The 72,089-nt window shown below is 45.1% G+C and overlaps 2 pseudogenes; one reads left to right on the top strand and one right to left on the bottom strand.

Moving 5' to 3' along the window:
* Positions 1-48,027: 48,027 nt before the first annotated feature.
* LOC134936919 (5S ribosomal RNA) lies at positions 48,028-48,145 on the bottom strand (annotated as a pseudogene).
* Positions 48,146-50,779: 2,634 nt separating this feature from the next.
* On the top strand, positions 50,780-50,897 carry LOC134936918 (5S ribosomal RNA; annotated as a pseudogene).
* Positions 50,898-72,089: the final 21,192 nt, after the last annotated feature.

Below are 72,089 nucleotides of genomic sequence, written 5' to 3'. Positions count from 1 at the left end.
GCCACCCTGTCTGTTTACGTGGGTGACTGCCGTGATGTTGTCCGACTGGATCAACACCGGCTGACCTTGAAGCAGAGGTCTTGCTAAGCTTAGAGCATTGTAAATGGCCCTTAGCTTCAGGATATTTATGTGAAGTGATGTCTCCAGGCTTGACCATAAGTCCTGGAAATTCCTTCCCTGTGTGACTGCTCCCCAGCCTCGCAGGCTGGCATCCGTGGTCACCAGGACCCAGTCCTGAATGCCGAATCTGCGGCCCTCTAGAAGATGAGCACTCTGCAACCACCACAGGAGGGACACCCTTGTCCTTGGTGACAGGGTTATCCGCTGATGCATCTGAAGATGCGACCCGGACCATTTGTCCAGCAGGTCCCACTGGAAAGTTCTTGCGTGGAATCTGCCGAATGGGATTGCTTCATAGGAAGCCACCATTTTACCCAGAACCCTTGTGCATTGATGCACTGAGAGTTGGCTCGGTTTTAGGAGGTTCCTGACTAGCTCGGATAACTCCCTGGCTTTCTCCTCCGGGAGAAACACCTTTTTCTGGACTGTGTCCAGGATCATCCCTAGGAACAGAAGACGAGTCGTCGGAACCAGCTGCGATTTTGGAATATTGAGAATCCAATCGTGCTGCCGCAACACTACCTGAGATAGTGCTACACCGACCTCCAACTGTTCCCTGGATCTTACCCTTATCAGGGAATCGTCCAAGTAAGGGATAACTAAAATTCCCTTCCTTCGAAGGAATATCATCATTTCGGCCATTACCTTGGTAAAGACCCGGGGTGCCGTGGACCATCCATACAGCAGCGTCTGAACTGATAGTGACAGTTCTGTACCATAAACCTGAGGTACCCTTGGTGAGAAGGGTAAATTGGGACATGAAGGTAAGCATCCTTGATGTCCCGAGACATCATGTAGTCCCCTTCTTCCAGGTTCGCAATCACTGCTCTGAGTGACTCAATCTTGAATTTGAACCTCTGTATGTAAGTGTTCAAAGATTTTAGATTTAGAATCGGTCTCACCGAGCCGTCCGGCTTCGGTACCACAACAGTGTGGAATAATACCCCGTTCCCTGTTGCAGGAGGGGTACCTTGATTATCACCTGCTGGGAATACAGCTTGTGAATGGCTTCCAAAACTGTCTCCCTGTCAGAAGGAGACATCGGTAAAGCCGACTTTAGGAAACGGCGAGGGGGAGACGTCTCGAATTCCAATTTGTACCCCTGAGATATCACCTGAAGGATCCAGGGGTCTACTTGCGAGTGAGCCCACTGCGCGCTGAAATTCATTGAGACGGGCCCCCCACCGTGCCTGATTCTGCTTGTAAAGCCCCAGCGTCATACTGAGGGCTTGGCAGAGGCGGGAGAGGGTTTCTGTTCCTGGGAACTGGCTGATTTCTGCAGCCTTTTTCCTCTCCTTCTGTCACGGGGCAGAAATGAGGAACCTTTTGCCCGCTTGTCCACGAAAAGACTGCGCCTGATAATACGGCGTCTTCTCATGTTGAGAGGCGACCTGGGGTACAAACGTGGATTTCCCAGCTGTTGCCGTGGCCACCAGGTCTGAAAGACCGACCCCAAATAACTCCTCCCCTTAATAAGGCAATACTTCCAAATGCCGTTTGGAATCCGCATCACCTGACAACTGTCGTGTCCATAACCCTCTACTGGTAGAAATGGACAACGCACTTAGACTTGATGCCAGTCGGCAAATATTCCGCTGTGCATCACGCATATATAGAAATGCATCTTTCAAATGCTCTATAGGCAATAATATACTGTCCCTATCTAGGGTATCAATATTTTCAGTCAGGGAATCCGACCACGCCAACCCAGCACTGCACATCCAGGCTGAGGCGATTGCTGGTCGCAGTATAACACCAGTATGTGTGTAAATACATTTTAGGATACCCTCCTTCTTTCTATCAGCAGGATCCTTAAGGGCGGCCATCTCAGGAGAGGGTAGAGCCCTTGTTCTTACAAGCGTGTGAGCGCTTTATCCACCCTAGGGGGTGTTTCCCAACGCACCCTAACCTCTGGCGGGAAAGGATATAATGCCAATAACATTTTTGAAATTATCAGTTGTTATCGGGGGAAAACCACGCATCATCACACACCTCATTTAATTTCTCAGATTCAGGAAAACTACAGGTAGTTTTTCCTCACCGAACATAATACCCCTTTTTGGTGGTACTTGTATTATCAGAAATGTGTAAAACATTTTTCATTGCCTCAATCATGTAACGTGTGGCCCTACTGGAAGTCACATTTGTCTCTTCACCGTCGACACTGGAGTCAGTATCCGTGTCGGCGTCTATATCTGCCATCTGAGGTAACGGGCGCTTTAGAGCCCCTGACGGCCTATGAGACGTCTGGACAGGCACAAGCTGAGTAGCCGGCTGTCTCATGTCAACCACTGTCTTTTATACAGAGCTGACACTGTCACGTAATTCCTTCCAACAGTTCATCCACTCAGGTGTCGACCCCCTAGGGGGTGACATCACTATTACAGGCAATCTGCTCCGTCTCCACATCATTTTTCTCCTCATACATGTCAACACAAACGTACCGACACACAGCACACACACAGGGAATGCTCTGATAGAGGACAGGACCCCACTAGCCCTTTGGGAGACAGAGGGAGAGTTTGCCAGCACACACCAGAGCGCTATATATATACAGGGATAACCTTATATAAGTGTTTTCCCCCTTATAGCTGCTGTATTGTTAATACTGCGCCTAATTAGTGCCCCCCTCTCTTTTTTAACCCTTTCTGTAGTGTAGTGACTGCAGGGGAGAGCCAGGGGAGCTTCCCTCCAACTGAGCTGTGAGGGAAAATGGCGCCAGTGTGCTGAGGAGATAGGCTCTGCCCCTTTTTCGCGGACTTTTCTCCTGCTTTTTTATGGATTCTGGCAGGGGTTAAAATTCATCCATATAGCCCTGGGGGCTATATGTGATGTATTTTCGCCAGCCAAGGTGTTTTTATTGCTGCTCAGGGCGCCCCCCCCTAGCGCCCTGCACCCTCAGTGACCGAAGTGTGAAGTGTGCTGAGGAGCAATGGCGCACAGCTGCAGTGCTGTGCGCTACCTTGGTGAAGACAGGACGTCTTCTGCCGCCGATTTTCCGGACCTCTTCTGTCTTCTGGCTCTGTAAGGGGGCCGGCGGCGCAGCTCTGGGACCCATCCATGGCTGGGCCTGTGATCGTCCCTCTGGAGCTAATGTCCAGTAGCCTAAGAAGCCCAATCCACTCTGCACGCAGGTGAGTTCGCTTCTTCTCCCCTTAGTCCCTCGATGCAGTGAGCCTGTTGCCAGCAGGTCTCACTGAAAATAAAAAATCTAAAACTAAACTTTTCACTAAGCAGCTCAGGAGAGCCACCTAGTGTGCACCCTTTTCGTTCGGGCACAAAAATCTAACTGAGGCTTGGAGGAGGGTCATGGGGGAGGAGCCAGTGCACACCAGGTAGTTCTAAAGCTTTACTTTTGTGCCCAGTCTCCTGCGGAGCCGCTATTCCCCATGGTCCTTACGGAGTCCCCAGCATCCACTTAGGACGTTAGAGAAATAGGGGCTTTTGTGAGACAAAGACGCCAATTCAGGTGCCCGCCTTGCGGATGCCAAAGCCAACAACATGACTACTTTCCAAGTAAGGAATTTTAACTCAAACTTACGTAAAGGTTCAAACCAATGAGATTGCAGGAACTGCAACACCACATTAAGATCCCATGGTGCCACTGGGGGCACAAAGGGAGGTTGGATGAGCAGTACGCCTTTCACGAAGGTCTGAACTTCTGGAAGGGAGGCCAAATCTGTCTGAAAGAAAATTGATAAGGCCGAAATTTGTACTTTAATGGAGCCTAACTTTAGGCCCGCATCCACACCTGCTTGCAAAAAATGGGCAAACGCCCCAGCTGAAAGTCCTCCGTAGGAGCCTTCTTGGATTCACACCAAGACACATATTTTCTCCAAATACGGTGGTAATACCTTGCCGTTACTTCTTTTCTAGCCCAAAGAAGTGTGGGAATGACTTCACTGGGTATACCCTTTCGGGCTAGGATTTGGCGTTCAACCGCCATGCCGTCAAACACAGCTGCGGTAAGTCTTGATACATGCACGGTCCTTGCTGTAACAGGTCCTCTCGTAGAGGAAGAGGCCAGGGATCTTCTATGAGTAATCCTTTAAGATCTGGATACCAAGCCCTCCTTGGCCAGTCCGGAACAATGAGGATCGCCTGAACCTTTGTTCTTCTTATGATCTTTATCACCTTCGGAATGAGTGGAAGCGGAGGGAACACATAGACCAACTGAAACACCCACGATGTCACCAGGGCGTCCACTGCTATTGCTTGAGGGTCCCTCGACCTGGAACAATAACTCTGAAGTTTTTTTGTTGAGGTGAGACGCCATCATGTTTATTTGAGGAATTCCCCAAAGACTTGTCACTTCTGTGAAAACCTTTTGATAAAGACCCCACTCTCTTGGATGGAGATCGTGTCTGCTGAGGAAGTCTGTTTCTCCGTTGTCTACACCCGGAAATGAAGACCGCTAACCGAGCGTTTACATGCCTTTCCGCCCAGCGGAAAACTTTTGTGGCTTCTGCCATTGCCGCTTTGCTCTTCGTTCCGCCCTAGCGGTTTACTTACGCCACTGCTGTTAAGTTGTCCGACTGAATTAAGACGGGCAGATAGCGAAGAAGATGTTCTGTTGTAAATAGTCCTTAATTCCAGAATGCTTATTGCAGACTAGCTTCCCGGCTTGACCTTTTTCCCTGGAAATTCTTCCCCTTGAAAGACTGCTCCCCAGCCTCGGAGACTTGTATCCATGGACACCAGGATCCAATCCAGAAACCCGAACCTTCATCCCTCTAGGAGGTGAGAACTGTGCAGCCACCACAGGAGAGATATTCTGGTTCTGGAAAAAAGGATTATTTTCCGGTGCATGCGCAGGCGAGACCCGGACCACATGTCCAACTGGTCCCGCTAAAAACATTCTGGCATTTAACCTGCTCACAGAATGGCCTCGTAGGCCGCAACCATCTTCTTCATCAACGGAACGTATTGATGGATTTACACTGTTGCAAATCTGATCCGACTCTGGATCCTCAGATGTCTTTCCACTGGAAAAAACAACTTTCAACAGTTCTGTATGTAACCTTATTCCCAACTCCGACATCCGTGTCCTTGGGATCAACAGTGATTCTGGCAAGTTCAGGAGCCAACCACTGTGTTGAAGAACTGTCAGAGAGAAACAACGACTTGCACCACTTGTTTCTTGACCTCGCCGTAGTCAGGAGAGCGTCCCAGTACAGAACAATAATGGCTTTTACTATTGAAGGAAGACCATCATACTGCCATCACTCCGGTGAACTGGCAATGACAATCCTGAATAGCAAACCCAGGTAAGCCTAACGCGGAAGAAACCGCACTTAAACCCTCTATCTCCTTTTACAGATTGGAGATCCCTGCCCTGAGAGATTCCATCTTGTAGTTCAACTTCTTAAGTAGAATTTTTTTTGGAATTGTTCTGACCGAGCTGTCCGGGCTCAGAAGCACCAAAAAGCTTGACCAACAGCCTTTTTTTTTTTGTGACAGGGACAGCAGGCTAATGTCCTGATCCTGACCCAACTCTTGTATGGCGTCGCATACTACCTCCCCGTTCAGAGGAGAATCGGTAAGATCTATTTGGAAAATCAGTGAGGGGAAATATCTGGACATCCCAGTATGTTCCCCTTGGGACTCTATTCTTAACACACTGGTCCATGTCCATGCCAGGACTGACTGAAGAATATTAGACATGGTCCCACCGGTGTGGGCTCCCGCAAGATAGACCCAGCGACATGCGGTGGATGTGGTAGAAACAGAGGATGATTTCTGCTTCTGCGAACTTGAAAAGGCTGCTGACCTTTTACCTTTTCACCTTCCTGTACATGCAAAGAAGGGGAAAAACCATATCCATCTGGTCGAAATGACTGCATCCTACAAAAATGCGTCACCAACCTTTGTGAGGGAACATAGCTCAAGAAGGTAGACTTACCAGTGGCATCTGCCGAGATCAACATAACAAAGCCATCCCCAAACCAGGTTTCACCTTCATAGGGAAGAAACTCCAGTACTTCTCGGAGTCACCCTCAGCTGTCACGATCCGGGTATCTGGACGCCATTTCTTACCTATCAGATGCCTCCTAAGGCTGGCTCAGCGCTCCAGGACCGGATCCCATCTGTTATCCTGATGTGCACATTCCCGCATCCTCTCCTGTCTCTCTGGACGCAGTCACAGTAACGCCTTATACATCTGGCATGGCGTCTCCCGCGGCCTCCGCCGCCGTCCCTGAGCTTCTGCATTCAGAGTGGCGATTACGTCAGCCGCGGCCTCCGCTGTGTCCGCGTGGTCGGATGTGCATCTGTCAGCCTGGCGTCTCCTGTCTCCGGTGGCCGGCGCCGCCATTACTGTTTTCCAGACCACATGGATTACAATCCAAACTTCCCTCCAAGTGTCTGCATGGGCGCAGCCATCTTGGATTCTGTCAGCTGATCTTTCCTACCAATCCGTTGTCAGTATTATTAATTTGCATAATTGCCTAGCCAATGCCTTCCTTGCTGCAGGTATAAATAGGTTGTGCCTGAGCAAGGAAGGCGTCAGTGCTTTGGTTGTCAAACCTAGTTCCAGTTTGTCTCTCTTCTGTGAATGTCTTCCAGGTTCCAGCTCCTGTCTCCAGACTTCTGCTATAGAGACCCGCACCAGCATTCCATCTGCGGTGTAGCCTGACTCTCCGATCCATTCTGGACTCACCTGTTTCCAGCTACAACATCACCTGCTTCCAGCTCAGCTTCCAGCAGTGTACAGCTTCTCTTAAAGGGCCGGTGTCCTTTCTGCAGTTTACCACTCTCCACCGGTATTATTATTTCTCCGCTCTCAAATTCTACATTTCATCTACATTGCATCGCTCTCAAGCTTTATTTATTATTTAACTGGTTCCAGCCAGTATCCACTCCGTGCCAACACCTGTCTGGTTCTAACCAGTACCCACAGCAGCATTTTATCTACAGCAGTCCAGCTTTCCCTGGAACACCAGCTGGTACGACCCTGGGCTTTCCTCATTGCTACAGTTGAGCCTGGTAAGGACTTTCCAACTTGCAGATAATAAGAACTGTCTCATACCAACAGAGCTCTGTGGCCCCTGCCACCCTGTAGTACCCAGGAACTGTATTATTATTTCTCTGCTGATTTTTATGTTACTTTTTACTGCTACTGTGATGCATGGAGTTTGTCATAAATAAATATCATTGACTTTTACTCAAGTTGTCGTGGTCACGCCTTCGGGCGGTTTCTCTTCATGTTACTTACATGTCCAGGGGTATGATACAACCTCCCAGGTTCAGGTACATCTCAGCCCCTACAACTGAGGCTGCCTTCCGTCAGCTCAGGCCCTCAGTTGTGACAGTAAGCACTGACCAAATGAATCCAGACGGAGACCAGGATCAAGCGGCCAGGCCGATGCATGAACTGGCAGCCCGACTTGAACATCAGGAGGCTGCACAGGGCCACATCATCCGCTGTCTCCAGGATCTCTCTACTCGGCTGGATGGGATTCAGACAACTCTCCGTGGATCAGACGCGTCCGGTGCGTCAACCACAGTGACTCCAGCTATAACCCCACCCACCTTACCCGTTTCTGCTCCACGTCTTCATCTTCCAACGCCAGCAAAATTTGACGGTTCTCCAAGATTCTGCAGGGGATTTCTCAACCAGTGTGAGATTCAGTTTGAGCTACAACCTGGCAATTTTCCCAGTGACCGTACAAAAATTGCCTACATCATCTCTCTTCTCAGTGGCTCAGCCCTTGATTGGGCATCACCGTTATGGGAGAGGTCCGACACCCTGCTATCTTCTTACACTGCATTCGTGTCAACATTAAGGCGCATCTTCGACGAGCCAGGCCGGGTAACTTCAGCTTCGTCTGAGATTCTCCGTTTACGCCAGGGATCACGTACTGTAGGACAATATCTTATACAGTTCCAGATCCTGGCATCCGAACTGGCATGGAACGACGAGGCCCTGTATGCTGCATTCTGGCATGGTTTATCTGAGTGTATTAAAGACGAGTTAGCTACCAGAGACTTACCCTCCAAGTTAGATGAGCTAATCTCACTTTGTACAAAAGTTGACTTACGTTTCAGAGAGAGAGCAACTGAGCGTGGAAGATCATCTGCTCCAAAATCTTCTGCTCCTCCTCCTCGCCAACTGTCACCAACTAAAGATGAGCCCATGCAAATTGGCCGTTCCCGTTTAACTCCTGCTGAGCGCCGAAGACGTCTCTCCGAGTCTCTCTGTCTTTATTGTGCAGCTCCGTCTCACACCATTAATGCTTGTCCCAAACGTCCGGGACTCCAGACCCTAGCTCGCCAAGGAGAGGGCCGGCTAGGAGTAATGATCTCCTCTCCATCCCCTCAAGATTGTAATCTCCCAGTATCGCTTCAAGTTGCTCAACGTTATCAGAACGTCATTGCCCTCCTGGATTCCGGAGCAGCTGGGAACTTTATTACCGAAGCCTATGTTAAACGGTGGTCCCTACCCACCGAGAGACTTCCTTCCTCCTTTTCCTTAACTGCCGTGGATGGCAGTAAAATTTTTGATACAGTTATTGCTCTAAGGACTCTACCAGTTCGTCTGAGAGTGGGAGTTCTTCATTCCGAACTTATTTCACTTTTAGTGATTCCAAGAGCCACACATCCTGTGGTCCTGGGCCTTCCATGGCTCCGTCTTCACAATCCTACAATTGATTGGACGACTACGCAAATTCTGGCATGGGGTTCCTCCTGTGCTGAGACATGTTTGTTTAAAGTGTTGCCTGTCTGTTCTTCCTCCCCCAGGTCGTCTGATGTTCCACCTCCTCCATATCAAGATTTCACGGATGTGTTCAGTAAAGCTTCTGCTGATATCCTTCCTCCTCATAGAGAATGGGACTGCCCGATTGATCTCGTTCCAGGGAAGGTTCCACCTCGAGGCCGAACTTATCCGTTGTCTCTGCCTGAGATGCATTCTATGGAGGAATACATTAAAGAGAACCTAGCAAAGGGGTTCATTCGACCTTCTTCTTCTCCAGCCGGCGCAGGCTTCTTCTTTGTAAAAAAGAAAGATGGTGGTCTGCGGCCGTGCATCGACTACAGAGGTTTGAACGACATTACCATCAAGAACCGCTATCCTTTACCCCTGATTACTGAGCTCTTTGACAGAGTTAGCGGAGCTACCATCTTTACAAAGCTGGACTTGAGAGGTGCATACAATCTCATCCGGATCCGTGAGGGTGACGAGTGGAAGACCGCATTTAACACCCGTGACGGACATTATGAGTACCTCGTCATGCCCTTCGGATTGAGCAATGCTCCAGCTGTCTTCCAGCATTTCGTCAATGAGATCTTCAGAGACATTCTATACCGTCATGTCGTGGTCTATCTAGATGATATCCTCATTTTTGCCAACAATTTAGAGGAACATCGTTTTTGGGTAAAGGAGGTTCTGTCCCGTCTCCGTGTCAATCATCTCTACTGCAAATTAGAGAAATGCGTCTTTGAAGTCAAGTCCATTCCGTTTCTAGGGTACATTGTGTCCGGTTCCGGACTAGAGATGGATCCTGAGAAACTACAAGCAATCCAGAATTGGCCGGTACCCTTAACCCTCAAAGGGGTCCAGAGGTTCTTAGGGTTCGCCAATTATTACCGAAAGTTTATACGAGACTTTTCCACCATTGTGGCGCCTATTACTGCTTTCACCAAGAAGGGTGCTAACCCGTCCAAGTGGTCTGAAGAAGCCATGCAAGCTTTTCATCTTTTGAAACAGAGGTTCATCTCTGCGCCTGTCCTGAAACAGCCTGACATCGACTCTCCTTTCATCTTAGAGGTGGATGCCTCCTCCGTTGGAGTAGGAGCGGTGTTATCTCAGAGGGCTAAAGATGGCCATTTACATCCTTGCAGTTTCTTCTCCCGGAAGTTCTCCCCAGCGGAGCGCAACTATGCCATTGGCGACCAGGAGTTGCTAGCCATCAAGCTCGCTCTAGAGGAGTGGAGATATCTGTTGGAGGGAGCTTCTCATTCAATCACCATACTTACAGACCACAAGAACCTTCTATATCTAAAAGGCGCACAATGTCTCAACCCTCGTCAGGCCAGATGGGCACTTTTCTTTTCCAGATTCGACTTTAAACTCCAGTTCTGTCCGGGCTCTCAGAATCGCAAGGCCGATGCCCTTTCCCGCTCATGGGAGCAAGAAAATGAGTCAGAGTCTTCAGACAAGCATCCTATTATAAATCCGTTGGCATTCTCCACGGTAGGGATGGACTCTACGCCGCCATCAGGGAAAAGTTTTGTGAAGCCGACACTAAGGAAGAAGCTCATGCATTGGGCCCATGCTTCCCGCTTTGCCGGACATACAGGTATCCAAAAAACCCTGGAGTTTATCTCTAGGTCCTATTGGTGGCCAACTCTGAAAAAGGACGTTTTGGAGTTTATTGCATCTTGCCCAAAGTGTGCCCAACATAAAGTATCCCGCCAGTCGCCTGCGGGGCAACTGGTTCCACTATCTGTTCCCCGTCGACCATGGACCCATTTGTCGATGGATTTTATTACAGATTTGCCCATGTGCAACAAGTTCAATACCATCTGGGTGGTAGTTGACCGGTTCACCAAGATGGCACACTTCATTCCTCTCACCGGTCTTCCGTCAGCTTCCAAGTTGGCTCAAGTATTCATACAAGAGATCTTCCGACTCCACGGTCTTCCAGAGGAAATTATCTCAGATCGAGGAGTTCAATTCACAGCCAAATTCTGGCGAAGTTTATGTCAAATCCTCCAAGTCAAGCTAAAGTTTTCCACGGCTTACCATCCTCAGACCAATGGTCAAACTGAGAGGGTGAATCAGGACTTGGAGTCCTTCCTCCGCATCTATGTGTCCTCCTCTCAAGATGACTGGGTACAATTACTTCCCTGGGCCGAGTTCTGTCATAACAACCAGTATCATTCTTCATCTTCTTCAACACCATTCTTCACCAACTTTGGATTCCACCCTAAAGTCCCTGAGTTCCAACCGCTTCCAGCAACTTCTGTTCCCGCAGTGGATATCACCTTGCATCAGTTTGCCAATATCTGGAAGAGCGTACGATCAGCTCTGCTCAAGGCATCGTTCAGGTACAAGAAGTTTGCGGATAAGAAGCGTCGAGCAGTTCCTGCTCTCAAGGTGGGTGATCGGGTATGGTTATCCACGAAGAATTTGAGGTTGAGAGTTCCCAGTATGAAGTTTGCACCTCGCTTCATCGGTCCTTTTAAAATTGATCAAGTCATCAATCCTGTTGCTTACAGACTCCAGTTACCTCCTTTTTTTAAAAATACCCAGGACATTCCATGTTTCCCTGTTGAAACCGCTAATCTTGAATCGGTTTCATTCCTCACTTCCTCCAACTCCGAAAGTCCAAACTCAACGAGGCGTTGAGTATGAAGTGGCCAAGATCCTGGACTCACGTCACCGTTACGGTCAACTTCAGTATCTTATTGACAAGAAGGGTTATGGCCCTGAGGAACGTTCATGGACCAATGCTTCTGATGTCCATGCTCCTGCCTTGGTCCGGAGATTCCATTCCAAGTTTCCTCAAAAGCCAAAGAAGTGTCCTGGGGCCACTCCTAAAGGGGGGGGGTGCTGTCACGATCCGGGTATCTGGACGCCATTTCTTACCTATCAGATGCCTCCTAAGGCTGGCTCAGCGCTCCAGGACCGGATCCCATCTGTTATCCTGATGTGCACATTCCCGCATCCTCTCCTGTCTCTCTGGACGCAGTCACAGTAACGCCTTATACATCTGGCATGGCGTCTCCCGCGGCCTCCGCCGCCGTCCCTGAGCTTCTGCATTCAGAGTGGCGATTACGTCAGCCGCGGCCTCCGCTGTGTCCGCGTGGTCGGATGTGCATCTGTCAGCCTGGCGTCTCCTGTCTCCGGTGGCCGGCGCCGCCATTACTGTTTTCCAGACCACATGGATTACAATCCAAACTTCCCTCCAAGTGTCTGCATGGGCGCAGCCATCTTGGATTCTGTCAGCTGATCTTTCCTACCAATCCGTTGTCAGTATTATTAATTTGCATAATTGCCTAGCCAATGCCTTCCTTGCTGCAGGTATAAATAGGTTGTGCCTGAGCAAGGAAGGCGTCAGTGCTTTGGTTGTCAAACCTAGTTCCAGTTTGTCTCTCTTCTGTGAATGTCTTCCAGGTTCCAGCTCCTGTCTCCAGACTTCTGCTATAGAGACCCGCACCAGCATTCCATCTTCGGTGTAGCCTGACTCTCCGATCCATTCTGGACTCACCTGTTTCCAGCTACAACATCACCTGCTTCCAGCTCAGCTTCCAGCAGTGTACAGCTTCTCTTAAAGGGCCGGTGTCCTTTCTGCAGTTTACCACTCTCCACCGGTATTATTATTTCTCCGCTCTCAAATTCTACATTTCATCTACATTGCATCGCTCTCAAGCTTTATTTATTATTTAACTGGTTCCAGCCAGTATCCACTCCGTGCCAACACCTGTCTGGTTCTAACCAGTACCCACAGCAGCATTTTATCTACAGCAGTCCAGCTTTCCCTGGAACACCAGCTGGTACGACCCTGGGCTTTCCTCATTGCTACAGTTGAGCCTGGTAAGGACTTTCCAACTTGCAGATAATAAGAACTGTCTCATACCACCAGAGCTCTGTGGCCCCTGCCACCCTGTAGTACCCAGGAATTGTATTATTATTTCTCTGCTGATTTTTATGTTACTTTTTACTGCTACTGTGATGCATGGAGTTTGTCATAAATAAATATCATTGACTTTTACTCAAGTTGTCGTGGTCACGCCTTCGGGCGGTTTCTCTTCATGTTACTTACATGTCCAGGGGTCTGATACAACCTCCCAGGTTCCGGTACATCTCAGCCCCTACAACTGAGGCTGCCTTCCGTCAGCTCAGGCCCTCAGTTGTGACATCAGCATTCCATTGGTGAATCCACAACGCCCTCCTAGCCGAGGCCGCCATGGAATTGGCCCGTGAACCCAAGAGTCCCCTACCTCTTGTAGTCGCACGGCAGCATACTGCAATGTTTTAGATATGACCCAACTTAAGGAGTATCCCAGGGTAATTATATCGGATGACAAGGTAACCGACCATTTCTAAATACAAGTACTCCTCCATGCGCATGTAATGCAAATATAATCAAAGCATATGATTAAACTATCACTTAGCTTCCTGTATACGATCCTTTGTGACAGGGCCCCGTGCAGACTAGGGGTTGACTCTCACTTTATTCTATCCACGGCGGGAAAAGAATAAACCCTCGGACTCCTCGTGAGGATTCGCAACCAACTTGTCACGGCTGACCTAGACTTTTTCAACAGAGCGACCAGCACATGAGAAGGAGTAACTTTACTTCAGCATTCATTATAAATTTTAATATGAATATACACATTTAAATACACATATACACACATATATCTATATATATATATATCTATATATTTTTTATTTTTTTTGTCAGGAACAGCAGGGTCCCTAGTGACGTTAATACGTTCTTAACGTGTATGAAACATGTACTGAATGTCGATGTTGAGGATCTAATCAGGAAACATCATGGTCGACATAAGAAATACTATTCGTGTCGATATCAGGGAGTAGTAACTGGGCCAAATAAGCTTTTTGCGACCCCGAGGGGTCTGAGGGAAATATATTATTAATATTACGCCCTCCACAAAATTACTACGTCTGTGTTCGAGCCACAGATCTATGCAATCATACCATACATATATATATATATATACATACAGGTATAGCTTTCTGAAATGCATCACATTATCATGTCAATTTTTTTTACCCAGTCAGATTAGTTGGTGCCGACAGGGTCACCCACACACGTCTGTGTCTCCCATATAGTTTTCTCATTGGAAAAGCATACATCTACTGACATTATTTACATGAACCAAGTACCCTCAGGAATCGGCAGTGCTGACAGAGACATTCCTAAAGCCGTTTGTGGCAGAGCCCCCAGCCTCAGACATGCCGACTGTAAGGAACAGACCCAGTACTTTCTGTCAGGGAAACATAGCAGACGTTTACCAGCTCTATTTACACCATACTCATTATACATTGTGCTTTATTTCTACATATATTGCACTAAACAACTGTGCCCCCCCCCCCCCCCCCCCAAGGTTTTTCACTGTGATCTGCTCAGCAGTGCTGTTTGGCAGGGCCAGCGTTTTTGAGGAGAAAATGGCGCTGGATAGAGCTGTGAGGGCTAAGCCATGCCCCCTCAATGGCGCGCTTCAGCCCCGCTATTTTCCAGATATTTATACTGGCGGGGGTCTGTATTAAGTGCCCAGGCACTTAATATCTCTCTTGCCAGTCTATCTCTGAGGTATACATGCTGCCCAGGGCGCCCCCCCTGCACCCTGCAACCTTGTAGTGCCGCTTGTGTGTGGGAGCTGCGCGGTACCTCAGAGTCACAAAGTCTTCTGCCTTCACTGAAGTCTTCTGTTCTTCATTTACTCAACCGGCTTCTTTCTTCTGGCTCTGCAAGGGGGGTGACGGCACGGCTCCAGGAACGAGCAGCTAGGCGTACCAAGTGATCAGACCCTCTGGAGCTAATGGTGTCCAGTAGCCTAAGAAGCAGAGCCTTTGAACTCAGAGAAGTAGGTCTGCTTCTCTCCCCTCAGTCCCACGAAGCAGGGAGCCTGTTGCCAGCAGTGCTCCCTGAAAATAATAAACCTAACATAAAGTCTTTTCCAAGAAACTCAGTAGAGCTCCTCAGTGTGTGACCAGTCTCTCTGGGCACAGAATCTAACTGGAGTCTGGAGGAGGGGCATAGAGGGAGGAGCCAGTTCACACCCCTTTTAAAGTCTTAAAGTGCCCATGTCTCCTGCGAATCCCGTCTATACCCCATGGTTCTTGAAGCATCCCTAGCATCCTCTAGGACGTATGAGAAACATATGTTACATTATACTGCACAGGACTATGGTGTTTTCTCGACAGTACATTGCTGTTATTAATCTGGTACATTATCATGCATGTACAAGCAGTATTTATTGACTATGATGGTGTGCTGAGAGACAGCACAGGGGGAGGTGATGGTGTGCTGAGAGATGGCACCGGGGGAGGTGATGGTGTGCTGAGAGACGATGCAGGGGGTGGTGATGGTGTGCAGAGAGATTGTACAGGTTGAGGTGATGGTGTGCTGAGAGACGGCACCGGGGGTGGTGATGTGTGTGAGAGATGATGGTGGGGTAAGGGGATGGTGTGCTGAGAGACGGCACAGGGGGAGGTGATGTGTGCTGAGAGATGATGGTGGGGTAAGGGGATGGTGTGCTGAGAGACGGCACAGGGGGAGATGATGTGTGCTGAGAGACAATGGTGGGGTAAGGGGATGATGTGCAGTGAGACGGCACAGGGGGAGGTGATGGTGTGCTGAGAGATGGCACCGGGGGAGGTGATGGTGTGCTGAGAGACGATGCAGGGGGAGGTGATGGTGTGCAGAGAGACGGCACAGGGGGAGGTGATGTGTGCTGAGAGACGATGGTGGGATAAGGGGATGGTGTGCAGAGAGACGCAGGGGGCAGAATATGAGTCTGGTTGAACCGCTGTTACATAATGCTGACCTTAATAATATTCCAACACAAACAGGCATCTTCTGGATAATGTCATCTCCTACATGAATAGTAAATACAAACTGAAGACGCCATCTGCCTTAGAGGATACATTTCTTCAGTGGTTCCACATTGTGAGAAACCATCATACAGGTAAGGTGCATGTTGAATTGAAAAGAATGTTCCCAGTGTGACGGGAAACAGGTGGCATGTCAAGTAGGCACGCCCCATCTCCGGCGCGCACACACAGCTTCTTTATGGGCCTTTTTTTTTTTGGGGGGGGGGCTCCATTCCTAATCCTAATCTTGCCCTGGTCTCCAAAAACCCTAGTTACGCCTCTGGCTGCAAGGATGAGGGGACATTAGAGTGGGGGGAGTGTGCACTCAAGAGGAAGTCCTTCCCCATAAGTGCTGTCTACTGTGGGAGGGGCTGAAGGGGGGTTTTTGCCTCCTGCAGATCACAATCACCCTCCGCATTCACTACCACCACCCTAGCAGCTCACAAACAGGGAGAGGGAGGACAGCAGCACGTGCTCCCTGGGCTCCCTGCTTATTCCTGCTCTCAGGCACATAACGCAGAACCTGGAGCAATGGTGGAGGTCATTGTTAGGTTTAGATGCCACCCAGGAAGTTTAGAGTTAGGCTGCGTGGGAAGAAAGGGGTTAAAGTTAGGCTTCGGGGAGGTGGGGTTAGGGTTAGGCCCCAATGGGGGGATGTTAGGTATAGGTACAAAGGGGAGAGGGTTAGGGTTTGGCTTCGGAGAAAGGGAGGTTAGGTTTAGGCTTAGGAAGTAGGGGAGAGGGGGAACATACTTACCTCGCTCCTGTCGTCATTTCACCAATCGGGATTCCAAAAATCGGTACAGACCATAAAAAACAAGGTACTGTACCTGCCAAAAAGGTACAGTTGGAGGGTATGATAATGCACACATGCGGCCTGATTCGTAGTACGCTAGGCCGATGTTTTTGCTGTTGAGTGGTTTTCAGTAGTCTGAGCATGGGTCAATGCTGCTATGTGCACATACAGCGACTGAATTGCGATTACGGTCGCAGTGAGTATTTTTTTTATAAGTGAGGGAGTGACCGTTTTGTGAGGGAATGGCGGCAAAAACACGGACCATTTTAGGGGCATCTATCAGCCACAAACTGCAATTCCTACTTGCCATCTTTCAAAATCTCTTCTCTGGGAGAAGTCTAGAGAGGAGCTGCAGCTAGAAAGTTCAGAGGGTGGGGCTAGGTTCTTGCATCTTTAGGCCCCCCCGTCCCGACAAAATGCAGCGATTTGCAGGTCTGTGTGATGGGGAGTGATTTGCATAATTTTGCTCCGGCCCCTTCGTACACAGTCACTAATCACAAGCATTATTTCCACATCCTGTCCACTTCGCTATGGAAGCGGGCGAGATGCAGGAGATCCACTTACTCTTCCAGGGGTGTGGGGGACTACCCGAAAAATCAGGAGTCTCCCACACCTTCTGGGAGAGTAGGTAAGTATGCTGCAATCTTGTACACAGAAAACACATGTCCGGCATCTCGGATGCAGCAGCAATTCTGAGTGGGGGTCAATGTTTCCCAGATCTGCATCGATGCCGCAAATGTTGTGGGCAGCTGCGAAGGGACTGTTGGGCGTGTCTACGGGAGTAATTTTTTGTTAGTTGGGGGGGGGGGGCAAGATATAATTTCATTTTGGAGCTCAATCATTACTTTGAAGACCATTCTCAGATGAAAAATGTGCACCTGCCTTAAGGTTAGAAGAAGTTTCGATGGTGCAACACATGGTGCCGTCACGCTAAAGATGCATTAAGCAGAATTTCTGTGTCTACGGATGCTGACAGTAGGAGTCTCTGTCCTTGCACATTCAGTCACATGGATGTATACCAGGGAAGGGCTTTAGCACATATGACACTTCAGTAAAATACTATACTGTGTACAAAATGTGTACTGTAATGCTGGCATTTTCTATGAGCAGTGTCAGTCTACATCTCCATGATAAACCAGGTGCATATGCTGCTTTTTTCTCCTAGTACTTCTAACCTGGTGCATATATTACTGTCCTCTCCTTGCATAATCCTAGTGAACTTGCTACCCTCTGTCCCTTGCAGTGCTGGACGCACCATGAGATGTCCAGCCAAGCAAATGCATCTTTTTGGAGGTGCTTTATCACATGGGTGTCTTATGTAAAATGCATCCAACTCAACATGATTAACCCCAATATGTCATCATAATTGCTATAAAATCATGCAGACTATTGCATCAGATTCAAATATGGTTCCGGAGTCCACTGTATCCATATAATTTGCTGTAGGGATTCTAATATATCATATATATTGATCCCATCATCAATTCTAAATATTGCCCATACTGTTTATCACTCACAGCGGCGCTCAAGGAAAAATACTCATACTTAAGTGCATCATTATACGCATTATGCAATTAGGGATTGTTAGAAAATAAGTTAAATGTAATTTATTTAGAACAAAATAGCTGCTGGCTCAGGAACATCACAAAGGGGGCACAATGCCCCGCGTGGCACGCGATATAGCACATTCCTATTGTGCACCGCAAATTCTTTGCAACACTGGGAGACATGACAGAACAAAAATACTATTAGAAATGTATGAAAAGGAACATTTTTGGCCACGATAGAGGCTTTTGACATTATTTATTAGGTTCAAAAATGCTTGACAAAAGACTAACAATGGACCTGTGGAAACCACTACATCTGAGGCACTTTCTGTTGTTATGTGCAGCCATTGATTTGAGGATGGCCAGTATTAAGGGAACAATTCCCTCACAGCAGTCTAGGCAAGCGAGCATTCAAACACACACAAGCAAAGGCCTGTGAACAAGCCCATATGGAATAAGAAAGAAGAAAAAAAAATAAACATTTATTAACCTCTTTGTGGGGAGATTGGTGGAAGAACTGGCCAGTGATGAAGGAAACGGTCATGCCACATTTCGTCAAAAGAAGATGCAAAGTCTGAGGCTTCTGAGCTTTTTGCCACTGAATGGGAGGAAGCCTGGTAAAGGTCTGTGTTACCATAGTAACTGTTACTGTTTAGGCCAGGACTCAGGACATTACTGTAACAATCACTTGGAGACAGAAGAGATGTTTTCTCCTGCTCTGTGGATCTGCTGGAGATATTATTAAATGCTTCCTTAGATTTGGAAGGATATACTGCATTCAGAGACAGGGATGATGAGGATCGCAGATGGGAAAATGATGAACCACAAGACTTGTGCATGCTGCTGCTGCAACTAGAGACTCTCCCAGACAAATCTGAAAGAAAAAAAAATCACTTATGTTAGACATAAAGAATGAATCATATTTATTATTTAAAATGTGTAATTATTATCTTCTGTACCTGTATCTCACAAATGATCCTATGTGGTACAACAAAACAAGCAACTGGAATTTGTACGCCAAATTACAATCCTGTACTGTCATATTATTTGGAATGTTACATATGGAAGTTTGTCAAATACAAGTATATGTTGAGCAAAACAACATTAATAATTCCTGGGGAACACTGGTTGGAAACCAAGAAGTATTGGAAAGTGTTGCTGTGGAACTCCGATATCCCTAAACTTTCCCATTCAGATCACCCAGCCTTACAGTATATCAGCTCACAATAATACATGGATTTTAGAACTCCTACATTGTATAAATTCTGCAATAAAAATAAGCATGTGTCACACAAAAATGCCTTGAACCCAAAATAATAGTATGTTACATGTACTTCATTATTCAGCTTTTTTCCAGCCAAAGAAGCAAAGTATTCAAACAATCTAGAGGGGCAGACTAGATGGGCCAAGGGGTTTTTATCTAGAGGGGCAGACTAGATGGGCCAAGGGGTTTTTATCTAGAGGGGCAGACTAGATGGGCCAAGGGGTTCTTATCTAGAGGGGCAGACTAGATGGGCAAATGGGTTTTTATCTAGAGGGACAGACTAGATGGGCCAAGGGGTTTTTATCTAGAGGGGCAGACTAGATGGGCCTTCTTATCTAGAGAGGCAGACTAGATGGGCAAAGGGGTTTTTATCTAGAGGGGCAGACTAGATGGGCCAAGGGGTACTTATTTAGAGGGGCAGACTAGATAGGCCAAGGGGTTCTTGTCTAGAGGGGCAGACTAGATGGGCAAAGGGGTTTTTATCTAGAGGGGCAGACTAGATGGGCCAAGGGGTACTTATCTAGAGGGGCAGACTAGATAGGCCGAAGGGTTCTTGTCTAGAGGGGCAGACTAGATGGGCAAAGGGGTTTTTATCTAGAGGGGCAGACTAGATGGGCCAAGGGGTTCTTATCTAGAGGGGCAGACTAGATGGGCCAAGGGGTTCTTATCTAGAGGGGCAGACTAGATGGGCCAAGGGGTTCTTATCTAGAGGGGCAGACTAGATGGGCCAAGGGGTTCTTATCTAGAGGGGCAGACTAGATGGGCAAAGGGGTTTTTATCTGCCGTCTAATTGTATGTTTCTGGGTGGGATGAAGCCAGCATCACATTTTGCCACTCTCTGCATGCTTATCGGCATTTACTAACGCCGCAAGCATGAAGAAGATCACAAATGACAGCTTTTTCGGTAAGAGCTGTCCTTTGTGATGATAGGACTTCCGGGTCTAGGACCCGGAGTCCTATCTGCGCATGTGTCAAGTGACGCTTGCGCCACAGGTAGTGCTGGGAGTGATCCGGTTGGATCCCACTCTGACGGGGCAGTAAGATAGAAGCCCGTAGGCCAGGGGCATCTTAAGAGAGGAGGTGACCCACGTGCGGCCTCCGTCGTGGGCCCCCTCCTCTCTGGCAGCAAGTGTACAGCACATGCGTAGGTCTCCAGTAACATGGCGCCTGTGCCTTGTTCCTGGGGACATCTCCAGTGCGCATGCGCAAATCACTCAGAAATGGCCGCGGTACCCATTTTCCGAGTGAGTAATGCCCACACTGCAGTGTGTGGCCCCCTGGATCCGGGGGCCCATGTGCACCCCACACACTGCACCCATTATAGAAACTCCTATGCCATAGGCTTTTACAGGGCACCACCACCACATCCAAGCCCCAGAATTTTTTGCATTCCGGGGCTTGGTGCACATGCGGTATGCGGCTAGACCTCCAGAAAAGGCATTTTCTAAGGTTTGGCTGCGTTTTTCCACTTGCTGTATCTCACCGTCTAAGTTTATATGTTAGAGACTGACTTATGCAGAGATTGATGCTTTTATATTACATTTATCTCAGGACACTATTTTGCATATTAGTAACTTCTTGTCACTAACACACAGCTACACAGACACTGCATTAACAGAGAAAAGCTAATACTGCACCACAACAGGGACACATTAACCACTTTGCTGCTGAAGGTATTTTTGGTCATGTGCCTAGGCTATTTCTTGACATTTGCACTCATCTCATTCCAACATCAGTATCATTGTTTTTCATGCACAGAAATTACATCTCGATTTTTTAAAAATACTAATAAACTTTTTCCTTATTCTAAAACATCAAAAAAATACAAACAAAATGGACAAAAAGATGTGTGTCTATTGGAATTTTAATAAAATGAATTAAAAGCAAAAATTATTTTTGTTTTTGCTTAGTAACACCACATATAAATGGTTTGCGGTTCTTGTTTTGGGATCCATTCAATTTGCCGACTGTCTGGATCCCGGCAGTCACGATACCGACACCAAAATTCTGACAGCTGGCAAAGTTGCAAGCCAGAATCCCAGCAAAACCGGACTATTCCCACTCATGGGTGTCCATGACACCCATAGAGTGGGAATAGATCCTGTGGCAAACACAGCGAGCCACCGAGCCCACAGCTTGACGAGTGCAGCAAGCCTGCTTTGTGCTCACCCCGCTGGCGGGCGCTATGCCGCTATCGCAGGTTCTATTCCCACTCTATGGGTGTTGAGAACACCCACTGGTGGGAACAGTGCCTGTGGGTCAGCATTCTGTTTGCCGGCATTTTGAGTGTTCGGGATCCCGGCGTCGGCATGGTGACCGCTGGGATATCGAGCGCCGGTCACATGACTGGATCCCCAATAGTAAGTATGGTGTGGACTTTATAATCTGAGCAAACTGAAGGTAATATTGGTGCCCTGACTAGTCATTTCAAATTACCACATACAGTATTACCATGTCTCCCACACTTTGTACTAATTACATTATACTACATATCTATTAAATTTTCAGGTAATATTTTGCACTTTATTGACAAATCTGCATAAATAACTAATCTCAGCTCAGCTTAAATGATAATCAACTTATTTTGCACATAATAACATTCACAAATGTAACATTCAAGGCCGTACAGACATATGGCCTTGCTAGCACTTTCTACATCTATAACAACTCTTGATCACCCAACAGTTTTGCCGCACAAGATGACAATAAACTAGATACATTGCATGCTTCATTACCTGAGTCTTTCCTGTCTGCATAAATGCTGCTGGTTTCATCAACTGAAACTCTAGACACTTCCAAATCATGTTCTGTACTTGTAAAACCAAACACAGGTTCTTGGTTGCAAAGATTTTCTGTGTCTGCACAATGGGAATGACTTGCTGTTTCAGGGGCAATCGTTAATCGTGTAGAGTTATTTTGTTCTTTCTTGTGTGATGCACAAATTTCTCCATTATCTGGCGTTATTGGAGACTGTAGATAATGTACTGCCATATTCATTTCTCCATCATTAGAAGCAATGCTCGGTACAGGTCGCTTGGAAATATTGTTTAGGCCACATCTAGGTAGAATAGCTGGTGATGCCTTTCTCTGTCTTCCTCCTAAGTAGGCTGAAAAATATAAGAAATGTAAAACGTTCATACATTTTAGTATATTAAAAGCATTTTCAAATAATGTAAATGCTTAATTAATTAGAGAGTGCTCAAGGACGTTCTTTGCTGTATCAGATCTCATGACTCACAAAGTGACAAAACCATTCCCATACACAGTACACCTTGTAATAAACATACAGCGAGTAAACTAAAAGCATGTGATAGACAAAAACTAGACTCCTTCAGTGGCAACTTTACAACTTGAATGTAGCAGTCCAGCGATATACTGGTGTTCCTGTTGTATGTGGCTTGTAATCCTATGTACTGTAGTGCGCCCTAGATGGCTGCATCGCCGGGTACATTCAATAATGGGACAAGCAACCCACTGAAGTGTTGATGTAGGGGGTACCCTGTTATCTATCTGTTTATTTTATCTTTGCACGTCTCATTTCCATGTATTACTTATTCACACATTGTGACCAATGTAGTGCACCCAACATGGCTGCCTCTCCTGGTGCTCTGTGTAGAATAAAGAGTGCATAGTTGTGAGGAACATGCCAGGATCACACCTAATATTTTGATCTCTCCCATTATTTGTCATCGTTTACAGGCATCATCTATTCTGCCAAGTGTGATCCTATGTAGTGCACCTAAAATGGCTGTCTCACCTGGATCCTGTGTGGGTAGGAAGAATCATCCTGCAACTGATGACCCAAAATGGCTACCACACCTTTATAATATCTCCATGAACTCTTCTGCTTTGCATGCAAATAATTCAAATCTTCTTAGTATGTTTATAGTTTCTGTACTGTTTTGAAAATGTAAACTTCTGTATCAGGTTTTTTTTTAACTACTACTATATTTTGAAAATGTAAATCTCTGTATCATTTGTTAAGCGCCTTGAGTCCTTTTGGAGATAGAGCTCTATATAAATAAAATTTTCATTATTCGATTATTATAACTATTCTGTATCTTTGCCATTGTTCCATTTCCTGCTGGTACTAATGATACTACCACATCTACAGTATATCGTCATATACAGGCAGATTTATTAACCATTTTTTACTAAAATAATGTGAAAAAAGGTGTTTTCACACCTTTTTCACGTTATTTTAGTATCACTTGAACATATTAAAGGATATATTAACAGAATATTGACCCACACTGGTGCAATTAACAATTCCAAAAAGGTCCAGAATTAGATTGTCTCAAATAAAAATTAAGTTCTTATATCTCATATAAATTGTTTAAAGGTCTTTCTCCGTCTTTAATCTTTTCAAATAGAGAACACTTCTGTTAACTTCCCAATGTCCAATAAAACCACTCCAAATGAGAATAGGGGGTAAATTTACTAAGGTGGGAGTTTTTTTTAGAACTGTTGATGTTGCCCATAGCAACCAATCAGATTCCACTTAACATTTATATAGGTAAGGTTCAGGGAGAAATTGTGCCCATACTGCGCTGGTTCAGAATCCCCCTAGGCACGTTGGTTTCTATTATTTCCATGTTTTGACATCCAAATCACCTTGTGACTTGTATTCAAAAGTTATAAAGTGAATGCTCTTTCTTGCTTCTTTTACTCCTCTTATGATACTGACTCTCCTGAGCCCAATAAATCATCCTAAGTGCCTCCTAGCCACCTCAACAGAAGCGATTATAACACTGCCTCCAGGAAAAACATTCCATCCTGCCTAAATTTCACAAAGACCTTCTTTTTGGGGCTCATTCCTCCTGTTTTGCTGGATAAACAAGACTTCAGAAAACATTAGAACTCATCAGATGAATTTGCTGCTGGCCTACTATTCACCAAGATGTTGAACAATTTATAGCAGTATTCTCAAAGTGTGTACAGCATAAATTCCTTGTCATGCTCTATTAGAAGCATTTCAACCTCTGCCCATTCCAGAAAATCCCTGGACCCATATTGCAATGGATTTCATCACTGACCTTCCTTCCAGCAAAAATGTTTACACTATTTGGTTACCGTTGACCATTTTTCTAAGATGGCCCACTTTATTTCTCTAAATGGACTTCATTCCTTTTTGAAAATGTGTACCTCAGTTTGTCAAGATAACTGGGTGGATCTCCTACCTTGGCCAGAGTTTTTTCATAATAATTTTTACCATAAGTCCTCAGCTTCCTATATTGTTTTACAGACTATGGTAGTCATCCATTTCTTACTCGATTTTAATTTATGGCACTATCTGATGTTTTCACAGCAGGGTGCCTACTGTGGGATATTTCTGGAATCTGGAGGAAGGTTAAAGAGAGTTTAAAAAAACCTCAGACCATTATAAATTCTTTGTGTTCAAGAAACATTAAGGAATACACAATCTTAAACCAGGAGACAAGGTCTGGCTGACCAGTAAAGATTTACATCTTTGTGTTCTTACTATGATGTTGACTCCCAGATACTGTATGTGGATCCTTTCAGCATTCGTTAATTAATTAATTAATCAAATGACCTTCAGCATTCAACTACCTCCTTCTCTTTGCATACCAAATTCTTCAAAAATCTTTCATTATAACAAGTTCTCCAGCTTGACCAAAGCTCCTGCAGAAATTAAAAATCAACATGGAGATGAATTTGTGATTAAGAAAGTTCTAGATTTTAGAGTTCATCAAGGAGGATGTATGCAAATATGTATATGTGGTCAAGAGAGGAAAGGGGGGAGGGTACTGTATCTCGTTGGACTGTCCAGGGGAATTATCTGGTCTGGTGTTCTCTGATGTCTGGTGGGTCTACTTTTATGTAATGGGCAGTTGTTCTTTCACCTTCAGAACCAACGGCATGCAATCTTCTTCCTTCTTTTTCTTCCTATATAGAATTAAGTGTCGAAGTCTGCTTCTTCTTATTTGTCCCCAATCATGTGATGAGTTTGGTCAATCACCAGTCACCTTCCATTTAATTGCCTTATTTAAACTTGCTTGGGATGCTGCTCGAGTACCAGATCTTGATTTTCCCTAATAATATCTGACATATCTGTTCTCCGTGGAGTCTTTGTATCTCCAAGTATACCTGTAGTCTATTATATTACCACCACTTTGAGCTTTCCTGCCCACCAATGCTCTGCACCTCCAGACTCCTAGTGCCCCCTGCCTCACAGCTATGGTCAAACTGTCCCACAGGGGTACAAAAGAAACCACCAGTAGGCCATACTGCCTGGGGGCCCAACCTCTCCTCTAGGGGTCAGCTTCCAGATTGCGCACTTGAATTATACATTATACATATGTTACATTATACTGAACAGGACCATGGGGTATGGTCTACTGTGCATTGCTGTTATCAATCTGATACATTATCATGCCTTCACTAGCAGTATTTACTATATATACTAATCAAGGGGCCAAGACCATGCACTCTCTAATGGTTGGCCAAGCCTCTATGATGGGCCCCTATGACTGCATTCCCTCGGTAGGCCCTTCGTGCTTGACTCATTAGAGTGCCATTTCTATGCCTCTTCTATGGATATCCTTCTGGTGCACACAAGTTAAATGATTCTTTTGGGGTGATCAAATTTTTTGTTAAGATAGATAGATAGATAGATAGATAGATAGATAGATAGATAGATAGATAGACTGTAGATAGATATAAATAAAAAATATATTCTAACGCTGTATGTGGTGCATTATCTCTTTTCATTATCTGAACTACCTAGTGTCTTCTTGCACCCCATTGTGTAATCTGGATATTTTGCCTCAAACTGCAGTTTCCTCTTTATCTGGTCCCTGCTGGTTCCTACCCAAAGGGCCATGACCAGTACAGCCTACCAGCAAAGCCTAGAATTCATAGCGGGAGTCCCTGGCAAAGACCAGTACCTCGTTAGACTGAACACGTCTGGGGAAGTGGTGCTAAACTGGTTGTGACCTAATTAGATCCAAGCATTCCTGATACTCTTGATAAAGAGACCTTATGGGCCCTACACATATGGCGATGTGCCGCCGAGGTGCCCGACGGCCGATACGGCCGACGGGCGACCCGGCGGCGGGGGGGCAGTGACGGGGGGAGTGAAGTTTCTTCACTCCCCCCGTCACCCGGCTCCATAGACGTGCAGGCAAATATGGACGAGATCGTCCATATTGGCCTGCATGCACAGCCGACGAGGGACCAGCGATGAATGAGCGCGGGGCCTCGCATCATTCATCGCTGGAGCCTCCACACTGAAAGATATGAACGCGTTCTCGTTCATTTATGAACGAGATCGTTCGTATCTTTCAAAAAATCGGCATGTGTGTAGGGCCTATAAGTGTCTTGAAAGCTTGCAATGATTTCCATTAGCCAGTGTTTTTTCTAATGCTGAAATGTCTCTCTTTGCTTGCCTGGTATGTTGATATGTCATATGCATTCAAGAAACAAACACATCATATACAACCACTGTGCTTCCTTGCTTTGAAATTCACATATTTAAAAGTAGAAGCACATGAACATTTACAAATGACATCCACATAGTATATGAATAAAAAAATACATGGTATATATTTATTATTTATTAACAGTTTCTTATATAGCGCAGCAAATTCCGTTGCGCTTTACAATTTGAAATAACAATAACAAAATGGGTGATAACAAACAGTCATAGAGGTAGGAAGGCCCTGCTCACAAGCTTACAATCTATAGGGAAATAGCACCTTTCCTTGTGTACATATGCCTATCTATTGCATAGAATGAGAAGACATGTGAGGATATGTGTGGACTGTACAGAGTGGATGCAATTTGATAGGAAGGTTTATGAAAGTTATGTGGGCGGTTCTGGAATTTGATATGCTTGCCTGAAGAGGTGAGTTTTCAGGGAACGCTTGAAGGTTTGGAGACTAGAGGAGAGTCTTATTGTGCGTGGTAGGGCATTCCACATAGTGGGTGCAGCCCGATGAAAGTCCTGCAATCGTGAGTGGGAGCGAGTAATGAGTGTGGATGAGAGACGCAGGTCTTGTGAAAAGCGAAGAGGTCGGGTTGGGAGATATTTTGAGATAAGCGAAGTGATGTACGTTGGTGTAGTTTGGTAAATGGCCTTGTGTGTGAGTAAAAGTATTTTATATTGAATGCGGTAGAGTACAGGTAACCAATGGAGGGACTGACAGAGTGGATCTGCAGACGATGAACGTCTAGCGAGGAAGATAAGCCTCTCCGCTGCACTCAGAATGTATTGTAGTGGTGAGAGTCTCGTTTTGGGAAGACCAGTTAGGAGACTATTACAATTTCAATGCGGGAGATAATGAGAGCGTGGATTAGAGTTTAGCAGTGTCTTGTGTAAGGTTTTTTTTGTATAATCAGTTTTTATTAGAGGTTTTAGTTGCATTAACAGATAGGGGGAGAGCACTCCCAAATATACAAACAGATAGAAGTATCAGTAACAACAGAGCACATTTGGTAGCTGACATTCGCATTGTACATATGTTACTGGAAAGATTAAACAACCTTGTGGTGGTGAAAAGCTAAATTAGGGGGGGGGGGGGACATATGCTCAATAGCGTATAAAGTAAGTATATCCCATTTCTTTGAAGGTGCTCTCATCCTGGAATATATATAGGGTATTAGACTAAGAAAGAAGTCAAAGAATAGGGGGCGCCTAAGGGCGATTAGCTAGAAGAAGAAAAAAGTGTGGGACAAGAAGGGGATAGGGTAAGATAAGGACAGAGGGGGGGGGGGGGAATTACCACTAATAAGGTGCAGGGTTGTTCCAAAGGAGAATTCAGTTGCTTTCCAAGGGAGTGGCCAGGTATGTTGGGGAGGTCTTGTATTCCAACCAGGGGGCCCATGTGGCTTCGAATTCACTAGATTTGCCTATCGATGAGAGGAACAGATCCTCCATTCTCATGAAGTAGTTCAGCTTAGTGAACCATGTACGCTTCGTGGGCGGAGTTTGGGACCTCCACCTGGCTGGAATCACAGCGCGTGCTGCATTGCTTAAGTGCCGCAATAAGGAGTGTTTGTGTTGAGATAGCGGGATTGTTGAATGATTGATTAGCCAGAATGCCGGGTCATGTGGGATTTGGGTTTTGAGTATGAATTGGGAGGTGCGTATAACTTCCTGCCAAAAAGGCTGTATCAGTGGACAGGTCCACCAAATATGTAGAAGGGTGCCAGAAGGGGAGGAGCAGCGCCAACAGAGTGCCGACGAGGCGGGATACATAGCGTGGAGTAGGGAGGGGTGTCTGTACCATCTTGTCATGACTTTATATTGAGTTTCTCTTATTTGGACACAGACGGAGCTTGTGTGGGTTTTTAGGCATATTTTCTCCCAGTCTTTACGCGACAAAGAGATGCCCAGGTCTCTTTCCCAGGCTATTGTGTAAGAAGGAGTTTCAGAGGCCAGGGCCTGGCCGAGAATCTTGTAGAGAGTGGAAATAGTATGAGTCGGGTCTTGGGTGGCGACACAAAGTTTTTCGAAGAGTGTCATCTCCCTGGCAGCTTCCTGTAGTCTAGAGCTAGATGTCAAGAAATGCCTTATTTGCAGGAATTTCCAGAAATCCTGTTGGGGGATGTCCCAATTTGTCCTAAGCTCCGAGAACTGTTTAACTCCTGCCGACGATACCATCTGGCCCACCCTGAACAAGCCTGACAGTGCCCACTGTGAAAAGTGGACTGGGTTAGTTCCCGGAGCAAATTCGGGATTATCTTGTGTAAGGTATGGTCGTATTTTGGATATGTTTTTTAGATGCATGTAACATGATCTTGAGACAGATTGAATGTGGGGAACAAAGGACAGATCAGAGTCAAGGATGACACCTAGGCAGCGAGCTTGTGGGGTAGGGTAGATAGTTGAGTTTTCAACAGTGATAGAGATATCAGGTTGGTACCTACTATTGGCCGGTGGAAATATAATTAACTCTGTCTTTGAAATATTCAGTTTGAGGTGGCGAGATGTCATCCAGAATGAAATGGCAGAAAGGCATTCAGTGACACGGTCCAGTACAGATAGGGACAAGTCAGGTGAGGATAGGTAGATTTGAGTATCATCTGCGTACAGATGATACTGAAAACCAAAAGAGCTGATTAGTTTACCAAGAGATGAGGTATAGATAGAGAAAAGCAGAGGACCCAAGACTGAGCCTTGCGGTACTCCAACTGAAAGAGGTAGCGAAGAGGAGGTAGATTCAGAGAAGCGAACACTGAAGGAGTGATTAGATAGGTAGGATAGGAACCAAGAAAGGGCTGTGTCTTTAAGACCTAGGGATTGTAGTGTCTGTATGAGAAGAGAGTGGTCTACAGTGTCAAATGCAGCAGATAGATCTAGAAGAATAAGTAGTGAGTAATGGCCTTTAGACTTCGTAGTGACCAAATCATTAACCACTTTAGTCAGTGCTGTCTCTGTGGAGTGTTGGGAAGGGAAGCCTGACTGAAGTGGGTCTAATAAAGTGTATGAGTTAAAAAAGTGTGTGAGTCGAGTGTAGGCAAGTCTCTCAAGTAGCTTAGAGAGACAAGGGAGCTGAGAGATAGGGCGGTAGTTTGAGAGAGCATTAGGGTCAGAATTTTGTTTCTTTAAAATGGGAGTAATCACTGCATGCTTGAAGAGTGAAGGAAAAATAGCAGTAGAGAGAGAGAGATTACAGATGTTAGTTAAGGTAGGGATGAGCACCAGAGACAGAGCTTTACTTATTTGTGAGGGTAAAGGATCAAGAGGAGAGGTAGTGGAAAAGCAGGATGAGAAGAGTGATGATACTTCATCTTCATTTGTGGGATCAAATGAAGAAAGAGTGCCAGAGGGTTCAGGTAAAGAACGGAGCAGGTCACTGGCTACCGAAGAGCATACCATTTCATTTCGGATATATGAATAATATATTCATACTAAACATATCAGATCTAAATGATAATGAGATGAGAATATAAAATAAGCATTGTGACAAAGGGGCTTCCCAGGGCACAAGGATCAATTAATCCCAGATACATTAGAATCTCGCAGTAGAAAGATTAGTTAAAGCAATATGAATCTCCATAAAATACATATAATTAATAATACGTTTTTTAATGTGGTGCCAATAAACTTTATGGGCCTTCCACTTAGGCACTTTATTAAAGTCTAAGGGGACATTTACTAAGCAGTGTTAAGAGCTGAGAAGTGAGCCAGTGTAGAAGTTGCCCATGGCAACCAATCAGCACTGAAGTAACATCTACAATTTGCATACTATAACATTATACAGAGCTGCTGATAGGTTGATGGAGCAACCTCTCCACTGGCTCACTTCTCCGCTCTTATCACTGCTCAGTAAATGTCCTCCTAAAGGTGCATACACACAGAGAGATTTTAACTATGACAGATTTTGACTGTGCGTTTTCCCTTGAACTGGCAGTAGGAGATTTTGACTAACTTTTCCAGCGATTTTGGCTATAGGCGATTTTGGCTAACTCATTTAAGCAAGTAAGCAAGGGGATGCTTTTTCTTTTCCAGCGACCTAGCCAAAATTGACTTGCCTGCATAGTCTATTTTTAGCAGCGATAGCGACCTGGCGGGGACGGGCATCACTATACACACAGAGCGATATGCACTAACTTTCTGAGCAATTTTGACTATAGTGTCAAAATCGCTCAGCTATATCGCTCCATGTGTATGGACCTTAAGACCTTTAAAATAATTTGTGATGATAAGTCCTATAACCCAATCCTTAGTACTCAAAGGATAAGCTAATTGTATGACACGGGATCTGGTCAGGATCCCGTCAGTCGGGATCCCGTCAGTCGCAATACCGACACTGGAATCCTAACACTGATCAGAATGCCAGTGCTGGCATCCCGCCAAGGATCACAATCCCAGTGCTGGAATCCAGACCGCTGGGATCCCGAATGAATGTTTAGCGTAGCTGCGCTCAGGTAAGCTGCAGGCGGGAAGGGGGGGGGGGGGAAGGTTAGGTTTTGACCATATGTCTGCAAACTCGGTCCTCATTACCCCACACAGTGCATGTTTTCCAGGTCTCCTCACAGAATCACAAATGAAATAATTAACTCCACCTGCACCTAAAATGTGTCTGTGAGCAATGAATACACCTGTGCACCTGCTGGGTTACCTGCAAAACATGCACTGTGTGGGGTAATGAGGACTGAGTTTGCAGACCTATGGTTTAGATTGTGGGGGGGATGGTTAGGTTTAGACTGCGGGTTAGGTGTAGGCACCACCAGGGAGGGTTGGTGTTAGGCTTTGTGGGGGGGGGGGGGGGGATTTAGGTTTAGGCTGTGGACAGGGAGGGTTAGGGTTGGGGGCATATGGGGAAGGTAAGTATACTTGCCTTGCCCCTGTCGGGATTCTAAGCATCGGGATGCCGTGCAGGGGTGGAAGTAATGGAGATAATGGAGTCGGTTTCCGCCAGCTCCAGTCCTGAAGGAGGCACCTCCTCCATTGTCCCGACTTCCTCCGCCCCCCTATGCCACAGCAAACTTTATGAAAGCGGCGGAGGCTGAGCAGCTGTACGGCAGCCTTATGGGCATGGGCGGAATGGAGGTGTGCTGCACTGCAGTGCCGATCACCCGGAACGCCATGGTGATTGGTGGTGGTGCCTGCATGAGGGGGCGTGCTATGGGCGGAGCAGAAGCTGGGATTGCCTACAGGGGAGTGGAGGCGGGTACCGGTAGTGATTGATTACACGGCCCGCCCATCACCTTTCTCCCGAATCCAGACAACGGGACAGCTCTGAGTCACTCAGCACACACAGGGAGCACCAACGGGTGCATACATCACCATTCAGTAATAACAGATGGCCAAATTCTGCGGGAACCGGATAGAGGACCCTGGCCCTGATCTCTATTTCCATACCAGGTAGTGCTCTGCCTATTCATATGCTACACCCCCCCACCCCACACACACACACACACACACACACACACACACACACACACACACACACACACACCCTACCACCTGCTCTGCTCCTCTACCTCATTGTTTATACAGGTATATAGATGCCTCCCCACCCACCCTAACTGCAGTGTATACAGTGTATTTGTGTGTGTGTCCAGTATGTGTGTGGGTGTGTGTGTGTGCGCGCGGGCGCGTTTTTGTGTCTCACGACCATGTATATGTGTCTCTATGGACTCCCAGTCCCCAGTATGAATGACACCATGTCAGCCCTCCCTCCTCAGGATGCAGTGTGTGTCATCCTGTCCCCCCCAGGCCTCAGTGTGTATGTCTCCATGTCCCCCCCAGGCCCCAGTGTGTGCATCACTATGTACCCCCAGGCCCCAGTATCAATGTCAATATGTCATCCCCACCCCTCCAGGCCTCAGTGTGTATGTCTCCACTTCTTCACAGTCCCTAAGGTGTATGTCTCCATGTCCCCCCAAGCCCCAGTATGAATTTCACCATGTCACCCATCCCCCCAGGCCACAGTGTATGCCACCATATCCCCTCCAGTCCATATCCCCGTGTGTGTGTGTGTGTGTGTGTGTGTGTGTGTGTGTGTGTGTGTGTGTGTGTGTTTTAGGGGGAGCACCAAAATCTATCTTGCATCCGTGTGCCTGGGATGAAATTACGCTACTGATGCCGCAGTCGGTCTTCTAACTGCCAGCATCCCGAATTCCGGCATACAATACCCAACGCATATGACACTGGTAGAAAAAGTGCTAGGTCTCTTAGAAAACTTACTAACATTAATTCCATGGACTGGATTGACAGAATAGTATAGCGGTAAGGGCCTGATTCAGAGAACTACACAAATGCATTCACAGATGTGAATTTGTATGCAGCTAATATGCAAAAATATGCTAATGCTGTAGCCGTCTGGAAATGGAATGAGAAGTCCACCGGCAGCATTGCAAATTCAAGCAACTGTGTACACACACGCAGCGGTGGTCGCAGATGCTGCAATAATCAATCATCTGAGTAACCCTCAGATTGCGCAGAATGAGTATGGAACTGTGCCTGCATTTTTGCTGCCACTCCCTGTAACTGTCCCCAAATGGTCCCTGACTGTCATTCATGATACGCAGAAATCCTCACTGCGCTAAGGTACCTTGGTGCCTGCTCATCGCTCTGCTCCTTAAATATCAGCATTACGTACAGGACATCTCTGAATCAGGACCTAAAGGGCCCCATACATTACAATGATATGTCTGAGGCTGAAGTCGGAGGCGATTTTCCTTGAACTCTCCCGGGAGCTTCCTGGGATTGGTTCCATACGATTCCATACGATTTGGTACATTTTGCATGCGATATATTGTATGCGATCCCAGCCATGCCTGCGAGAACCGACATATCACGAGTCCAGCACTAACGATCTAGGGGAGCCGATCCGACCCTCACGGGAACGCGCATTGGATCGGAAACACCTCCAAAATGCCCGATTTCACCCGATATATCGGCCCGAATGCCCGAAATTGGATGAAATCGGGCATGATCGTTCTGGTGTATGGGGCCCTTAAGTCAGTCACATACCCTGCCGGTAAATACTAGTAGTGCAAAAATTAGGTGTAATTTTGATTTTTAAATCACATGGATTTCTTTATGATTATACACGTTTTGAGTGTAGGAGTATCCTGCCACACCCTTTATAATGTATACCTCTAGCCTCACACAATACATACAACTTTGGTCACACAAGATCAAATCATCCTACAAAGTATACAACGTAGTGTATCCAGGGCATGTATTCTACATTTAATGTACGTTGACCATTGTATAAGCAGCTGCTTTCTGCAAATAACCTACTTCAGTGTACAAAGATAATATAACAAGCATGACTCCAGATAAGCAACACGCAATCAGGTGTTGAGTGAAGATATTCAAATGATGTGCTGGTTTGTGCACCTTGTCAGTACGGTTTGTAAAGTAGTGATGCAATAGAATCTAATGTACTACATAAAACCTAGCAGCAGAGATTGTATATATCATGTACTGTATGTTAGTGTTTGTGGCATTCTTTATGGTACTTCAATAAATATGGAACTGCTTTGATGTTGAACATAGTTAAAAAATAACTCACATCTAAAAACTGGCTTTTAAGGCATATATTAACTTGGTTAGTTATACTATTATAAGACTAATAAAGGGACCTGATACAGTGTATACCGGGTCACCTATGTGTTTGCCCGCTGCTCCGTCCTACCCCACCACCGCTCTGCCCCCTCCATCCCCCGCACCCATACTTACTCCGTTTCCAGAGGTCCAGGTCCTCTTGCTCCTCCTCTCTGACTAGGCTAGGGTCTGTCCAGAGCCTAGTAAGAGAATGTCAACATGGTTGTTATGTCGACACTGTGCTTGTATGTATGTGTATCCCTAACACTAACAATACCCCTAATGGTAACCATAATAGTAACCTTTATACTAGGGCTTCCCCAAGCCTAATACAAATGTTGACATTTTGACAATGTTACCACATTTTTTCCATGTCGACATTTTTTAAATTGCTGACATTAATTATATTGCCATTTTAACTATGTCAATACAAGGTTTTTACCTTGTAATGAGAAAGCAAGGCTGTCACATACAGTAGCAGTGTCTTGCAAGTGCTGCTATGTATACAGGTTGCTACATGGAGGAGGGGGATAGCTGATACTGTGGGTGTCATTTACAAAGCAAATGGATCGGTACTGCATAATAGTTTGGTACTGCATAATGGTTTGGTACTACATAATGGTTTGGTACTACATAATGGTTTGGTATTGCATAATGGTTTGGTATTGCATAAAGGTTTGGTACTACATAATGGTTTGGTACTGCATAATGGGTTGGTATTGCATAATGGTTTGGTACTACATAATGGTTCGGTATTGCATAATGGTTTGGTACTACATAATGGTTTGGTACTGCATAATGGTTTGGTACTACATAATGGTTTTGTACTACATAATGGTTTGGTACTACATAATGGTTTGGTACTGCATAATGGTTTTGTATTGCATAATGGTTTGGTACTACATAATGGTTTGGTACTGCATAATGGTTTGCTACTACATAATGGTTTGGTATTGCATAACTGTTTGGTACTGCATAATGGTTTGGTACTGCATAAAGGTTTGGTACTACATAATGGTTTGGTATTGCATAATGGTTTGCTACTACATAATGGTTTGGTATTGCATAATGGTTTGGTACTGCATAATGGTTTGGTACTACATAATGGTTTGGTACTACATAATGGTTTGGTATTGCATAATGGTTTGGTATTGCATAAAGATTTGGTACTACATAATGGTTTGGTATTGCATAATGGTTTGGTACTACATAATGGTTCGGTATTGCATAATGGTTTGGTACTACATAATGGTTTGGTACTGCATAATGGTTTGGTACTACATAATGGTTTTGTACTACATAATGGTTTGGTACTACATAATGGTTTGGTACTGCATAATGGGTTGGTATTGCATAATGGTTTGGTACTACATAATGGTTTGGTACTGCATAATGGGTTGGTATTGCATAATGGTTTGGTATTGCATAAAGGTTTGGTACTACATAATGGTTTGGTACTACATAATGGGTTGGTATTGCATAATGGTTTGGTACTACATAATGGTTCGGTATTGCATAATGGTTTGGTACTACATAATGGTTTGGTACTGCATAATGGTTTGGTACTACATAATGGTTTTGTACTACATAATGGTTTGGTACTACATAATGGTTTGGTACTACATAATGGTTTTGTATTGCATAATGGTTTGGTACTACATAATGGTTTGGTACTGCATAATGGTTTGCTACTACATAATGGTTTGGTATTGCATAACTGTTTGGTACTGCATAATGGTTTGGTACTGCATAATGGTTTGGTACTACATAATGGTTTGGTATTGCATAATGGTTTGCTACTACATTATGGTTTGGTATTGCATAATGGTTTGGTACTGCATAATGGTTTGGTACTACCTAATGGTTTTGTACTACATAATGGTTTTGTATTGCATAATGGTTTGATATTGAACACCCCGAGCGCCGGTATATCGTAGTACACCAGTACATAGGGAGGCATTCGATATCCTGGCTGTTGGCATCCCAGCACTCTGCATCCCGGTGCCGGGAACCCGACCGCCGGGATACCAACAACTATTCTCCCTCTTGGGGTATCCACAGCGTGGCGAGAGCAGCGAGCCCACAAGGGGATATTTTGCGCTTGCCCCACTGCCGACATTCCGGCTGTCAGGATCCCGGCGCTGGTATGCTTGGTGCCGAGATCCTGAGTGCCGGTATGTCGTAGTACACCCCTCGTAAGGAGTGTGCATGGATGTTTTGTGTCTAGACTGTCCCCTAAACATCCATTCACACTCCTGCTGTGAAAAAGTGTAAATATTGCATAAAAGATCCACCTCGTACCACCATATAGATACACCTTTGACTTAATAAACCTTTTCTGCTTTCCTTTTTAAAATTCTGGTTGGTTTAGCCTAAATTAATAATAACTGAAGTGATATAAGGAATGTCTTAATTACATGCAGGGTCGGTTTGTGGAGGCCCCTGCTATAAAATGTCCTGCAGTCAGGTCATCGAGTCATGTCAGAGGATGCCATCCAGTCACAGAGGGTGTGAGCCAGAGGGTGACGGATGGTCTGATTGCAGCAGTGCTGTCCATCACCCACTCTGCTCTCAAGTCTCCACCCTCAAATAGTATACATTTGCATTTCTTAAAAGTAATACATGCCGTAAAGTAGAAGGACTCCTAATATTTATCCTTACCAGAGGATTAGGATTCTGCAGAATCATTGCTGTCATGGCTCTCTTGGGAAAGGGTGGAGGTGGGGCAAATCTGTGAGGCCCCCAGTTGTCCTGCCCATAATGAAGCTTTCCAATACATTGCTTTGTGTCTGCTATATAAAAGCCTCTCATAAATCCCATTACAATTCTCAAATGAGTCCCAAAATTTTCCTGCAGACAAAATGGCCCTGCCCCTTTTCAGGCAGCCAGGCACTACAACTAAAACTGCAGCCTCTTCATCTCATTAGGCAATTTCCAGGGGCGGGTTGGTCATAGGGCTCACCATGAAGAATCCTGGTAGGCCGATGTGTCTATGGGGCCTGTTTTATGTGTTGTCATGTGGCCCCAGCCGACATATGACAGGCAACCCACCGCACTCTGTACATTGCATTGTCCCCATTCATTCTGTTATTCCATCTCTACAGTACAGCAACTCTGCCATCCAGTGATGCTGCCATGGTTACATGGTACAGTATGTTATATGTTCTACTGTACCTCTTGTGCTTGTTGGGCCACTTCTACAAAATAGTATAGGGCCACTTTTAGTTCCCAATCTGCCCTTGGTTTCAGACACAGCACCAGCAAAGACACAAGGAAATCCGCATTTGCATACAATCAGGCCCTATAAGGAGGGATCCCGCACCCCCTGAACAGACTCCACCCCCTCATCAGACCACACCTCCATTAGGACTGCTTTCATAAATTTCCCGGGCTGGTTTTCCATCCCAATCCACCCCTGGCTATTTCTCACTTTTCCAGTGTGAACTTCGAACAGCGGGGGGCACTGCCACATCACAAGAGGAATAATGGTCATGTGACAATGTGGGTGTGGCTATATTGTTATTTTTCCTTACCTCATCTAAAAACTCATTTGCATTACTGCACAAACCAGTGGCAACTATGGGGGTCATTCCGAGTTGTTCGCTCGCAAGCTGCTTTTAGCAGCTTTGCACACGCTAAGCCGCCGCCTACTGGGAGTGAATCTTAGCTTATCAAAATTGCGAACGAAAGATTAGCAGAATTGCGAATAGACACTTCTTAGCAGTTTCTGAGTAGCTCCAGACTTACTCGGCATCTGCGATCAGTTCAGTCAGTTTCGTTCCTGGTTTGACGTCACAAACACACCCAGCGTTCGGCCAGACACTCCTCCGTTTCTCCAGCCACTCCCGCGTTTTTCCCAGAAACGGTAGCGTTTTTTCGCACACACCCATAAAACGGCCAGTTTCCGCGCAGAAACACCCACTTCCTGTCAATCACATTACGATCACCAAAACGAAGAAAAAACCTTGTAATGCCGTTAGTAAAATACCTAACTGTATAGCAAATTTACTTGGCGCAGTCGCACTGCGGACATTGCGCATGCGCATTAGCGACTAATCGCTCCGTTGCGAGAAAAAAATAACGAGCGAACAACTCGGAATGACCCCCTATGCGTGGAACAGGTACACTGCCTTTAAGCTATACAGCCTTCCCTGTGCCAGCTGCATTACTGCAGAACAGGTGTCCTGAGTTACCGCCATTTTTATTTCTGAGAGGCAATTTACTAATGGGTCCATTTGTGTAAATAACAGTTTGCAACATCATGCACCTGTTTTTGGAAACACGGATTAGTACATTTTGGGGTCATAAAATGACCCCTGGTGTTTCTTTGAGGCATGTAATAGTTTTATGATCAGTTTCAAATTTCAGTTTATGATGTAATAACACGTTGACTGTTTACAACACAATATGACTATGTGCATTTGACAGCGATTGAAAAAATGTAGACCTTGCGTTTTAGTATTACTAATGTATTACACAAGGGTACACAGCAGGCACGGTATAGAACAATATAAACACGCTACTGCACTAGTTGATGGAATGACATCTTTTTCACCATACTAAAATATATATGCAAAGTCCGATGTCATTATGCTGCACCTGTATAATGGTCACTTATCCAGACCTGACAAGTCTATTGTAACATTGAAATGATGCAGTATGTAAAAATGGAAAATAACCATCTACGCATGATTAATTAGGTTTGTAAGTATTGTTGCTAAACTAGTCTATATTTCTAAAGACTTCAATAGTTCAAAGATTGCCCTATGGCCGTCTGGCCAATACATCTTCTAGCACACACCGTTTACAAGCATTTTTCTTCTCAATATGTTGTCTTTGGTTGGTGCGACATTGTTTGAGTACAGGTCTGTTTGGGTCACTGTGATTTTCGTTACATCTCAGCAGTGGTGCTGAGTGGAAGCACTTTGACCAATACATCTTCCATGTCACTGCTATCAAAGGCATAAGGATGTGTCCTGGTGACCAATCAGGAACAGCCCTGCATCTTTACAAAGGGACATATTGGCAAACCAAGTCTTTTTTAATGACAGTCATTGTTCAATGTGAACAAAAGAAGGTCCTGAATATTTACATGTTGCCTTGTATATGGGTCATCTATATGGCACATTCATCATATCTACAATCAGAGGAAGAGCACTGCATACATTTTGTCAAAATCTGCCATTGTCATATGCACACGGATGTCTGCTGACACAGAAATGGAACAAAAGTTTTGATTAATCACTTTCTCTCCATGTCCCAATGTGCTTCCATAATCCTGATAATAAGGAGCCTTTTCAGCTTTACAATCTAAAGAAGCCATGAACCAGACTATCACATTGTTTAATATCAGTATGGTCATAAGAAGTGTTTAGTTTAATCACAGGGACAACACTTGCAGTTTGAACTAAAAACATTAGGACCTGACAACATAACATTCTTAAAGCAAAACTATAAAAAAAAAAAGAGACAGTAAACAAAGACAGTTTATCTGGTTGATTAAAAACTGCCATTATACAAAAATAAAACACACTTGAACTTTATCGCAGTTTGCTATATTCAGGCAGCAGCCATTCCAGATAAATATGCTTTAACTGTGTTTAATCAAGTGATTTTGCATATGTTCATTTATCAATCAGATATTAATTAAAGTACAAATCTCATGTGCAAATACCGTGGCTTATCTATACTCCGAGTATGCACCTATCACGCATATATGCAAATGTAGGCGGATTGGGCTGAAGCTTGCATGAAAGGATATTTGATAAGAAAGTGATAAGCCAAGCTAGACAGAGAACACGTATTATAAATGGTACACATACTAAATATAATATTGCACAAAACTTCTCAGTAAAAAAACGACTTTTATTTAGTCATTGCGGCAATATATAATACTAACAGGCATTACCAAGGTAGGTACATTTTAAAATATACTGAAAAAAAATGTTACTAAAATTACAGAAAAAATGGTCTAAAGCTATTTTGAAACAAGATACCTTTGGGTAGATTTACTAAAGCTTCAAAAACAGACAAGTGGAGTTGGGTCTTGTAGTTCCATACATTATTATTACAATTGTGGACTCTATACTTCCATTAGTCCTATCAGTACACCACAGACAGGGTGTTAAGAGGTATATTTACTAAAGTGTGAGTTTTTAGAAGTGGAGCCATTGCCCCATAGCAGCCAATTAGATTTTAGCTATTATATTCTAGAAGGTGCTAGATAAAGTACAATCTGATTGGTTGCCATAGACAACATCGCCACTTCTTAAAACCTGCACGTTAGTTAACATACCCCTATGAGTCTGATGTTTGATGGCTAGCTTATAGTAAGCTGAAACGTGTAGTGATATGCCCATATTATATTTGTCATTACATTATTGGTATTGATGTGATACAAAGTAGAAATTCACTTTATACAGTATTGTTCATTTTATTATACTTTTTGATAGGGTTACATTTATTGTTACACCTGTATTTTTCTGCCATATTAGACATTAGCTTTTTACATTAGCACTGTTCCACATTTCTGACTTGTGCTGTATTAATTGTGTGTGGCAACATTAAAGAAAACATGTCAATGAAGAAATCTAAGTAAATTAAAAACAAGATGTTGAATGACTCTCAACACAAAATGTAAAAAAGTAATTACTTACTATAGACTAGTTTAAAAAATGTTTCTCCTATAACTACTCATTCATCTGTATATATCATGACAAATGTACCATGATACTGGTTGGGAATCAGTGCTGTAGGTCCTCGTTTTAAGCTATACTTGTAATGGCAATTAGGGTTTAACCTGAGAGGGCACCTGAATTTAAGAAGCTGGTAGTAACTGCTCATAGTATATGTAAATGCAGATGGAGATTGCTGATGATACATGGGAAGAATGGAGATGTGAGGAAGAGGAATTGGGCTTAAAGCTGCTGGAGTCAGTGGTGAATTTCCTATTAGGCACATGAGGCATGTGCCTAGAAGCGGCACTTAGATGCTTGTGTTGGTACTGTCAGCCCAAAATGTACCAGTCACCGCCAGGGGCATTTTAAGGGAGAAGGGGACCTACGTGCAGCCTCCATTGCAGTCCCCCTCTTCTCCAGAAGCTAGTAGAGTCTACTGCGCATGTGCAGGTCTCCTGGAACATGGCGCCCGCACCTTGTTCCCAGGGCCATCTCCAATGTGCATGTGCAAATCACTCGGAAATGGGCACTGCCCAGCAGGGCCGCCGCGGGACTCCGGAGGGGTAAGTATGGGTGCAGTGTGTGCAATTTGCCCCCCCCCCCTCCCCGACCATTATAGAAACACCTATGATCACTGCACAATATTTCCATTGTGCTGTACCATATGTCATGTAAATGGGTAGAACATGCACATACTGCCCCTTTAAGCTGTCCTACGTAGTAAATATGTATACATACAGTAATTAAAAATATAAAAATTACGTAGTGGCTTTTTTATTATTCTATTAAATTGACTATCATCAAATGATAGCTTATATCCAATCAACGAAGATAATAAAATTGGGCAAGATTATTAGGCGTTACTGTTGTGCCTACGGACGCCCTCACCCCAATGTCCGTCCCTAGCTGGAGTATGAAGTAAACTGTGTGATGAAAGTTGGGATGTCGTACTGAACCAAGAAGAGAGAACAAAGGAAAGCTTCAGCCTCTCCCGCTCATCTGATACTGCCCCTTACTTCCTCAGACATACACTTGCTTCATTCATCCTCAAGCAGCCCTAACTTCACCCCAACTACCACCCAATATCTGTCCCTCCTTTTGTCTCCAATCTCCTTGGGATGATTGTCTATCTCTGATTTATCCCATCCCTCTCTTCCTACCAGAGCTGGATTAAGGCTCTGAGGGGAGGCTAAAGAGCAACATTTTGGATGCAGGGATCAGGTTCTTGTGAGTGAGCAGGACGCTATTAAATGTAAATGGGGAATTATTTATTCACCTAACTTCTACCTTTGACACAGTTGATCACTTGTTTCTCCCTCAAACTCTCCATTCCATTGGTCTCCATGAATCTGTCCTGTCTTGGTTCTCCTCCTATTTCACTAACCATTCATTTTCAGTTTTCTAACTCTAACCCCAACCCCCACACCCACATCCCTACTTCCTTTACCTTTAGGCATTCTCATATATGTGCCCCTTCCCTTTTCCCTTTACACCTTTTCACTTGGAAAACTTATCAGCTACTTTGATCTTCAATACAATCTGTAACTGCCATATAATTTCTTCAAGTTGTCATCAGAAGTTGTCTGCTTAGTTTATTATTTAAGTCTAAAACATCTATTCAAAAACATAGTGGGATATTTATTAAAGCTTGGAGAGAGATAAAGTACCAGAAAATCAGCTAATTTCTGCCATGTTACAGGCTGTTTGAAAAATGACAGGTGCTGATTGATTGATTGATTGATTGATTGATTGATAGTTAATCTCTCTCCACTTTATCACTTTCCAAGGCTCAAATGCTCGAATGTACTAGAATGTAGACTGGATGCAAAAATTGTCATGTGATGTCAGTGGTCAGAGACCTCTACATCACTACTGGGGCCAGGGGAAATCTGTTCTGCACATGTGCAGAATGGATTTCCTCTTAAACATCAGGGAATGGAGCATTAGGGCACAGTGGCATAGATGACCATGACAGTGACAGCACATCGCAAATTAAATGGTTAAACATGGCCAAAAATGAACTCATCATCTTCCCCCTTCCAGGGCTACATCCTCAATCTTTCTCTCTCTGTCTGTTGACAACATCTTCCATCATCTGGCCATTTCTCAAATCTGCTGCTTGGGTGTCATCCACAACTCCTCCCTATCCTTCACCCCGCACATTCGATCTATATTTCATTCTTGGGGCCTGAGTTCGGCCAGCCGAACTCGGATGTTTTTTTTTAAAGGGGCAATCTCTTACAAGGCATGGTTTTGCCTTGTAAGTGATTGCCCCTTTAAAAAAAGTCAGAGTTCGGCGGGCATCCCACATGGCCACCAAACATGGGTGGCATTACATCCCATCCCTGTTGTTTCCATTTCTGAAACATGTTTAAGATCAGTCCTTTTCTCACCGCCAATCCCTTATCCAAGCACTTAACATCTCACGCCTTGACCTATGTAACCTCCTCCTCTGGCCTCCAGTAACTTTCCTTTCCTGATGGGATGTAGTTAAAATGCCACCGGACGGGATCCCGGTGTCAAAATACAGATGCTTGGAATCCTGAATGTTCTTTAAACGGGACGCACTCATGTCCTGCCGTCGGGGGGAAGGGGGTGGGGTGGTTAGGGTTAGGCATTAGAAGGGGGGATAGGGTGCAGGGACAGGAAGTGGATGGTTAGGCACCGGGGGGGGGGGTAAGGGTTAGATACTTACAAGGAGATGTTAGGGTTAGGCACCAAGTGGGAATTGGCTTAGGTTTAGGCAGCGGGGAAGGGAGGGTTAGGCACCACCTGGGAGGGTAAGTGTTAGGCATCACCTGGGAGGGTTAGGGTTAGGCACCCACAAGGGAGGTTTAGGGTAGGGGGCAGGTGAGGGTTAGAGTACTTTCTGTTGGGCTGTTGGGATTGAGATGGACGAGATACCGCTGTCAGTATTCTGACTGCCAGCATCCTGTCCATTGGTATATCATACCGAATCCTTCCTTCCAAAATGTCATGAATGCTGCTGCCATCTTGTTTTTCTGTCTAACTGTTGTGTGTCATCTCTCCCCCCCTGATCACAGCAGTAAATTTGTTAGCTAATGGGCAAAACCATGTGCACTGCGGGGGAGGGGGGAAGATATAACATGTGCAGAGAGTGTTAGATCTGGGTGGGTTATTGTTTCTGTGCAGGGTAAATAGTGGCTGCTTTATTTTTACACTGCAATTTAGATTTCAGTTTGAACACCCCTCACCCAAATCTAGCTCTCTCTGCACATGTTATATCTGCCACCCCTACACTGCACATGGGGGGTAATTCCAAGTTGTTCGCAGCATGAATTTTGTTAGCAGTTGGGCAAAACCATGTGCACTGCAGGGGAGGCAGATATAACATGTGCAGAAAGAGTTAGATCTGGGTGGGTTATTTTGTTTCTGTGCAGGGTAAATACTGGCTGTCTTATTTTTACACTGCAATTTAGATTTCAGATTGAACACACCCCACCCAAATCTAACTCTCTCTGCACATGTTATATCTACCCCCCCTGCAGTGCACATGGTTTTGCCCATCTGCTTACAAAATTCCTGCTGCGATCAACTTGGAATTACCCCCATGGTTTTGCCCATTAGCTAACAAATTTGCTGCTGCGATCAGATCTGAATTAGGCCCTTTGTAAGCAAGTCACAAACTTTTGAGACTTTGATCAGGAACACTGACATGTTGGGGGACGCCCAGCACAGGGCTGGTCCGCCCTGCATGTCTGGTCCGACCCCCGTCGCAGAAGTGCAAAACACCGCACAGCGGCGAATCCTTTGCACTTCAGGAGTAGCTCCCGGCCAGCGCAGTTCCTGCGCGCTGGCCGGGAGCTACTCGTCGCTGCCCGGGTCACAGCAGCTGCTCGTGACATCACTCAGCCACCGCGGCCCACCCCGGCACGGTCCGGCCACGCCTGCGTTGGCCAGACTGCGCCCACTAAACGGCAGCATAACGCCGCCGTGCCGCCCCCTCCCGCCCAGCGACCGCCTCTTCCTGTCAATCAGGCAGAGGCCATCACTGGGCTCCGACAGCCGTCGGCTGTCAGCCATGCGCCGACGCACTGCGGCGCCGGTGCATGCGCACTTCAGACCTGATCGGCTGCTGTGCAAATTCGCACAACACCGATCAGGTCTGAATGAGGCCCTATGTCCACAATATACTTTCACTTTTAAAGTCCTTGAGTACCAACTATTTTTCATATACTGTATAATACTGTATATGGGGTCTGCTGGGGATATTGGGGTTGGGTACGTGATGCCACTGGTCAGAATACCGACAGCAGCATCCTGACTGCCATAATACTGACATTTTGAATGAAAACTATTAACCCTTGAAATTACTTACCCCTTACCCTAACTCTCCCTCCCCAAGCCTAACCCTAATCATCCCCGGCATAGTATCATTCAGGCTGTTGGGATTCCTGCACGAGTATTCTGAATGCCAACATCCCATCCACTGGGATGCCATCTACATCCCTTTAATTGTATGTGTACCAGGGACGTGCCTGAGGTAAATAGCTGAGGAGGCACTGACTAGCACCAGAGCCAGATTTACACGCAATATATGAGCCAAATGGTACATCTGGGCATTATACACAGGTGCAGTGGTATATACATCTGTGCATTATACACAGGTGCAGCATTATAAACTCCTGGAAATTTAGTGATTTTTTTTTATCAAAGATGTGCGGAAAAGATAGGCAGGTGGGGCACTGTCTCACCTGCCATAGACTTTTTACTCCAGAGTTTTGGATTTAAAAATATTAGAATAATGCAAAGAAGATACATTCTTTGTATTTTTCATATACTTATACAGTAAAATTCTGGCACAAAGGTTAGTATGACAGGAAAGGCTCTGTCTCACCTACCTCACCCTACCGCACGTCACTGGTGTATATATACATATATAGCACACTAATTGTATGCTCCTTATTGTGCTCCATTCCCCCATCTGTAAGTTCATTACCAATCCGCATACTGAGACATCGGAGGTCATTCCGAGTTGTTCGCTCGCAAAGCGATTTTAGCAGAGTTGCTCACGCTAAGCCGCCGCCTACTGGGAGTGAATCTTAGCATCTTAAAATTGCGAACGAAGTAATCGCAATATTGCGATTACACACCTCGTAGCAGTTTCTGAGTAGCTTCAGACTTACTCGGCATCTGCGATCAGTTCAGTGCTTGTCGTTCCTGGTTTGACGTCACAAACACACCCAGCGTTCGCACAGACACTCCTCCGTTTCTCCGGCCACTCCTGCGTTTTTTCCGGAAACGGTAGCGTTTTTTCCCACACGCCCATAAAACGGCCTGTTTCCGCCCAGTAACACCCATTTCCTGTCAATCACATTACGATCGCCAGAACGATGAAAAAGCCGTGAGTAAAATTACTAAGTGCATAGCAAATTTACTTGGCGCAGTCGCAGTGCGGACATTGCGCATGCGCATTAAGCGGAAAATCGCTGCGATGCGAAGATTTTTACCGAGCGAACAACTCGGAATGAGGGCCATCCTTCAGTGTTTTGCTAGATGAATTCAGTGGTGCCCTCCAGTGGCCGCGCCCCTAGTCAGCCACCTAAAGCTGCCTAATGGTAGAGCTGGCCTTGGGTGCTCCACTGACTCCGAAAGGTCATAACCCACCCACTGTGTTCATATATGAGCAGTGTGACCGTATTATCAGTTGCGAAAAAAGTAAAAAAAATAAAAATATGTAGAAGTAAAAAAAATAGATTATTTTAAGTTTGTACAACCTGTGTGAACTGTACCCCAATGCGTTTTGTTCACTTGACGTACATATATAAAAGCAATTTGTACCCTAGGGCGCTGTATCCCAGTGCACTTTGTTCACTTCACGTAAAAAGCGGTCTGAGTTGCCAGTGGAAGAAAGTAAAAAATATACTGTCTAATTTATTTGTACTGATATCCAGTATGCTATACCATAGTGCGCTTTGTTCACTTCATGTACACAATACACATACACATATAAAAGCGGTCTGACTCCATCTTGCACCCCTTTTCTTTTCTGCCACTGCTGTGTGGCAATGTTTCATAGATGTGCTATAAATTGCCATATGTTTGTGCGGCTGATCTGTCACTTAGGGATCTATTTACTAAGCCTTAGATGGAGATAAAGTGTACTACTATGATGAGTGTGAATCCGCACCAGTATCATATAAGTGTGTAAATATAGGGATGATAAGGTAACCAATATGTGAGCAGTTAAGGGGGGTACTCACGGAGCGATATTCTAAGCAATCTGACTAGATTGCTTAGAATATCGGCAGGATCGCTCCGTGTGTAGCCCCTTCGGCGATAGCGATGCGCGGCCCCGCACATCGCTATCGCCGCTGCTAGATTGGCCTGCATGCAGGCCAATCTAGCGGGTCGCTCACTTCACCCGCTGGGTGAAGTGAGCGGCCCCCCCGTCTCCCCCCGCACGCTCAGCACAGATCGCGCTGTGCTGAGCGGCAGGAGAGATGTGTGCTGAGCGGTTCGCTCAGCACGCATCTCTCCTTGATCGGCCCGTGAGTACTGGGCTTTAGCAAGACAAATTTAGAACTGCTTATCGATTGGTGGTGCTCCCAGAAATTTGTAGATGAACTACATTGAAAAAAGAGAAAAGACAAAAATCCTTTTTTGGGAGCACTCTTGAAAAATGTATAGGTGTGATAAAGATAGAGATATTGTAATTAAAACTTAACCTTTAATTGATCCTTGTATAAAAAATGTAATAAATAGAAAAATGACAAGCAACGATACTCTTAATAAAAGATCTTGTTGACCTTTTTAACAAATGAGGTACAAGGTCGTTATGTAGGTGAAAATATATGGGTATACCTTGGATAACTGTATCTGTTATAGTAAGGGACAAAGAAATGCCAGCAAATGATGGTCAAATCTGGGGATGGTGTCTGACTGCGGATGAGGAGATGAAGAAGAGAAGAGGGAAAGGAAAGAGAGAAAAGAAAAGAAAGGGAAAAGAAGAGAGAGAGAGAGAAAGAGAAAAAGGAGAAGGGTGGAGATGTTCTCCTTGGAAAATGGCCCACTGCACCTGGTATTCTCAGGAGGTTTCCCTTCCTAATACTGACCAGGCCATATCTGCTTAGCTTCCGAGATCGGACAAGATCGGGCGTATTCAGGGTAGTATGGCCGTGGGCCGTTTGTTGAAGGAGAAGAAAATTCCTCTTCTGCTATCTGTACTTTACATTGAATCAGAACTGTTAATAGTCCGAAATTGTATTTCCAGATGAGAGAGTGTGTGAAGAGAAAAAGTGGGAATTTGAGACCAGCGTTGTGAGAGAGACAGGAAAATGAATTCTGAATATGAATTGGTAAGGATTGTGGGATCCTGTCTTCTAATTAGTTGTATGGACTGGTATTGTTCTAATGGAAAGGCTCAACAGGAGCTGGATGCTGGCTGACTTTTTACAATAAAAGACAGTGCAAGCATAAATGAAAAAAAATGAAGGAAAAAAAAATGTAAAAAAATGAAAAAAAAATGAATAAAATGAAGGAATGAAAAAAATGAAAAAAAGAGAAAAATGAAAAAAATGAATGAATAATTTGATAATTGATAAAGATTGTGTCCTGGACTTGATTGATAAATAATTGATAATTAACAGACAATTAATTCAAAGTACCGAGATGACAATCCTTGTAGAAGCCAAACTGACAGAGCTATGATAGCAAAAGTATGCTCATCAGAAACTTGTTGATTAATAAATAAATAAGTGAATAGACAATGTATTGATTGTTCTGAGAAATTAAATAAAAAATTGAAGATTGAGGGATCCAATTAGGGCAATGTAGAATTGAGGTGAAGCCGCTGAGTAGTGCACAAATGGGTTCATTAAATATATAAAAATTAATTCATTAAAGGCAAGTTCATAGCAGAAACACCAAAAAACATAACAAGAAAAAATTAATTGAGCTCAAGGCTGGCTCTAAAAATTACTGAAATCTTAATAGAGGTAAAGTTAGACAATAAATTAATTTGATTGGTATTGACAAATTAGGTACATATATAAAGAGAGACACACTTTAAAGCTCAAGGCTGGCTCCAAAGCATTTGCTGTGGTCCCTATAGTGATTAATAAATAGATATCAGGTAGTCATCCTTGGTATAGGCGGAGAATGCAAAATTAATAATAAGATTGTGCCTGGTGGCAGAGTATACTAATGCCTCAATGCTGTACTGTTATGCAATACTTGGAGGGTGCACACTGTGCCAAAAGCAAGGTTCATGGGAGAGGAGTAAGCAGGTCCCTAGGCAAGTAATGTTCAATTGCCATGGTGGTCTAGTGTACTTTACCCCCACCACTTTGGTTAGTGGTGTCTGATGTTGGCGTCTCCCGGAGTTCTCCGCTGTGAACGATGATAGCCGCGGCCGCCCGCTTCCGGATCGGGCGGTAACGCGATGACGTCACTGAATGACGCGTTGCCCCGACGTACGTTTCACCTTACGAGGCTCGTGATCAAGCCTCGTAAGGTGAAACGTACGTCGGGGCAACGCGTCATTCAGTGACGTCATCGCGTTACCGCCCGATCCGGAAGCGGGCGGCCGCGGCTATCATCGTTCACAGCGGAGAACTCCGGGAGACGCCAACATCAGACACCACTAACCAAAGTGGTGGGGGTAAAGTACACTAGACCACCATGGCAATTGAACATTACTTGCCTAGGGACCTGCTTACTCCTCTCCCATGAACCTTGCTTTTGGCACAGTGTGCACCCTCCAAGTATTGCATAACAGTACAGCATTGAGGCATTAGTATACTCTGCCACCAGGCACAATCTTATTATTAATTTTGCATTCTCCGCCTATACCAAGGATGACTACCTGATATCTATTTATTAATCACTATAGGGACCACAGCAAATGCTTTGGAGCCAGCCTTGAGCTTTAAAGTGTGTCTCTCTTTATATATGTACCTAATTTGTCAATACCAATCAAATTAATTTATTGTCTAACTTTACCTCTATTAAGATTTCAGTAATTTTTAGAGCCAGCCTTGAGCTCAATTAATTTTTTCTTGTTATGTTTTTTGGTGTTTCTGCTATGAACTTGCCTTTAATGAATTAATTTTTATATATTTAATGAACCCATTTGTGCACTACTCAGCGGCTTCACCTCAATTCTACATTGCCCTAATTGGATCCCTCAATCTTCAATTTTTTATTTAATTTCTCAGAACAATCAATACATTGTCTATTCACTTATTTATTTATTAATCAACAAGTTTCTGATGAGCATACTTTTGCTATCATAGCTCTGTCAGTTTGGCTTCTACAAGGATTGTCATCTCGGTACTTTGAATTAATTGTCTGTTAATTATCAATTATTTATCAATCAAGTCCAGGACACAATCTTTATCAATTATCAAATTATTCATTCATTTTTTTCATTTTTCTCTTTTTTTCATTTTTTTCATTCCTTCATTTTTTTCATTTTTTTTTTCATTTTTTTACATTTTTTTTTTCCTTCATTTTTTTTCATTTATGCTTGCACTGTCTTTTATTGTAAAAAGTCAGCCAGCATCCAGCTCCTGTTGAGCCTTTCCATTAGAACAATACCAGTCCATACAACTAATTAGAAGACAGGATCCCACAATCCTTACCAATTCATATTCAGAATTCATTTTCCTGTCTCTCTCACAACGCTGGTCTCAAATTCCCACTTTTTCTCTTCACACACTCTCTCATCTGGAAATACAATTTCGGACTATTAACAGTTCTGATTCAATGTAAAGTACAGATAGCAGAAGAGGAATTTTCTTCTCCTTCAACAAACGGCCCACGGCCATACTACCCTGAATACGCCCGATCTTGTCCGATCTCGGAAGCTAAGCAGATATGGCCTGGTCAGTATTAGGAAGGGAAACCTCCTGAGAATACCAGGTGCAGTGGGCCATTTTCCAAGGAGAACATCTCCACCCTTCTCCTTTTTCTCTTTCTCTCTCTCTCTCTTCTTTTCCCTTTCTTTTCTTTTCTCTCTTTCCTTTCCCTCTTCTCTTCTTCATCTCCTCATCCGCAGTCAGACACCATCCCCAGATTTGACCATCATTTGCTGGCATTTCTTTGTCCCTTACTATAACAGATACAGTTATCCAAGGTATACCCATATATTTTCACCTACATAACGACCTTGTACCTCATTTGTTAAAAAGGTCAACAAGATCTTTTATTAAGAGTATCGTTGCTTGTCATTTTTCTATTTATTACATTTTTTATACAAGGATCAATTAAAGGTTAAGTTTTAATTACAATATCTCTATCTTTATCACACCTATACATTTTTCAAGAGTGCTCCCAAAAAAGGATTTTTGTCTTTTCTCTTTTTTCAATGGAGATAAAGTGGCCAGACATAAAGTACCAGCCAATCAGATCCTAATTACCATGTCACAGGCTGGGTTTGAAAAATGACAGTTAGGAGGTGATTGGCTGGTACTTTATCTCCGTCCACTTTATCTCCACCTGAGGCTTAGTAAATAGACCCCTTATAGTAAGTAACCAGGCAACCGCTGCACCCTTTGGCCTAAATGGGAAGAAAACAATATTGTGAGCTGTGTGGTGGTCAAAATTGACTGGAAATGATTGGAAATTGATGTTGAGGTTAATGATACTGTAGGAACAAAAAATGCCCAATTTAGGTGACTTTAGCTTTTTTTGTCATTTTTTTAAAAGAATACAAAAAAAAAAATTACAAAACCAAAGCCAGTCACGATGTATAGGCAAAACCGAATTAGAACCAAAACCAGCAAAGATAGTCCAGCGTACATCTCTGCTCAGGGCCTGATTAATAGGCTAATACAGAAGTGGCCATCCCCCTTCCTCATCCCACACTACCAATTTTTTTCGCTCATATTCACATACAAATCTGTAATTATGTGTCAAAATTTACCACAGATTCAATTATTGTTTTCTGATACAAATTGTATTTCTTCTTACTTCTTCAGGTCTTCACAGCAGGCAGCCAGGAGCATAAGCCATGCCGTTAGCTGAGAGCTGAGAGTAAGTATCGCATTAGGGCAGCTATCAGCACTGGATTTGTTGTTATCTACCTGCATATTTTAGCCTGGGTGTTAGTGACAGACAGGGCCCACCCTCTAGCATCTGTCTCCTCCATGGCGGTGGCCATTTTGAGAGGGACATTTAGCAGATTGACATGCGGACGGCTAGTACGCATGTCAATCTGCCTGAATCAACGGTGGCACCTCCGCAGCCCTGTACATCCAAGCCTCCAAGGTGGCTGCAGGGGTGGTAGTAAGTAACGCCACTGCCTCCCATCCTTCCTCCCAGTTTATCCTGCAAACATTCACCTCTCCTCTTAGTATGGAAGCTCTCATGGACATTGTCCTCTGTTCTCATGTGCCTCTCCAGCACCATCCTTGCTATCAGTGCTCCTTGTCCCTTGCCTCCTAGGGAGCAGATGTATTACGTTTGGAGAAGTCATAAAGAAGTGATAAAGCAGTGATAAGTGTAAGGTGATAATGCACCAGCCAATCAGCTCCTAACTGTCATTTTTCAGATCCGTAATGATTGGTTGGTGCATTATCACCTTGCACTTCTCACTGCTTTATCACTTCTTTATCCCTTCTCCAGGCTCTATGCTATCAATTTCTTTGGCACCAAGACCTTTTCCTTTGGTTGGTGTCTCCCCTTGCAATTTCCCATATCCAAGTGTCGGGTATTTCTGAAAACAATTAGAACAAAAGGGTGTGCTCCATAGGACCTGTATCTGTTAAAAAGTTTTTATTTTGACAGTTTTCACAACAGAAGCTCACATACCAAGAATGGCGGTCAAACCACCGTAAGTATACTCAGCTCAAATCATATAGCATCACAGGTCAAAAGCAACCGCTGCCCGCAGCACACAGCCGCCCGGACAGGAGAGAAGAACAGCGCAGCGTCACGGGGGGAGAAGGAGGAGGAGGGAGGTGGAGGAGGGAGCCGCAGCAGCGCTGTTTCATTGGTTGAGGCGCTGCTGCTGCTGTCCCTCTGCTTCACTATAGGCTGTTTTCCGCCGCTGTGAAGCGGATCCCAGCATTCACAGCGGCGGAGAACAGCCTATAGTGAAGCAGAGGGACAGCAGCAGCAGCGCCTCCACCAATAACACAGCGCTGCTGCGGCTCCCTCCTCCACCTCCCTCCTCCTCCTTCTCTCCTGCCCGGGATCTCTGCCAGAAGCTGCACCGAGGAGCCTGAGCCAGCGGAGAGGGTAAGTATAATTCTTTCTTTCTTTCTTTCTTTCTGTGCAAAAAGGGGGACTGTCTGCCGTAATGTGTAAAAAAGGGGGAATCTGCCTGACGTAATGTGTAAAAAGGGGGAATCTGCCTGCCGTGATGTGTAAAAAGGGGACGCTGTATGCCGCAATGTGTAACAAGGGCACGCTGTCTGCCGTAATGTGTAAAAAGGGGACGCTGTCTGCCGTAATGTGTAAAAAGGGCACGCTGTCTGCCATTATGTGTAAAAAGGGCACGCTGTCTGCCGTTATGTGTAAAATGTGGACGCTGTCTGCCGTTATGTGTAAAAAGTGTACGCTGTCTGCCGCTATGTGTAACAAGGGCACGCTGTCTGCCGTTATGTGTAACAAGGGGACGCTGTCTGCCGTTATGTGCAAAAACTGCACGCTGTCTGCCGCTATGTGTAAAAAGGGCATGCTGTCTGCCGTTATGTGTAAAAGGGGGACGCTGTCTGCCGTAATGTGTAAAAAGGGGAATCTGTCCGATGTAAGGTGTAAAAGGGTCTCTACCTGGTGTAGTGGTGCTACTGTGCGGCGTAATTCGAATAATGGAGACTACTGTGCACAGTTTTATGAATTGGTATTATTTTGTGGCCCCACCCCTTCCCCACGAAGCCACGCCCCTATGTATTTTTGCGCAACCCTACGGCACGCACTGCCCCTGTTTTGCATGCAGGGATGGGGCTCCGATGCCGTTTCTTGCACACAGTGCTAAAATGTCTAGTTACGGCACTGTTGCTAGGTATCCATTTCTCTGGCCCTGAGCAGGTCCCCCTCGCCAGATCCTCTCCAGGGGTGAGGGAGTGGACTTGGATGGGGGGGGGGGGGGGCAAAGTATTTTGTCGCACCCGGGCCCCCCGCTCGCTAGTTCCGCCACTGACACACATATATATACATTTACACACATGTATATATACATATCAAAATATATACACATGCCTACGTGTGTATTTGTGTGTATGTATGTGTAGTGTGTGTATGTGTGTATGTGTGTATATATATATATATATATGAGTCTGTACGAGCCGGCACTCCTTGTCTGCAATAGCAATGTGCATCAGTGCCCTCCAGTTACCACATTCCTTCGAGAAGTTGGAACCAAAATACAGTATGAACCATGGGGCGGCACTCAGACGACTGAATAAAGAAAACAGAGACTCCACAATAGTGGATCAATGTTTCAGAGTCCTTTACCTTAACTCTTTCATCAGGATGATAATATAGAGCACATACTGTATCTGGAACACCCCCCCCCTATAAATGCTGCGTTTGCCCTGTAATCCCCGCTATTGTGATTGCTCCGGCATGACAATTAGCCGCAATTGAATACCCCCTGTAGAGCAGCAATGATGCATGCGGGAAATACATCCCAGCAACATAACAGGGGACATTTGAGCAGCCTTTAATAGCTTCATATATTTCTATTGACGGATGGTGCTCAGTGGTAAATCTGTTTCCGTACATCTCCAATGGTTTGGATCTGCACATGTCCAGAACCAAGGCTGTTGTTCCCCAAATGCTGCAGTATGATTGACATGCTGCTGGTGCTTGGAAGAAGTGACGGGGCAGCGACATGCAGAGTTACAGAAAACTGAGGCGTGTGAGCTTCACTTGCTACAGCAGCGTCAAATGCCTGGTTATCCTGAGTAACCTGAGTGTTACTCAGATCACGATGTTCACTCAAGTGATCCGATGTTTCTTCATCAGATGCAGCAGTGAATCAAAAAAGCGGTCAGGAGGTGTCTATTTACACAAGATGCCTCCTGTGACATTAGCATATTATCACACAGCTGCTGCATACCAAGACTCAGCGACTGTGTGTATTGCGTCTGTCGCTGAAACAAGTACCTTTCACCACCACTCACTAAAATTAATCTTTATTTATTGAATATGTGCATGTCAATTTAAAATAGACTGTAATAGTTAAATAAATACAAAATAATAATAAAAGCAAAGTTATTAAATTAAAGTACACTACAATATTAAACAACAAATGCCCTCTCTTAGGGGTCTAATCTTAGGGGTTAATGTGTGCAGCGATGTGCAGCTACACACGTCACCACTAATTATAATAAATCTTATTAGAGATTTCCCGGCATACCTGTACATCAGGAAAAATCTGTGATGAAGATTGTTGCAAGGTGACGAAGAAACAAACTTTGTCACTAATTGAATACTACCATTAAACTTTATAAGCTGACAGTTTGTGCTGTAGTCTAAATAAATACAAACTATGTGAATGCTCTTGTTTAATGGGGGTAATTCAGAGTTGATCGCAGCAGCAAATTTGTTAGCAGTTGGGCAAATCCATGGGGGTCATTCTGACCGGATCGCACGCTAGCTATTTTTTGCAGTGCTGCGATCATGTCAAAACTCGGCAAAACTGTGCATGCATATGCACCACAATGCGCAGGCGCGTCGTATGAGTACAAAGCGGATCGGTGCTGGGTGATGGATTTAACGAAGAATCCATTTACACAGCCAATTGCAAGAAGACTGACAGGAAGAAGACATTTATGGGTGTAAACTGACCGTTTTCAGGGAGTGGTTGGAAAAACGCAGGCGTGTCCAAGCGTTTGCAGGGCGAGTGTCTGACGTCAATTCCGGGACCAGACAGGCTGATTCGGTGATCCACTTTGTACCAGTGCGACGCGCCTGCACATTGCGGTGCATGCGCAGTTTAGACCTGATTGCCCGCTGTACGAAAACGCAGCCTAGTGATCAGGTCTGAATTAGCCCCCTGGTTTCGGCCAACTGCTAACAAATTTGCTGCTGAGATCAACTCTGAATTACCCCCAATATCTCTTACATAGATGTGCATTAGTTAACGTGTAAAGTAATTAACCCCATGAATCTATTTGTTTGTTATTTACCACCAATAGTATATTCTGTCTGCTCTTTTCTAAAATTGAAGTCGTCACAAAGTAAAACATTTGTATTTATCTGAGTTTCATTTTTGTTTTCTTTTTAAAAATGAGTTTAGATAGCGCCAATAGCAGGGAAATAGAGGAGGAAGAGAAATCATTTTAATCTCTGTCCACGGATATATTTTTACTCCTGTGCTTGGTTAATACAAAAAAAAAGTAAAGGCTGCAGACATGAGGTTTTTAATGTTTGAATATATGAAATCCTAGCGCTTTTTTCTTTGATGCGTATGGGCAGAATTTACAAGTGAAAAGGAAAGAAAATGAGTTTGGGTTTTAATTTGGAGACCAGCTATATTGTTATCCATCACCAATTGCCAGCTAACTTCTCCCTACTTACAATGAGTAGAGGGGTCATTGCCAGAAAACTGCCTGCACCACAATCAAGTAATCTCTTTTATCCAAAGCCCTGATCCTTTTAATAAACAAAATACAAAAAGGCAGTCAAAATTACGTCTAGCCTGTTTGAAAAGCAAGGAAATCCTGAGAGTACAATTCACCGCTTGTTATATTCTTGGACCATGTGACTTAAAGTCATTCTGTGGGATAAAAGGCCCAAGCTGGTATCAGGGTACTGCCATGCTTTCCCCTTAGTTCCCAGTCTTAGCCCATCTGTTATTCAGGGAGAGCATGAATGGCATGTGTCAAGAGAGTCATCACTGAGTAAACCGCCCAAAGAAATGAGCCAGGGGACTTCCTTTTTCTTCTCCTGCACAATTGTTGTGGAGGCGGCCACCATATGCTGAATAATTAGTTTTTGACCCTACTCTAGTAAAATGTTGCTGCCTCTGCCAGGCTCTATCAATATGTGTATTAATGAGCGGTGCCGGGAAATGCCTTTACATTACCAAACACTGAGATATCTATTGTGCAGGCTTTGTGGAGAGAAATAGTTTCACACATGATGTTTTTGTCTTGATATGACCCTTTACATTGCAAAAACCAGCATCTTTCAAGGACAAATGTGCAATTTTGCATATGCCACACAGTATAATTAAATGAGATTTACTAATGTTCTTTTGTTTTGGTATGTTGCTATTTTAAAAAGAAAGTGATGAGCATGTAATGAATCAAGAATAGACTCTTAGCAGAGTGAGGGTCTTGTTGGTACTAATCTCTGCTACATATGTTCAATCAGTGATTAGACGGTAGTTCACCTTCAGCAGAGAGCGGGATTGTACTGGTACGTGTAAATGGTCAGGGCTACCAGCTTGGAGAAGAAAGACCTGACACCGCAGACATTGACAACTCAGTGGGACATGTAAATTCATGTCAGTATACATATTGGGCAGTACGGATGGTGTAATGGTTAGCATTACTGCCTCACAGCACTGAGGTCATGGGTCGATTCCCACCATGGCCCTAACTGTGCGGAGTTTGTATATTCTCCCCGTACTTGCGTGGGTTTCCTCCGGGTACTCCGGTTTCCTCCCACAATCCAAAAATATACTGGTAGGTTAATTGGCTCCCAACAAAAACTAACCCTAGCATGAGTGTGTGTGTACATATGATAGGGAATATAGATTGTAGGCTCCGCTGGGGCAGGGACTGGTGTGAATGGGCAAATATTATCTGTACAGCACTGCGGAATTTGTGTGTGCTATATAAATAACTGGTAATAAATAAATAAATATTGGGCCGTATTAAGAGTTTGGTGAAAGAACATGCAGTTTGCTCCTGGAATAAATCATGTTGCAATGCGAGGAGTGCAGATTCAGTTATTTGTTTGCATGCTGGGAAAATACTGCCTGTTTTTGCATGAAGTGGACACATATTGGACAGCTTTATTTTTACACTGAAATTTAGAATTAAGCTAGGATTCACCATTCCCAAATATAAATCTCTGTGCACATTTAAAATCTTCCTCATCTACATATGATTACTTGTAGCTTGCCTGCTCTCTAAGTAATAGGGAAAAAAAAGATTAGATTTCAAAAATGTGTCACAGTGTTGTCGCTAAGCAGGGCCAGGCCTGGGTAGTGTAGGAACCATGGCCTAGTTGTGGAGGCATGACCACTTCCCATAGGAATAAAATATACAATGCGCAGCACCACGCGCTGCACAGTGGAGGATGCCCCACTCTGCCAAATGCCGACCTGGGGGCGGGAGATAGTGTAATCTCTTTCCCCCACATCATACATGCAGAGGAGATTGATGAGGGGGTGCAGTGGTGCCGACTCTTGATAATCTTTATTTAATAAGAAGAGACTCAGAGCCACCTCATCTGTCAGTATTTGCTTTCACTGTGTACTGAAAGTTGGAGCCACTCTGAACCGTCTCTTGTTAGTCTATCCTTCCCGGCAGTGTGGTAATGCCCCCTGCTTATCTGCCCTAAATTCAAGGTTGTTCATCTTGCTTGGCGCTACACATGGTTACCCGATCATATATGCTGACCTGCCATCTGTACGGTCTATGACTATGGCTGGCAGTGCTCTCTCTCTCACTCTTAGTACTGAAATGCAGGCTCGGACTGGCCCACAGGGGTACAGGGGAAACCACCGGTAGGCCCCACTGCCTGAAGGCCCCTCCTCCTCTAGGGATCAGGTTCTAGACTGTGCACTTGTATTATACATTATACATATGTTACCTTATACTGCACAGGATTATGATGTATTCTCTACAGTACATTGCTGTCATTATCTGGCACATTATCATGCATACACTAGCATTAATTACTATATAAATTATCAAGGAGTCCAGACCAGATACTCTATAATGGTTAGCCAAACCTCTGTGGTGGCTGGCCACACCCCCTTTGGAGGCTGACCACACCTCTAATGATGCCACTGCATACCCCCGGTGGGCCCTTCACGCTCCAGTCCGACACTGCTGAAATGTGTAGCTATTGCTCTGGCAGTGACCCTACCAATTGAAAATTGAAACCTATATCTAAAAAATTATGGTTATCCATAAAAGGACAATTGCTTTTAGAAAATAGGGTTTTTTTTTACCTGAAGTTCTGCATTGACTCTTTGTGCTAGATAATGATTTCCCATACAGGTTTCTTCCATTGCCTGGACAGCCAGCAGACTTGTTGTTAGGTGTCTTGGAGTAGTGCTGTTCATCCGGTGATGTTGCCATATGAGCAATAAATCTGGGGCACAGCACAGGACGTCTTTCATTTTGTTGTTTATGCTGTCAGAGAAAAAAGGACAACTAAATGAAAGGTTACGTTTCCAGTCTTTTTATTACCTACAGTAAGCAGAATGTCCAGAAACCAGGATAGTGAGCATCATAAGCAACCTATTGGTGATATACTGTATGCTCTTCAGTAGGGAAGCAGTTTCCCAGCTGTCAGGATACCGACGCCAGAATCCCGTCAGCCAATGCTGACCGTCTGGATCCCATAGTGATTGCTTCCAGTATACTTTGTAGCTGTGGTTATAGAGTCTGCAATAAATGAAGCTTTGACCAATCCAGAGTTTCCCAAACTCCGCTATTACAGTCCAGTTTTGAAGGAAATTCATGATGGAGTCTAGCAGATGGTTAAATCAAATTGTGGTACCAATTAAGTTACCTGTGTTTAAGCATTGATATCCTTAAAACCTGAACCATAATGGCGGAGTTTGGGAAACTCTGGCCCAATCTATTTTATAATTAAGGAGAAGTGTAGTAAGTTAGTAACTGGTTTCAAACCACAGAATTTCTATCACAGTACTGTGAAAATCATAGCTATTGGCCCTTGAAAGTGTCTGTCTCTTAAAGTCTAATAAAATAACAGAACTCTTTATTATAAATGACTATTCTAGGTGTCATTGGTAATTTGTGGCTGAATATTATAGCTGCCAACCAGGCAGAGTAACCGCAGACATAGGTATTGTAGGCAAATGCCTAGGGGCATCCCAAGCCTAGGGCCAGCAGTGGATTGGGGCACTGGGACTGCGGTGACAGCCATTGCGATCAGAGTTCGGCTCCAATCAGTCAGCGGGAAGAATTAGCTTCTGTGCTCATCTGTACTGCACGTAAAATGGCAACGGGAGGGCTGCAGCACAGCACAGCTGCAGAATTTTCTCCCTTGGGCCTTTGCCGAGCTTGTGAGTCAAACCTCACAGCTCCACCTCCAGCACGCTGCACTGACTGTAGCCAGCCCACCAAGCACAGCAAGGAGACGGGAAAACTGCAAGGGCAGATGAGGATGTTGCACCACTTATGATGTGTTTTAAGTTCATCAGCTCAGCATATATGAGTGATGGGTGAGGGGTGCTTACTTATCTGACTGTGCTGTAAAGGGGTGCTGTGCTGGCCCGGTGAGGGATGATGGTTGTTTGTTGCCTCTGCTGTGATCTATGCTGCTGGGTGAGGGGTGCTGACTGTACTGGGAGAGGAGGGCTGACATGCTGTATATGAAGAGGGGTGCTGGGTGAGGGGGAATAGGAGAGGGGTGCTGGGTAAGGAGTGCTGTGCTGGGAGAGGGGTGCTGTATGTGGGGTGCTGTGCTTGGTGAGGGGTAATGGGTGCTATGAGCGGACAGCCTGGGGTGCTGTGCTGTGAGTAGAGAATGTGTCCTATAGAATGCCTCCTGAACACTGAGCTTGGAGGTGGGATTATCTGGTAGGGAGCACCAGCCAAATCTTCATTAGGGCACCAAATTGTTTATAGCTGGCTCTGCAACCAGGACTGTCCTGGGGAAAACATGGCATGTAAACTAGTACAGTTATTTATAATGCTTGATTACACAATATTTTGCTACCATATTGAAATACACACTTATTCGAGCAAAGTGTATTTCTAAGTTTAATAAATGTAAAGCTAATTACAAAATGTATTCCTTCGAGAAAAATCTGTTTTATTATTTCTCAAACCCAAACTGACATAGCTTTTCACCCTTTAATGAACTGTGCCTAAGGTTTCACGTTACAGTATATTACACGTGCCCTTGTTTCTATTAGCAAGCTATCCATCTGTATTATTTATATGTGGTTTAAATATTAATTGTACCTTAAAAGGTTGTAGTCAGCAAAATGAAATATATTTTTGTTAATTGATCAAAACTCTTTCAAATGCAACAAAGTTATAAATATCGAACAATACAATACAACTTGTAGACATCTAGATACATGTAAGGTGCTGTAAGAACATTAAGAGACAACTGTTTGCACTACTAAGCAGATGGATTATGGTTTTTGGTAATTTGTTTAAGGATGACAGAATCACAAAGGTGAACCTACAAAGCCATTGGACCTTTTTAGTTGAAGTCTATATTAACAGAAGTCTATGTTGTGTTTGCACAGGGTGAAAATCAGTAGGTAAATATTTATCAGCTAACTTTTATATACACTGTTCTGCGCCTTTTCTTATATATTTGTACATTACCTTTTGATATTGTATTTTGGCATTTAGCATGACTGCATTAGTTATATATCACCTGATGTCCAGTGTCCATGTGCCCACCCCATAGAGAAGCATAAGTCATTCATCTATTGAGCTTTTTTTTTCCAGCTTTATAGAACATATGCCTTCTTCATTTATATAAAGCAGTGGTTTCCAACCTGGGGTACCACTTGTGATATTCAGGAGAACACATAAAGTTTTTAGTGTTGGCTGAGGGGGGAAGGGGGGGGGGGGGACAACCCAGTGATAATAAACTATATCACAGCTTCGCCTTTGTAAGCAGCAAAGATATGCAAAAGCTATAGGGAGCGTCTTGTGAAAAAAGACGCCCACCTGTGGCTTCCATGATCCGCTGCTGGATCTAATGATACAGCATGGGGTCACCATCGTGGTCACTGGTCGCAGAATCGAGCTTCTGACTAACCCTTTTACTCAGAAAGAATGTCCACCACATCTCCGCTCTTGAGGCCAGTGAATCTGCATCAGAAATGCAGTCACTGGCCTCGGCATTTCCGTTTTATGAAACAGTCCCCATCTCCTCCTCAAGAGGCCTCAGTCTGTCAATCAGGCTGCAGAATCTAGGGCACTGCGACTGGGGTTGCTGTAACATCACAATACATGCATCCTGGTGGCAAAGAGCCAGAAAAGATCGGTAGTCAACGGTAAGAGCCACTATCATGCACATGCGCAAAAAATAAGAATTTACTTACCGATAATTCTATTTCTCATAGTCCGTAGTGGATGCTGGGGACTCCGTAAGGACCATGGGGAATAGCGGCTCCACAGGAGACTGGGCACATCTAAAGAAAGCTTTAGGACTATCTGGTGTGCACTGGCTCCTCCCCCCATGACCCTCCTCCAAGCCTCAGTTAGGATACTGTGCCCGGACGAGCGTACACAATAAGGAAGGATTTTGAATCCCGGGTAAGACTCATACCAGCCACACCAATCACACCGTATAACCTGTGATCTGAACCCAGTTAACAGCATGATAACAGAGGAGCCTCTGAAAGATGACTCACAACAATAATAACCCGATTTTTGTAACAATAACTATGTACAAGTATTGCAGACAATCCGCACTTGGGATGGGCGCCCAGCATCCACTACGGACTATGAGAAATAGAATTATCGGTAAGTAAATTCTTATTTTCTCTAACGTCCTAAGTGGATGCTGGGGACTCCGTAAGGACCATAGGGATTATACCAAAGCTCCCAAACGGGCGGGAGAGTGCGGATGACTCTGCAGCACCAAATGAGAGAACTCCAGGTCCTCCTCAGCCAGGATATCAATTTTGTAGAATTTTACAAACGTATTTGTTCATGACCAAGTAGCTGCTCGGCAAAGTTGTAAAGCCGAGACCCCTCGGGCAGCCGCCCAAGATGAGCCCACCTTCCTTGTGGAGTGGGCATTTATAGATTTTTGGCTGTGGCAGGCCTGCCACAGAATGTGCAAGCTGAATTGTACTACAAATCCAACGAGCAATAGTCTGCTTAGAAGCAGGAGCACCCAGCTTGTTGGGTGCACACAGGATAAACAGCGAGTCAGATTTCCTGACTCCAGCCGTCCTGGAAACATATATTTTCAGGGCACTGACAACGTCTAGCAACTTGGAGGCCTCCAAGTCCCTAGTAGCCGCAGGCACCACCAATAGGTTGGTTCAGGTGAGACGCTGAAACCACCTTGGGGAGAAACTGAGGACGAGTCCTCAATTCCGCCCTGTCCGAATGGAAAATCAGATAAGGGATTTTTCAGGATAAAGCCGCCAATTCTGACACGCGCCTGGCCCAGGCCAGGGCCAACAGCATGACCACTTTCCATGTGAGATATTTTAACTCCACAGATTTAAGTGGTTCAAACCAATGTGACTTTTGGAACCCAAAACTACATTGAGATCCCAAAGTGCCACTGGAGGCACAAAAGGAGGCTGTATATGCAGTACCCCTTTTACAAACGTCTGAACTTCAGGGACTGAAGCTAGTTCTTTTTTGGAAGAAAATTGACAGGGCCGAAATTTGAATCTTAATGGACCCCAATTTCAGGCCCATAGACACTCCTGTTTGCAGGAAATGTAGGAATCGACCCAGTTGAATTTCCTCCGTCGGGCCTTACTGGCCTCGCACCACGCAACATATTTTCGCCAATTGCGGTGATAATGTTTTTGCGGTTACATCCTTCCTGGCTTTGATCAGGATAGGGATGACTTCATCCGGAATGCCTTTTTTCCTTCAGGATCCGGCGTTCAACCGCCATGCCGTCAAACGCAGCCGCGGTAAGTCTTGGAACAGACAGGGTCCTTGCTGGAGCAGGTCCCTTCTTAGAGGTAGAGGCCACGGATCCTCCGTGAGCATCTCTTGAAGTTCCGGTTACCAAGTCCTTCTTGGCCAATCCGGAACCACGAATATAGTGCTTACTCCTCTCCATCTTATCAATCTCAGTACCTTGGGTATGAGAGGCAGAGGAGGGAACACATACCCTGACTGGTACACCCACGGTGTTACCAGAGCGTCTACAGCTTATTGCCTGAGGGTCCCTGGACCTGGCGCAATACCTGTCGAGTTTTTAATCATGTGGAAGACTTCTGGGTGAAGTCCCCACTCTCCCGGGTGGAGGTCGTGCTGAGGAAGTCTGCTTCCCAGTTGTCCACTCCCGGAATGAATACTGCTGACAGTGCTATCACATGATTTTCCGCCCAGCGAAGAATCCTTGCAGCTTCTGCCATTGCCCTCCTGCTTCTTGTGCCACCCTGTCTGTTTACGTGGGTGACTGCCGTGATGTTGTCCGACTGGATCAACACCGGCTGACCTTGAAGCAGAGGTCTTGCTAAGCTTAGAGTATTGTAAATGTCCCTTAGCTTCAGGATATTTATGTGAAGTGATGTCTCCAGGCTTGACCATAAGCCCTGGATATTCCTTCCCTGTGTGACTGCTCCCCAGCCTCACAGGCTGGCATCAGTGGTCACCAGGACCCAGTCCTGAATGCCTAATCTGCGGCCCTCTAGAAGATGAGCACTCTGCAACCACCACAGGAGGGACACCCTTGTCCTTGGTGACAGGGTTATCCGCTGATGCATCTGAAGATGCGATCCGGACCATTTGTCCAGCAGGTCCCACTGGAAAGTTCTTGCGTGGAATCTGCCGAATGGGATTGCTTCGTAGGAAGCCACCATTTTACCCAGAACCCTTGTGCATTGATGCACTGAGACTTCGCTCGGTTTTAGGAGGTTCCTGACTAGCTCGGATAACTCCCTGGCTTTCTCCTCCGGGAGAAACACCTTTTTCTGGACTGTGTCCAGGATCATCCCTAGGAACAGAAGACACGTCGTCGGAACCAGGTGCGATTTTGGAATATTGAGAATCCAATCGTGCTGCCGCAACACTACCTGAGATAGTGCTACACCGACCTCCAACTGTTCCCTGGATCTTACCCTTATCAGGGAATTGTCCAAGGAAGGGATAACTAAAATTCACTTCCTTCGAAGGAATATCATCATTTCGGCCATTACCTTGGTAAAGACCCGGGGTGCCGTGTACCATCCATACGGCAGCGTCTGAACTGATAGTGACAGTTCTGTACCATAAACCTGAGGTACCCTTGGTGAGAAGGGTAAATTTTGACATGAAGGTAAGCATCCTTGATGTCCCGAGACATCATGTAGTCCCCTTCTTCCAGGTTCGCAATCACTGCTCTGAGTGACTCAATCTTGAATTTGAACCTCTGTACGTCAGTGTTCAAAGATTTTAGATTTAGAATCGGTCTCACCGAGCCGTCCGGCTTCGGTACCACAACAGTGTGGAATAATACCCCGTTCCCTGTTGCAGGAGGGGTATCTTGATTATCACCTGCTGGGAATACAGCTTGTGAATGGCTTCCAAAACTGTCTCCCTGTCAGAAGGAGACATCGGTAAAGCCGACTTTAGGAAACGGCGAGGGGGAGACGTCTCGAATTCTAATTTGTACCCCTGAGATATCACCTGAAGGATCCAGGGGTCTACTTGCGAGTGAGCCCACTGCGCGCTGAAATTCATTGAGACGGGCCCCCCACCGTGCCTGATTCTGCTTGTAAAGCCCCAGCGTATACTGAGGGCTTGGCAGAGGCGGGAGAGGGTTTCTGTTCCTGGGAACTGGCTGATTTCTGCAGCCTTTTTCCTCTCCCTCTGTCACGGGGCAGAAATGAGGAACCTTTTGCCCGCTTGTCCACGAAAAGACTGCGCCTGATAATACGGCGTCTTCTCATGTTGAGAGGCGACCTGGGGTACAAACTAGAGATGAGCGCCGGAAATTTTTCGGGTTTTGTGTTTTGGTTTTGGGTTCGGTTCCGCGGCCGTGTTTTGGGTTCGACCGCGTTTTGGCAAAACCTCACCGAATTTTTTTTGTCGGATTCGGGTGTGTTTTGGATTCGGGTGTTTTTTTCAAAAAACCCTAAAAAACAGCTTAAATCATAGAATTTGGGGGTCATTTTGATCCCAAAGTATTATTAACCTCAAAAACCATAATTTCCACTCATTTTCAGTCTATTCTGAATACCTCACACCTCACAATATTATTTTTAGTCTTAAAATTTGCACCGAGGTCGCTGTGTGAGTAAGATAAGCGACCCTAGTGGCCGACACAAACACCGGGCCCATCTAGGAGTGGCACTGCAGTGTCACGCAGGATGTCCCTTCCAAAAAACCCTCCCCAAACAGCACATGACGCAAAGAAAAAAAGAGGCGCAATGAGGTAGCTGACTGTGTGAGTAAGATAAGCGACCCTAGTGGCCGACACAAACACCGGGCCCATCTAGGAGTGGCACTGCAGTGTCACGCAGGATGGCCCTTCCAAAAAACCCTCCCCAAACAGCACATGACGCAAAGAAAAATAAAAGAAAAAAGAGGTGCAAGATGGAATTGTCCTTGGGCCCTCCCACCCACCCTTATGTTGTATAAACAAAACAGGACATGCACACTTTAACCAACCCATCATTTCAGTGACAGGGTCTGCCACACGACTGTGACTGATATGACGGGTTGGTTTGGACCCCCCCCAAAAAAGAAGCAATTAATCTCTCCTTGCACAAACTGGCTCTACAGAGGCAAGATGTCCACCTCATCATCATCCTCCGATATATCATCGTGTACATCCCCCTCCTCACAGATTATCAATTCGTCCCCACTGGAATCCACCATCTCAGCTCCCTGTGTACTTTGTGGAGGCAATTGCTGCTGGTCAATGTCTCCGCGGAGGAATTGATTATAATTCATTTTAATGAACATCATCTTCTCCACATTTTCTGGATGTAACCTCGTACGCCGATTGCTGACAAGGTGAGCGGCGGCACTAAACACTCTTTCGGAGTACACACTTGTGGGAGGGCAACTTAGGTAGAATAAAGCCAGTTTGTGCAAGGGCCTCCAAATTGCCTCTTTTTCCTGCCAGTATAAGTACGGACTGTGTGACGTGCCTACTTGGATGCGGTCACTCGTATAATCCTCCACCATTCTTTCAATGTTGAGAGAATCATATGCAGTGACAGTAGACGACATGTCCGTAATCGTTGTCAGGTCCTTCAGTCCGGACCAGATGTCAGCATCAGCAGTCGCTCCAGACTGCCCTGCATCACCGCCAGCGGGTGGGCTCGGAATTCTGAGCCTTTTCCTCGCACCCCCAGTTGCGGGAGAATGTGAAGGAGGAGATGTTGACAGGTCGCGTTCCGCTTGACTTGACAATTTTCTCACCAGCAGGTCTTTCAACCCCAGCAGACTTGTGTCTGCCGGAAAGAGAGATCCAAGGTAGGCTTTAAATCTAGGATCGAGCATGGTGGCCAAAATGTAGTGCTCTGATTTCAACAGATTGACCACCCGTGAATCCTTGTTAAGCGAATTAAGGGCTCCATCCACAAGTCCCACATGCCTAGTGGAATCGCTCCGTGTTAGCTCCTCCTTCAATGTCTCCAGCTTCTTCTGCAAAAGCCTGATGAGGGGAATGACCTGACTCAGGCTGGCAGTGTCTGAACTGACTTCACGTGTGGCAAGTTCAAAGGGCATCAGAACCTTGCACAATGTTGAAATCATTCTCCACTGCGCTTGAGACAGGTGCATTCCACCTCCTATATCGTGCTCAATTGTATAGGCTTGAATGGCCTTTTGCTGCTCCTCCAACCTCTGAAGCATATAGAGGGTTGAATTCCACCTCGTTACCACTTCTTGCTTCAGATGATGGCAGGGCAGGTTCAGTAGTTTTTGGTGGTGCTCCAGTCTTCTGTACGTGGTGCCTGTACGCCGAAAGTGTCCCGCAATTCTTCTGGCCACCGACAGCATCTCTTGCACGCCCCTGTCGTTTTTTAAAAAATTCTGCACCACCAAATTCAAGGTATGTGCAAAACATGGGACGTGCTGGAATTTGCCCATATTTAATGCACACACAATATTGCTGGCATTGTCCGATGCCACAAATCCACAGGAGAGTCCAATTGGGGTAAGCCATTCCGCGATGATCTTCCTCAGTTGCCGTAAGAGGTTTTCAGCTGTGTGCGTATTCTGGAAACCGGTGATACAAAGCGTAGCCTGCCTAGGAAAGAGTTGGCGTTTGCGAGATGCTGCTACTGGTGCCGCCGCTGCTGTTCTTGCGGCGGGAGTCCATACATCTACCCAGTGGGCTGTCACAGTCATATAGTCCTGACCCTGCCCTGCTCCACTTGTCCACATGTCCGTGGTTAAGTGGACATTGGGTACAACTGCATTTTTTAGGACACTGGTGAGTCTTTTTCTGACGTCCGTGTACATTCTCGGTATCGCCTGCCTAGAGAAGTGGAACCTAGATGGTATTTGGTAACGGGGGCACACTGCCTCAATAAATTGTCTAGTTCCCTGTGAACTAACGGCGGATACCGGACGCACGTCTAACACCAACATAGTTGTCAAGGCCTCAGTTATCCGCTTTGCAGCAGGATGACTGCTGTGATATTTCATCTTCCTCGCAAAGGACTGTTGAACAGTCAATTGCTTACTGGAAGTAGTACAAGTGGGCTTACGACTTCCCCTCTGGGATGACCATCGACTCCCAGCAGCAACAACAGCAGCGCCAGCAGCAGTAGGCGTTACACGCAAGGATGCATCGGAGGAATCCCAGGCAGGAGAGGAATCATCAGAATTGCCAGTGACATGGCCTGCAGGACTATTGGCATTCCTGGGGAAGGAGGAAATTGACACTGAGGGAGTTGGTGGGGTGGTTTGCGTGAGCTTGGTTACAAGAGGAAGGGATTTACTGGTCAGTGGACTGCTTCCGCTGTCGGCCAAAGTTTTTGAACTTGTCACTGACTTATTATGAATGCGCTGCAGGTGACGTATAAGGGAGGATGTTCCGAGGTGGTTAACGTCCTTACCCCTACTTATTACAGCTTGACAAAGGGAACACATTGCTTGACAAATGTTGTCCGCATTTCTGGTGAAATACTTCCACACCGAAGAGCTGATTTTTTTGGTATTTTCACCAGGCATGTCAACGGCCATATTCCTCCCACGGACAACAGGTGTCTCCCCGGGTGCCTGACTTAAACAAACCACCTCACCATCAGAATCCTCCTGGTCAATTTCCTCCCCAGCGCCAGCAACACCCATATCCTCCTCATCCTGGTGTACTTCAACACTGACATCTTCAATCTGACTATCAGGAACTGGACTGCGGGTGCTCCTTCCAGCACTTGCAGGGGGCGTGCAAATGGTGGAAGGTGCATGCTCTTCACGTCCAGTGTTGGGAAGGTCAGGCATCGCAACCGACACAATTGGACTCTCCTTGTGGATTTGGGATTTCGAAGAACGCACAGTTCTTTGCTGTGCTTTTTCCAGCTTGAGTCTTTTCATTTTTCTAGCGAGAGGCTGAGTGCTTCCATCCTCATGTGAAGCTGAACCACTAGCCATGAACATAGGCCAGGGCCTCAGCCGTTCCTTGCCACTCCGTGTGGTAAATGGCATATTGGCAAGTTTACGCTTCTCCTCCGACAATTTTATTTTAGGTTTTGGAGTCCTTTTTTTACTGATATTTGGTGTTTTGGATTTGACATGCTCTGTACTATGACATTGGGCATCGGCCTTGGCAGACGACGTTGCTGGCATTTCATCGTCTCGGCCATGACTAGTGGCAGCAGCTTCAGCACGAGGTGGAAGTGGATCTTGATCTTTCCCTAATTTTGGAACCTCAACATTTTTGTTCTCCATATTTTAATAGGCACAACTAAAAGGCACCTCAGGTAAACAATGGAGATGGATGGATACTAGTATACAATTATGGATGGACTGCCGAGTGCCGACACAGAGGTAGCTACAGCCGTGGACTACCGTACTGTACTGTGTCTGCTGCTAATATAGACTGGTTGATAAAGAGATGTAGTATGTATGTATAAAGAAGAAAGAAAAAAAAACCACGGGTAGGTGGTATACAATTATGGACGGACTGCCGAGTGCCGACACAGAGGTAGCTACAGCCGTGGACTACCGTACTGTACTGTGTCTGCTGCTAATATAGACTGGATGATAATGAGATGTAGTATGTATAAAGAAGAAGAAAAAAACCACGGGTAGGTGGTATACAATTATGGATGGACTGCCGAGTGCCGACACAGAGGTAGCTACAGCCGTGGACTACCGTACTGTACTGTGTCTGCTGCTAATATAGACTGGTTGATAATGAGATGTAGTATGTATGTATAAAGAAGAAAGAAAAAAAAACCACGGGTAGGTGGTATACAATTATGGACGGACTGCCGAGTGCCGACACAGAGGTAGCTACAGCCGTGGACTACCGTACTGTACTGTGTCTGCTGCTAATATAGACTGGATGATAATGAGATGTAGTATGTATAAAGAAGAAAAAAAAAAACACGGGTAGGTGGTATACAATTATGGATGGACTGCCGAGTGCCGACACAGAGGTAGCTACAGCCGTGGACTACCATACTGTACTGTGTCTGCTGCTAATATAGACTGGTTGATAATGAGATGTAGTATGTATGTATAAAGAAGAAAGAAAAAAAAACCACGGGTAGGTGGTATACAATTATGGACGGACTGCCGAGTGCCGACACAGAGGTAGCTACAGCCGTGGACTACCGTACTGTACTGTGTCTGCTGCTAATATAGACTGGATGATAATGAGATGTAGTATGTATAAAGAAGAAAGAAAAAAAAAACACGGGTAGGTGGTATACAATTATGGATGGACTGCCGAGTGCCGACACAGAGGTAGCTACAGCCGTGGACTACCGTACTGTACTGTGTCTGCTGCTAATATAGACTGGTTGATAATGAGATGTAGTATGTATGTATAAAGAAGAAAGAAAAAAAAACCACGGTTAGGTGGTATACAATTATGGACGGACTGCCGAGTGCCGACACAGAGGTAGCTACAGCCGTGGACTACCGTACTGTACTGTGTCTGCTGCTAATATAGACTGGATGATAATGAGATGTAGTATGTATAAAGAAGAAAGAAAAAAAAACCACGGGTAGGTGGTATACAATTATGGATGGACTGCCGAGTGACGACACAGAGGTAGCTACAGCCGTGGACTACCGTACTGTACTGTGTCTGCTGCTAATATAGACTGGATGATAATGAGATGTAGTATGTATAAAGAAGAAAGAAGAAAAAAACACGGGTAGGTGGTATACAATTATGGATGGACTGCCGAGTGCCGACACAGAGGTAGCTACAGCCGTGGACTACCGTACTGTACTGTGTCTGCTGCTAATATAGACTGGTTGATAATGAGATGTAGTATGTATGTATAAAGAAGAAAGAAAAAAAAAACACGGTTAGGTGGTATACAATTATGGACGGACTGCCGAGTGCCGACACAGAGGTAGCTACAGCCGTGGACTACCGTACTGTACTGTGTCTGCTGCTAATATAGACTGGATGATAATGAGATGTAGTATGTATAAAGAAGAAGAAAAAAACCACGGGTAGGTGGTATACAATTATGGATGGACTGCCGAGTGCCGACACAGAGGTAGCTACAGCCGTGGACTACCGTACTGTACTGTGTCTGCTGCTAATATAGACTGGTTGATAATGAGATGTAGTATGTATGTATAAAGAAGAAAGAAAAAAAAACCACGGGTAGGTGGTATACAATTATGGACGGACTGCCGAGTGCCGACACAGAGGTAGCTACAGCCGTGGACTACCGTACTGTACTGTGTCTGCTGCTAATATAGACTGGATGATAATGAGATGTAGTATGTATAAAGAAGAAAAAAAAAAACACGGGTAGGTGGTATACAATTATGGATGGACTGCCGAGTGCCGACACAGAGGTAGCTACAGCCGTGGACTACCGTACTGTACTGTGTCTGCTGCTAATATAGACTGGTTGATAATGAGATGTAGTATGTATGTATAAAGAAGAAAGAAAAAAAAACCACGGGTAGGTGGTATACAATTATGGACGGACTGCCGAGTGCCGACACAGAGGTAGCTACAGCCGTGGACTACCGTACTGTACTGTGTCTGCTGCTAATATAGACTGGATGATAATGAGATATAGTATGTATAAAGAAGAAAGAAAAAAAAAACACGGGTAGGTGGTATACAATTATGGATGGACTGCCGAGTGCCGACACAGAG

Source organism: Pseudophryne corroboree, chromosome 6 (assembly GCF_028390025.1).
Source record: "Pseudophryne corroboree isolate aPseCor3 chromosome 6, aPseCor3.hap2, whole genome shotgun sequence".
Classification (NCBI taxonomy): Eukaryota; Metazoa; Chordata; class Amphibia; order Anura; family Myobatrachidae; genus Pseudophryne; species Pseudophryne corroboree.
The sequence above is the reverse complement of the archived record's forward strand: the minus strand, read 5'-3'. Positions and strand labels throughout refer to the sequence as shown.